Below are 72,089 nucleotides of genomic sequence, written 5' to 3' on the forward strand. Positions count from 1 at the left end.
TTGCCCCTCCACACTCACACACATAAACACACACATCTACCTATCATCTTACCAGAATATAAATCCTAAGACATAAGTTTATTTTCTTGACTTTTTTTTGTTTGTCTTTTTACTGATGCAGTATGAACATCTGGAAAAAAATGCCTGGGCATAATAACATGTTGTAGTAACTTATAAAAACTTTGTTGAAAACAATTTAAAAACCGTTTACTACTTATTGATCATTATTTTTCAAACACTGATAAATACTACAGTTAAGTTCTGTTACATGACTCTCACAAAAACACACACAAACACACACACACAAAGAAACAAAAAACAAACTAGGACACAATATTGGAATTTAATTTTAGTTCTGTCTACCTACCCACAATTATATGATAAAAGTGTGGTCCTTGACATTCCATGACTCTTACATTAGCTTATTCACAAGCCCTTTATAAGTGGTTCTGCAATTTCAAATATATATATTTCTGGGCCTAACAGGTCAAACTATTTGAATTAAATTGTCATGTGGATCTGGTCAATTTTCCTTTTTTAAAATTGATTTCAGAGAGGAAGGGAGAGGAAGAGAGAGATAGAAACATCAATGATGAGAGAATCATTGATCCGCTGTGTCCTGCATGCCCCACACTGGGGAATGGAACCTGAAACCCAGGCAGGTGCCCTGACCAGAAATCACACCGATACCTCCTGGTTCATAGGGTGATGCTCAACCACTGAGCCATGCCAGCTGGGCATGGTCTGGTTGATTTTCATCAAACTCAATATGCTATCCTTACCCTACCACCGTCAAAATCCTCCTACAGTTGCAAGAATAGCTCTATTTTGGATTTAGTATCACAGAAATTTAATAATGCAACACCAAACCATTGTTTGGGATTTGTGGGCCCATTTATCACAGAAGGGTAGCTATTTGCTTAAGCTTTACATCTTCTAATTCTAGCACCCATCCCACATACTCTTCAAAGTAAAGATAAAAAAGCTCTGTATTTACCTTAGTTCCCCATTCCATGATTCCTTTCTGAGACATTTATAAATGAGGGATAACTTTATTTTTTATTTCCTTTTAATTGGAAGATATCTGTGATCTTGTTTTCATTGGCTTCTTTGTATGTATGTAGGGGGAAGAGCATGTCTAGAGGAGATAATGTTCAAGTTTATATATCCCTACAGCTATGTGGAAATAGCAAGCTGTATGATCTACCATTGTTTCAAAGCTATGGTTCCTTGAATCCAAGGTTAAACAAAGTTTAATGGGAAATATAGATTACTGTTATTTTCATGGCTCAAAAGTTATGGTTTTTAATTATATCATTTATACTACTGCAGAAAAATATGGTTTAATAAAAAAACAAAGATTTTTGTTTTGTTTGTTTTTAATCACACATCTTCCAGGAGACTATGCTACTTCCTAGGAGCAAAATAGGTCCTTAGAGGAATGAATTGATTCTTTCAGGCTAATAAGACACAAGTCTGTAGCATGGTTGAATGTTCTATTAACAGGCTAGGGGGGGAAACTAATATATAAACACAGGGAAAGTAAATTAATGTAGAAGAAAATACAGAGACAGAAGGAAAAAGTCTTAATGTAAGAAGGAAAAATTTGAAAGATACAGGAACAAGGGGATTTAATCTTTGGAATATATTTTCCTCTAATTCTCTTTTTGAATCTATGCTTTTATTTTTTTTCCTATGCACAGCTTTGGACCATAATAGCATGGTACAAAATATATTTCTAAAGAAACTGGCATTGATTAAGGCATACTCTGCAAAACAAAGATTAAAATAATAACATATCTACTTAAAAAATATCTTTACTATTTAAAGTATTATATACGTCCCCTTTTCCCCCCTTTGACCCCCTATCCCAATATCCCCAGGCCTACTGCACTATTATCTGTGTTCATGGATTATGCATAAATGAGCTTACATAATCATTTTTTTATATTATATAGCTTTGAATGGACAAGATCAGAGAAAAAAATCACAAGCAATGGTGGTATAAACAGATGTAATGCAAAGTGAAATAGATAGTAAAATAAATGGCTGGAAGAAAATGTAGTAAATTTACCATAGGTTCAGAGACTATGGAAGAGAAAAGAAAGAATTACTTATTGGGATATATTGTTATTTGGCAAATGTTATTAAGCCATAAGTCAATATTTTGCATGAGATTATATTGAGAGTTGAACTAGCTCTTACTTCTAAATGTAGTGTAACCTAAATTTGTTTTAATTACATTTGGTAGGTTAATTTATTGACTCATTCTTCATTCATTTATTATTAATTTTAAGTATATTCATTAAAAAATTACCATAAACCAGGTACTTTCTAGATATGGGAGAATATCTAGAAAATCAGAAGAGGTTCACCTAACCAGTGTGGCTCAGTGATTGAGTGTAGATCTATGAACCAGGAGATCATGGTTTAATTCCAAGTCAAGGCACATGTCCAGGCTGTAGGCTCAATCCCAAGTAGAGGGCATGAAGGAGGCAGCTGGTCAATGATTTTCTCGATCATTGATGTTTCTATCTCTGTCTCCCTCTCCCTTTCTCTCTGAAATCAATAAAGATTTTTTAAAAAATCAGAAGAGGTCCTGGCCTTCATGTAAAGAAATAAATACATGAAATGATTTTATATAACTATAAAATTTATGAAGAAATGAATTATGCGTTGACATTGAGAGAAACCAGGAGAAGGATGTCACTTTAATTAGAATAATCTGAGAAGTCATAAGTGTTGAATTTTTCTATATAAACCTCCCGAAGCCAGGACTATGATAAATGGTAACTATAAATGTGCCAAAATAGATAAAAATGAGAAAATTGATTTGGATCAATATTAATCCAAATGTAACATTATTATCCCCTATCACTTGAAGTTGAATGGAGAGAATTGGCCACCTGTAGTTAAACCACCTGTGAACTGTAAAAAAATTGTTCAGAACAATGACTAAAAGATATTAACTTGAGTGTGTTTCTTAATAAGTTTTTATATAGTATAAACTCATAAGTTTTTATATTGCATCACATCTGTTAATTTCATTTACAACCCATGTTAAAAAAGAAAATATTAATAATTTTATGGTTGCTTAAATTCTAATGTGTTTATAATAGTATGTTTTTAAAGCATTAGAGATCTTCTAAAGACAATTTTTATAAGAACAAGTATAATCTTTAAAGTGTGAGGACATTTAAAAGTGACATTGGGAAATTATGGTGAAGACTACAAAAAGAAAGGAGGTACCTTTAAATCTACACATTTTAAATTAATAAGGAAAATCACTTATGTAGAATGTGGGAGGAGTTTGAATCAAGCTTTGGTATATGTTTATAATGCAACCAAAGCCTTGATCAGAATTTTTTTAAAAAATGAGTCTATCATAATTCACAGTTTCTAAGACTTCCTAGCTTAAAACATACTTATTATTAATTAATTAATTAATTTAACCTTCCCCTTCTTTTAATATTTAAGTTATGAATCACTTTGCCTAAATATGTTCTTTAAATTCAGCCTACTATGGTCTTTCCATAGCTATATTTTTCATTGTAATTCACATAAATGTTATCTCTTCACTCTCTTACTATTATGTTATTAAGTCTTTAAATTAGTTACTATGCATCTATGGTAAAACCCCAAATTTTCACTGTTGATTGTGACAAAATTTCTTTTAATGTTGCTGATAGTTTTGAAGATGAAAATGAAATTCTACAGCTATTGGTGGTGACCAGTTGGAGTTGGACTAGTTGGCTTGTATTCTCATGTTTGTTTGTTTGTTTGTTGTTATTTTTCTTTGTTTTTTTAATTTTTTTCTTGTGTTTTCTTTATTTCTCTTCTTCTTCTTCTTCTTCTTCTTCTTCTTCTTCTTCTTCTTCTTCTTCTTCTTCTTCTTTTCTTCTTCTTCTTCTTATTGTTGTTGATGTTATTTTTTTTTATTTGTCTGTTTTCATCATTGATCCACTTCAGTGGGAACAGATATCAGAAAATATTTTTTTAAGTCACCATGTCTGATGACTTTGCAGCCATCTCTGCCCACAAATTTCCATATTGGCAATTATCTCATCCTCCGCACCATTGGCAAGGGATCCTTTGCAGAGGTCAGGTTGGCCGGGCACATTATCACCAGCACAGCGGTGGTTATGAATTGGCAGGGTTCCTCTGATATTCTTCAAGAGGTTCGTTGTATTAAGGGATTAAATCATCCTAACATCACCAAGTTGTGTGAGGTCATTACCACCCCGGACAAAGTGCTTTTCTTCATGGAGCTGTGAGTGAGGGAACATTATATGACCGCTTGGAGAACCGTGGCCCCATAACAGAGAAGGAAGCCCAAGCCATGTTCTGATAACTACTACAGGCAGTACAGCACTGCCACCCCAGAGGATTCAGGCATCAGGGCAGAAAGACACATTAGGACCTGAAGCTGGAGAACATACATCTAGATCAGCGGTTCTCAACCTGTGGGTCGCGACCCCTTTGGTGGTCAAATGACCCTTTCACAGGGGTTGCCTAAGACCATCCTGCATATCAGATATTTACATTATGATTCATAACAGTAGCAACATTACAGTTATGAAGTAGCAATGAAAATAATTTTATGGTTGGGTCACAAGATGAGGAACTGTATTTAAAGGGCCAGAAGGATGAGAACCACTGATCTAGGTGGTGACATAAATGTTAAATTAGTAGACTTCAGCTTCAATAGGGAATTTACAGAAGAGAAACAGCACTTTTTGTGGCACTGCCTTCTAAATGGCCCCAGAGATGTTCCCCTTTGAACCCTTTGAGGGCCTGAAGTTGGACATCTGGAGCATGGGATGCTGCTCTACAGGATGGTGATGTGGACACTGCCATTTGTGGGGAAGAATTTAGAAGAATTGAGGGAGTACATCTTTATACCATACTTCCTGCTTCTACATTGCCAAATACTTTTATAAAAAATGAATAATTCTCAACCCCACCAAAGACCAACCCTGGAAGATATAATGAAAGACCACTGAGTCAACATTGGCCACTCAGAGGAACTAGGGCCATACAACCAGTCACCCTAGGGTGACTTAGACACTCAGGTAGCCCAAATAATGAAGAACATGAGACATGAGCAGCATAAGATACAGGAGTCACTCAGAGAAAGAACAAATAACAACATCATGGGCACTTACCTAATACTAGGTAGCATGAAAACCAAAATTTGTGGCTGCAAGATCAAGGTAAGGCCCTGGCACTCCCCTGACCCCAGTATCAGTCTTTCTCCAACCCAGCGGATTCAGGCATCAGGGCAGAAAGGCAGAGACCCTGGATTCCACAGTCAAGGATGCCTACTCCCCCGGGCAGCCTGGGAGGGAAGGCAACCACTCCCCCAGAAAGCATGGAAGCAAGGAGGATGACCATTTGCCCTGACAGTCTAGAAGCGAAGATGGCCATTCACCCAGCCAGCCGAGAGGCAAGGATGACCATTCTCCCAGCCAGCATGGAAGTGAGGACAACAATTCACCCAGCCAGCGGGGAAGTGAGGAATTCCATTCCCTCAGCCAGCCTGGAAGCAAGGACCACAACCCCTCTATGCAGACTAGAATCAAGGACTGCCACTCCCTCCCCACCCCCACCTTCCCACCCCTCTGAGTCCAGCTCTCCAGTGTGACTCTGGGGGGTTTCCCCACCACTCACAGCAGCAGCAGCAGCAGCACCAGCATTGGTGGTGGAGCCCCAGAGGGAATCATTAATAAAAACTGCCTTCAAGCTGGGCAGCCTGATGGGAGGACCCCTGCCTCTTCCTCTGGCCACAGCCAGGGCCAACAGGGGTGGCTAGAAGGGTTTTCAGGTCTTTCTTAAGATTCTTATGCTGTAGGCCATCCACTGACATGCAGTATCCCAAAAGGACAGGAGTGAAGCAATATAATTTTTTACAACTGTGGACGACAAAGCAGACCACAGTCAAAGGTGCCTGGGAAATCAAGCAGCACTCTCTATATCTTAAATGTTGAACTTAAAAGATGCTGAGCTCTAGGAAGATAGGCCCTGTGGTCTGGGAAATTAGCCAGAGGTTGGACACAACCAGCTGCAGGTGAGAGGAGTGCCAGAAATACACACAGTGTCTGCAAGATGACAGGACCTGGTCCAGGGGACCATGGAGGTGTGCAAACTGCCCAAGTGTTCTCTGTCTGGGATTCACATTAGGAGGGCATCCAGCATCTCCATGGCCTTCAGAAGCATCTTATCCAAAATATCATCTGAGCTCGGAAGACTGCCTGGAGTCCCCTGGGGGTTGTGAGCAGAAGCTGCCCTCCCTGTGACTCCACCCCTCAACCCCCACCTGAATGAAACTTCACAGACTGGAATTGTTTTTCTTGGGGCCTTTTTTCACTTATTTATGCATGTATTGCTGATTAGGGTATATATCCTGACAAGGGATCAAACCAACAAGGCATACTGGGACAACACTAACCAACTGAAATAGCTAGCCAGGGCCTAATAGATTTTTATTGAGTTTCTGTCTTCGAGGATGTGTAAGAAGATATAAATTAGCAAAAGATTGTTATTTTGTTTTGGGAGATATAAATAAGCAAAGATCGTTCTTTCTGAGTTCAAATACAACGTGTTTCATGTATACATATACCTGTGTACTATACATATATTTGTATAAACACATATAGACATAGCTATAGATATAGAAAAATGAAAAACACAAAATAAATACCATGACATTCAAAAGCTTTATGTAATCAGTCTAGCTATGTGAAAATGCTTACAAATATTTAAAGTTCACATTTTGGGGAAACAATATGCAGAGCCACTTAATGACTTAAAATCCCTAATATTCCATGCATTTGATTGGATAAAAAATAAAAAGTTTGATGATACCAAGTACATATCCTATATGATAAAAGGCTAATATGCAAATAGACCGAACAGGGTGGAACAACTAATAACCAAACAACTGGTAGCTATGATGTGTGTTGATCACCAGGGGGCGCGTGTGGAACATGGCAGGTGTCAGCTGTGGTGGGATGGTGGAGCAGGTGAGCGGGGGCACCAGACCAAGGCAGGGCACTTGTCGCTGTCATCGGGGCAAGCCTCTGGTGGTTACAGAAAATTCTTTGCTACCGTGCACCACAGTCCCACCCAATGCTCGCACCTACTGCCAGTGCTGGAGCCACCTCTCGCACCCACTGCTGTCACCATCCTCACTCACACCTGCAGCTGGAGCCACCACTTGCACCCACTGACGGTACCAGCCCCACTCGCACCTACTGCAGGAACCAGAGCCACTGCTCTCACCCACTGCCAGCGCCCAACGCCAGCCGTGATCGCTCCGTGCCATCAGCAGGTGTGAGCAGTGGCTGCAGCCCTAATTGCCCCTCAGGTTCAGGGGGAGGTGGAGAAGCCCTGAGGGGCAATCGGGGCAGCAGCTGCCACTTGCAACTACTAACAGCGCCTGACCCACTCACACCTGCTGCTGGCACTGGCCTCAATCACTCCACAATGTCAACGGGTGCAAGTGGGGCTGGTGGGGCCCACGTGGGAGTGGCGGTGGTGGGAGCAGGGCTGATGGCAGATAAGGAACCGGGGCTGGTGGGAGGGGCCTGGCAAAGGCATGGAGGATGGGCCAAGACCTGCCCCTGTGCCTACTGCAGCCTCGTGGCCCACAGTTCCTTTCAAGGTGCCAAGGTGCACAAATTCATGCCCTGGGCCTCTAGTCATTATATGAATTGTTGAGGAATCATAAACTCTATTGGTGAGCAGATGGCTTTGCATAGATGATTGGCAAAACAAATTTTGCTTTATCTGTTAAACTTGCTGATACATGATTTATTAGTACATACCTTAAAGAAACTCTTCATATTGACAGAAAATTCAATGTATAAGAGTTTTTATTGTAACATTATTTATATAACAAAATTAATAAAACTACATGAATGGGTATCAAATATTTGGCTCAAATTGGTGGTGTGGAAAATGGACAATATTGAACACTCGTAATTCTCATACTCTTTAAAAAAAAGAGCATTTTTTGTTTGGGGTGGTGGGAGTGCTGTATTAGAGTATAAGGGAGCAGAGTATTGGTATGAATATTTCATAATATAAGTGTCTCTCAAGAAGTAATTGTCTGGATATATGAAGCTGATAATAATTGTTCCTTCTATATTCAGGCTCTGCTATGTTGACTACTTTCAAGTCTGTTAAACTCTTGTCAAGAAGTGGTGGGGTGTTTGAAAGGTGATGAGCAGGTAGAACGTTGCATGTATGGAAATAGTTCTCAGGAGGTTATCTTTACAAAAGCTTGTTGATCAGCAATTGTTACAGTCCTGACTGTGTCCACTCATCTGTATTTTTGTATTACTGATTTTTCCTCACTGATCTTCAGAGGGTTCCAATTACTTACTGCTTCTTGAACTCAAAATCAATTGGAAAAGTTGAAATAAGTCTTACTTAAGAAAGGTTCATTCATTCTTAAATTCCACTTATCAGTAAAAAATGGGCTTTTTACTTATTTCTTCAACTAATTAGCTGTGATAACCAAAGCATGGCATCATTCTTTAAAATATAGGTGAGCAGGGGGCAAGAGCATATAATGGAGTCAAGACAGTCTCTTCAATAAATGGTGCTGGGAAAATTGGATAGATACATGCAAAAAATGAAACTAGGCCATCAACTTATGCCATACACAAGAATAAACTCAAAAGGATAATATACTTAATGCCCTAACTGGTTTGGCTCATTGGATAGAGCGTCAGCCTGCGAACTGAAAGATCCCAGGTTTGATTCCAGTCAAGGGCACATGCCCAGGTTGTGGGCTCAATCCCCAGTAGGGGACTTGCAGGAGGCAGCCAATCCATGATTCTCTCTCATCTTGGATGTTTCTTTCTCTCTCTTCCTCTTCCTTCCTCTCTGAAATCAATAAAAATATATATTTTTTAAAAAGGATAAAATGCTTAAATGTAAGATGTGAAACCATAAGAATTCTAGAAGAAACTGTAGGCAGCAAAATTTCAGACATCTCATGTAGAAATATGTTTGCTGATATATATTCTAGGGCAAGGGAAACTAAAGAGAAAATAAACAAATGGGATTACATCAAAGTTAAAAAAACTTCTGCACAGCAAAAAATCATCAACAAAATGAAAAGGGATCCCACTGTATGGGAGAACATATTTGGCAATGATACATCTGATAAAGGTTTACTATCCAGTATATAGAAGGAACTCATACAACTCAATAAAAGGAACACAATCCAATTAAAAAATGGGCAAAGGACCAAAATAGACACTTTTCCAAAGGGTACACACAGATGGCAAAGAGACATATGAAAAATGCTCAGTTACTGATCATTAGAGAGATGTAAATTAAAAGGATAATGAGTTATCACCTCACGCCTGTCAAAATGGCGACCATCAACAAATCAACAAATGACAAGTGGGGAATGTGATGTGGAGAAAAGGGAACCCTAGTACACTGCTGGTGGGAATACAGACTGATGCAATCATTGTGAAAACCAGTATGGAGTTTCCTCAAAAAATTAAATATGGAACTGCCATTTGACCAAGCGATTTCACTCCTAGGAATATATCCTAAGAGACTAGAAACATCAATCAGAAAGAATATATGCGCCCTTATGTTCATAGCAGTGAAATTTAAATAGTTGAGAGCTAGAAACAGCCCAGGTGCCCATCAGTAGAAGAGTGGATGAAAAAGCTGTGGTGCATTTACACCATGGAATACTATGCAGCAGTAAAAAAGAAGGATCTCTTATCCTTTGAGACAGCATGGAGAGGCCTGGATAGTATCATGCTAAGCGTAATAAGCCATTCAGAGAAAGATAATTATAACATGATCTTACTCATATGTGGAATCTAATGAACAAAATAGATCCAGAGACATAGAAGCAGGAAACAGACTGGAATCTCAGAAGGAAGGCGGAGGTGGGTGGGAAGAGAACAACCAAAGAACTTGTATGCATATACACGTAATCCATGGACCCAGATAATAGGGTGGTGAAGGCCTGGGGCAAGGGTTTGGGGGTGGGCTAGAAAGGGTTAATGGAGGATAAAAGGGGAGCACATGTAATACTTTCAACAATAAAGATTAAAAGTAATATATATATATATATATATATATATATATATATATATATGGTTGTAAATAGTGAAAATTGATCTAATGCAATCTCAAAACTATACTTCTTGAATATTTTAATTAATCTTGACAGTAATCTTTCAAAAGATATCTCTCCCATACACTGTTGCAGGATGATTCTCATGTACATTAATTATGATAACTATTTTGTAAGCAATTGGTTAATTGCTTGTTTGAATTATATTTAATACAGAGGCTCTGAACAATGCCCTTGCTTTTGGGGTTTATGTAGCTTACACCATCTGAGTACAGGTCAAACTATGCCACTGGGAATTTTTTATTTTATTTAAAATTTTTCAAGTAATTTAAATGTAAAAATAAAAGACAAATTAAATAATTTTCTTACCAAAGTATATGTATTTTATATATAATTTATTTTCTAAAATTAAATAAAGAAACAGAATTTGAAGAAGAGATATTTGTGTGGTTTTTTTGTCTGACTTCTTAAGGTCATTTATATATGTTTATTTTAAAATATAATGTTTAACAACATTTGTTGTTTTCAATTTGTCTCATAAATACACCTAACTCTACTTGTCCCATAACATGTTTGCATAGATGTGACATTTCTTATTTTTTTTTATCCCACAGTGAATTTGGCGGATTAAAGAAATAAATGAAATGCAGTTTAGAGATTACTTGATTGTGATTGTATGCACACCCTATCACACTCTATGAAAGCAGATGAGTGTATTTTTAAACATTCTCTGAGCTACCTGTCAAACTTAATTTTTGTCAATTATACTGCTGTGGATCTATACTTTCAAGGTGGAGAATCAGACGTGCATTTTAGTTTTTCAGTACTTAGCTTTGCTTTACGGAAGAGTATTTTTCTAGCTTATTTGCTTTCTAACTGCTGGAAGTTGTTTTACTTTGACCCATACACCATATGAATAAAAATGTAGCTTTTTAACATAGAATAACTTCCCAATACCTTATCTTTGTAGCCTCTTTCTATCATGAAAGTACAGTGCCCCAAAAGGGTGGTTTTTTTCTCAGCATAACATCACTCATTCTAAAAAGAAGCAGGATTTCTAAGGAGGTTGCGATACCACTCTATGAAGAACACATGATTAAGAATTCTTCACATTTGAGATTGGGAAAAGTATTATTTTTGGTCTGAAGTATCACCCATTTACACGTGTCAAAGGAGACCACTGCTGCCCTCATTAGTCAAATTTTTGGAGCCATCTGCCCACACTGTGGGATATACTACAGCCAGAATGGGAACTGCAGGTGCTTGAGAAAATGCCAGAAGTGGTCTTAGTCAACGTAATTCATTGGTTGGTAAAGAGAGAATACTCTGACTTAAAGGATATAGAAATTGAAAAGTAAAAAAGTTGTTGCCCTCTAAAAGAGTGCAGTGTATCCCAGAGTTCTTGTACTTGTCTTTGAACCCATAGGATTTGCATCTCTCTCTCTCTTCAAAGTGTCAATAAGTCTGTATTCTGTTTTGTTAAAAAAAAAAGTATTATATTTGTTGGATACTGCTACAAATGATATCCTATGAATCTCTGACTAAACTGACTGTATAATAAGAGCAAAGCAAATTTTGGGAAAAGCACATTATATTGATACCCCAAATGGCAAGCTGGAACTCTAATTGTGGATTCTTGTTCTATGAAGTTTGAAGAATAAATTTTGTGGACTAAAAGATTTTAAGCCAAAGCGAGGAAGTTTATTGCAAGCATATACAAACTTCTCCCTGGGTAGGGGTCCCCAAATGGGGAACCTCTGAGCACAGGTCTTTCCGAAATAGGAAAACCTATTCCAGTAAGTCTCTTTGTCTATGGGTTTATTAATGCTGGAAGCTGTTTGTCTGTTCATGCCATTTCTAATTGGACCCTTCCTTATTTTATGTCCCCTGAGCTTTTCCTAGTTGGATAATTTCCCCCTCTTCCCAGAATGGTTACCAGTTTCAAAGCTCACCCTGTGCTTCCCCCTTCTTCTTCCCCTAATCATATAACATTCCTCCGTCCTCTCTGTATGTAAGTAAATAATCTGGTGGCTTGGAGATGTATGCATTCCTCTCCCACGGACCCTTACCTTAAAACTGCCTTTCCTGTCTCTACTCCTTTCCATGTTTTTCAGGCTTGTTGCCTGGTTTTACTAAGTGAAGTAGGTTTTAGTCTTTCAATACATGTATCTATTTTTAGAATTGCTTAAAGAATCATCTATGTCAACTAATTAAAAATATTACTAGCAGAGAAACTTATATAGATTGGCATTATTAACAATTAGCCTCAATTTAGTCCTAGATTTTAGTTATACAACATTCTTGAATGGAAATATGTCAACATATTTAGCACTTTCCCCCTATAATTAATTATTCCAGATTATTTTAATAGCTTAGAAGGATATCTTAGTTTTATTAATTTACATTAAATTAGTTCATCAAGTAGTATCATGCCAATCTAAACATTAGGGATTATTACCATCTTAAAATTAGAAAAGTAGATAAGGCTATAAGTTCAGTGAAATATATTACATGACATTTTCTAAGTGATTCACTCTATCCCTTAATCTTTTAGAATAAGAGTTTTGTTATTATTGTTTTCTTCACTATTTTCTGCCTCGATAGTGATTTGAGAACTAAAAGGGATGCATATATAAAATATAGAACATTGTTTTCTAGGTCTTAGTACCTACTAAAGTTAAATAGTGGATAATTATATATTAAAACATTATAAAAGTTTGCAAGAAATAAATATAACTGTATATTTAATACTAGAGGCCTGGTGCACAAAATTCATGCGGTGGGGGCAGGGGGTGTGGGGGGGGGCGGGGTTCGTCAGCCCGGCCTACAACCTCTCCAATCCGGGACCCCTCAGGGGATGTCCACAGGGATCAGGCCTAAACCAGCAGTCAGACATGCATCTCACAACCCGGGACCACTGGCCCCTAAGTGGTTTCCTGCCTGCCTGCCTGCCTGATTGCCCCTAAACACCTCTGCCTGCCTGCCTGATTGCCCCTAACGGCCTCTAGACAAGTCAACCAAACATAAATTCAATAGAGAAATATCAGAATTAAATGAAAAACTAGATGAAATGGATATAATTTACATTTAGAGAACATTTTATCCTAGAACATCAGGTTATACATTCTTCACCAGTGCACATGAAACATTCTTAAGGATAGACCATATGTTGGGTCACAAAACTAACATCAACAAATTCAAAAAAGATTGAAATTATACCAAACATATTTTCTGACAATAATGTCTTGAAATTAGAAAGAAACTGCAAATAGAAAGTGAAGAAACCAAAAAAAAACATAGAGATTAAACAACACACTACTAAAAAAATGTTTCAGTTTTTCACCATTGAGTATGATATTAGCTGAGGGTTTATCACATATGGCCTTTCTTTGGTTCTTTGAAAAGATTAATAAAATTGACAAATCCTTGCCTAGACTCACTAAGGAAAAAACAGAAAAGATCCATAAAGACAAAATCAGAAATGAGGGAGGAGAAGTCATCATAAACATCACAGATATGCAAAGGATCATACTAGAATATTATGAAAGACTACATGCCACCAAATTCAATAACATAAAGAAATGGATAAGTTCCTAAAAGTATATAATAAGTTATAAAATATATAAAAGCTTATAAAATATGTAACCTTCCTAGAATAAATAATGAAGAATTGAAAAATATAAATAAACCAATCAGCAGTGAGGAAATTAAAACAATCATCAAAAACCTCCCAAAAAATAAAACTCCAGGACCAGGTGATTTCACCAGTGAATTCTATCCAATGTCCAATTAAAACCTATCTTTCTCAAACTTTTCCAAAAATTGAAGAAGAGGCAATACTTCCTAACACATTCTATGAGGCCAATTTAACTCTGATACTAAAATCTAGCAATGATCACACACACACACACACACACACACACACACACACACACACACACACACAACTACAGATCAATATTTCTGATTAATACAAATGCAAAAATCCTAAACAAAATACTAGCAAATGAAATACAATAGTAAACCCAAAAAATAATACATCATCATCATGTGGTGTTCATTCAAGGGACATAAGAATGGTTCAACATATCAAAATCAATCAATATAATACACCACATTAACAAAAGAAAGGATAGAAAGCATATTCTTTTATCAATAGATGCAGAAAAAAGCATTTGCTAAGATACACCATCCACTAATTATTAAAACACTCAATAAAGTAGGAATAGATGAATAGTACCTCGACATAATAAAGGCCATATGTGATAAACCCTCAGCTAATATACTCAATGGTGAAAAACTGAAGGCTTTTCCTCTAAGATCAGGACAAGACAACGATGTCCATTATTATTACTCTTATTCAAGATAGTGCTGGAAGTCCTAGACAGAGCAATAAGGCAAGATAAGTAAAAGGCATCCAAATAGAGTAGGAAGAAGTAAAACTCATTTTTTGCATATTACATGATTCTGTATATAGAAAACCCTAACAATTCCATAAAAAAATATTAGAAACAATAGACAAATATATTTAAGTTGCATTATACAAAATATATTGCCTTGCTATGTTCTAAAAACAAAACTTTAGAAAAAGAATTTGAAAAATAAAACACCACACAATTCCTTTTGCAATTGCAACAACAAGAATAAAATTCCTAGGAATAAACTTAACAAAGAACATGAAAGACCTATATACTGAAAATTACAAAGCATTATTAAAATAGATTGAAAAAGGCACAACAAAACTTTAAAAAACATCCTGTGTCTATGGATTGGAAGAATCAACATACTTAAAATAGCCATATTACCCAAAGCAATATACAGATTTTATGCAATCCCCTTCAAAATCCCAATGTAATTGTTAACAAAAATAGAATGAGAAATCATCACAAAACACCCCAAATACCCAAATTAATCCTGATAAAAAAGAACAAAGCTGAAGGTATCATACTACCTGACTTCAAATTGGAATACAGAGCTACAATAATTAAAATACCGTGGTATTGGCAGAGAAACAGACACAGAGATCAATGGAACAGAACAAAGATACCAGCTATAAAACCACATGTACTAGTATATGGACAGATAATTTTTGACAAAGGAACCAAAAACACACAAAGGTAGCCTCTTCAATAATTGATGCTGAGAAAACTGGAAAGGGACATGCAAATGAATGAAACTGGATTACAGTTTGTACCAATGTGCAAAACTTAATTCAAAATGGATCAAAGACCTAAATATAAGACCCCAAACAATATGTTACATAGAAGAAAATATGGGTACCAAACTTATTAACTTTGGTTGTAAAGAATATTTTAGGGAAATAAAAGCAAAAATAAATGAATAGGATCATATCACACTAAAAATCTTCTGCATAGCAAAAGAAACTGACAACAAATCAAAGAGGCAGCCAACCAGATGAGATATGATAATTGCAAACATTAGATCCAACAAAGGTTTAATTTACAAAATATATAAAAAAACCTCATAAATCTCAAAATCAAACAAACAGACAACCCAATCAAAAAGTGGGCAGTGGACTTGAAAATACACTTCCCTAAAAAGACTTATGAATAGCCAATGAATATATAAAAAAAGATGTTCAATCTCACTGGCAATTAGGAAAATGTCAATCAGCATTACAGTGAGATGCCACCTCACACCTGTTAGAGTGGCCATTATCAACAAGATAAGTGATAAGAAGTGTTTGAGAGGTTGTGAAAAAGGGAACCCTCATTCATGTTAAGAATAGAGCTAACATATAACTCAGTAATCCCTCTCCTGAGTATATACCCAAAAACTTCAAAATCATGTATTCACAAAGCTATATGCATCCCTATGTTCATTGCAGCACTATTCACTGTGAGCAAGACAAGAAAACAACCAAAGTATCCTGTGATAGAGGACTGTATAAAGAATATGTGGTACACTAGAGGCTCAGCGCATGATTGAAATCACACGAGGAGGCGCCCTGTCTCCTGCCGTGCAAGGAGGCACCTTGCAGGCGGCCGGAACCCACACCTGACTCGCACAGCACTGTGCCGCCACAGGAGTCAGGCCAGACCAGCGCCTCAAGCAGTCGGGACCCGCACCTGACTTCCACCCCAGGCACCCTCTACCTCCTGCCCATGTCCACTCCAGAGCTATCCAAGCTGGCACGGCAGCTCCGCCTGTCTCAGGCCCCCTTGGTTCCCCTGCCTGTGCTGCTCCAGGCTGCTGGAGCCACTGCGCCAGCTCAGACAGGCCCTCTTGTCTCTGCCTCTGTCTCCACTATGGGCCTCACCTGCACCTGCAACCTCTTCTTGTCCGGTCGTGACCAGTTATGGCATCCTGGCCTAATTTGCATATTACCTCTTAATATAAATATATAGACTAGAGGCCTGGTGCATGAAATTCATGCACTGGGGGGGGGGTGTCCCTCAGCCCAGAGTGCACTCTCTCCAATCTGGGACCCCCTCGGGAGATGTCCTACCTAAACCGGCGGTCGGACATCCCTTTCACAATCCAGGACTGATGGCTCCCAACCATTCACCTACCTGCCTGCCTGATTGACCCTAACCACTTCTGCCTGTCAGCTTGATTACCCCCTAACCACTTCCCTGCCACCCTGATCAATGCCTAACTGCTACTCTGCTGGCCGATGGCCCCCAACTGCCCTCCCCTGCTGGCCTGGTCACTCCCAACTGTCTTCTCCTGCAGGCCTGGTCCCCCCAACTGCCCTCCCCTGCCTGCCATCTTGTGACCACATGGGGGCAGCCATCTTGTGTGAGGGTGTGACAGTCAATTTGCATATCACCTCTTTATTATATAGGGTATGCACAATGGAATACTACCCAACCGTAAGAAAAGATGAAATAGTGCCATTTGAACAACATGGATGGACCTTGAGAACATTATGCTAAGTGAAACAAGTCAGTTAAGAATAGCTAAGAACTGTATGATAACACTCATATGTGGGATATAAACCTGAAACTCATGAACACAAACTGCAGTGTGGTGGTTGCCAGAGGGATTATGGGGGTGGGGGAGTCAGAAGAGGGTCCTAATATAAGGTGACAAGAGAAGATATGATTTTGGGTGGTGGGCACATGATGCAGTACACTGATCTTGTAACACAGAAACCGACACCTGAAACCTATATGTTCATGTTGACCAATGTCACCCCAATAAAGTTAATAAAAATTAAAAATAAGTAAAGTCATCTTATTGCTAAAAAAAAGAAATCACATCATTAGGAAGACAGCCATATTGAGGTCATAAGTCTTTGCAGGGGGGAAATGGAAAAGGTATTGACTCTTTATTCAAACCTATTATTCTAAAGGTCTTGATATGGCTACACCTATTTTGAAAACCAGATTGATAAGCATTGTATACAGGCAAGTAATACAAAATGATGATGTTCAAGCTTAACACTTGTGAGACTGTGTTTTTATACTTCTCCAGAATGAGAGCTTGTGGAGCAAATTTTACTGAAACTTAGAGCCTAAGTTCCCTAAAATTTAATTTATGACTGATAAATGTGGGCTCCAGAGAGATTTATTTTTTAAATATATTTTTATTGATTTCAGTGAGGAAAGAAGAAGAAAAGAGATATAGAAACATCAATGATAATAGAGAATCATTGATTGGCTGCCTCCTGCATGCCCCACACTGGGGATCAAGCCTGCAACCTGAGCATGTGCCCAAACCATGACCTCCTGGTTCATAGGTCAATGCTCAACCACTGAGCCATGCTAGCTGGGTGAGATTTACTTTCTTAGAGGAATATTTCAAGAGAGAATTAGATTTTGGACCATGAGACTCTATGAATTACAAAATTAGTGATATTAGTCATATATTTCTATAAGAGAAATGTACTAATAATCAAAAAGATTACAATAACAACTGAAAATTGTTCAAGCAGACTCTTTTAGATAGTGAGGAAGGACAACTACTCTTTCTCATGTATAAACACCTAAATACATTTTATTAGGTTTCTTTGCCAACAATAAAGAACCCATACATGGCACTCACTGGGTGGCTCATTTGGTTGGAGTGGCTCAGTTAGTTTCAAATTTGATTCCTAGTTAGGACACATATCTAGTTTGTGGGTCTTATCTCAAGAGCTGAATAGGAGGGAATGGATTGATGTTCCTCTCTCACATCAATGTTTCACTCTCTCTCTCTTACTCTCTCTCTCTAAAATACATAGCCTAGGGGGGTGAGGATTAAAAAGAAAAGAAACCCTACATCAGCGGTTCTCAACCTGTGGGTCACTACCCCTTTGGGAGTCAAACGACCCTTTCACAGGTGTCGCCTAAGACCATCGGAAAACACATATATAATTACATATTGTTTTTGTGATTAATCACTATGCTTTAATTATGTTCAATTTGTAACAATGAAAATACATCCTACATATCAGATATTTGCATTATGATTCATAACAGCAGCAAAATTACAGTTATGAAGTAGCAACGAAAATCATTTTATGGTTGGGGTCACCACAACATGAGGAACTGCATTAAAGGGTCGCGGCATTAGGAAGGTTAAGAACCACTGCCCTACATAGACTGTAACAGCTGTCTTTCATTGTCTCAGGGTAAGAATTTGGATACAGAGGAAAAACATAGTTATTTTTTTTTGTATTAAGTAAATAATAACCTACTATGTACCAGAAAAGTTATGTGTGCACTCAAAATATTATCAATAAGTAAAGACACTAAAAAGTTAAAACCAATATCTTACAAAAGGTTTAACTGTCAAAACTGCCTGTGGAACTTATAAACAGCAAATATACTAGAAATTGGTTGGGTGTTGGGGTGAATTATAATCTCAAAGAAACTCTATCCTGGTCTGAAACACATTGAAATGATTAAATGTGTAATAGAACACAAGTTCTACTAATTTCAATTAATAAGAAGTTTGCTGGTAAAACTGTAAAGCCCTCAGGGAGCATGTTCTTTCCAATGCCCAACCCACATATGGGCACAGATAATAAAGGACAGGTTGTTTCCGGTAGCTAGAGGGCAAGTCTGAAAAATGGGCTAACAAATTACCTCATTTTTCTTCTGGTTCATGGAGTGTCTATTATTCTTAGTCAATAACTTATTTTGTAGTGACTGCTGTGCTTTAATTTTTTCTCTCCACATGGATTCGTTTTTACTATGGCTATTATCTTTGTTCTCCATTGTGTGAGGTACAAATTTTACAAGGTGTTTTACCACAAATAGCAATATAGAGACCTGATGGATAGGTCCTTATTTAACTCAGAGATTCTAGAATTTGATCTAGATACAGTAACTGGTTACTTTTTTTCTCTCTCTCAGTGAAGAGGATTGTTAGCTATTATATAGATCAGTGCATTCTTATCAAGTATTTACATAGCTAAATGAGTAAATTATGGAAATAGTGCTAATTACTTTTACTTCTTTCCCTTATGTAGGTTTCTTTTTACTAAAAGAAAACTGATAGGATCTGGTCAAGATGGTGGTATTGGCCAACTCAGAACTCACCACCTCTCACAACAACATTCAAATTACACCTAAAATACAGAACAACCATCTTTCAGAACCACATGAAATATAACTGAATGGAAGTCCTACAACTACCGGCATTAAAGAAGCACATCAAGACTGGTAGGAAGGGTGGAGATGCAGGGTGGAATCCCAGAACCAGCTGGTCCCACACTCACCAGGGATATCTTGATTGTGGATGTTTCCCCGAGGAGTGTGGGATCCCATCCCAGGGTTCTAATACTAGAAAAAGAAGTCCCCACAACTTGTGGCTATAAAAACCAGCAAGGATATGGCTGTGTGGCATGGAAACTGCTTGGCCCCAGGGAGTTCGTCTTAAAGGGCCAGTGCACAGACTTAATTGGACTTACTCCTTCTGAGATTCAGCACTGGGGCAGCAGCTTGAAAGGAATCTGAGACACACAGGGAGAAAATAACTTGCATGGAATCAGGTTGAGAGCTGGAGGGGCAGCTTTCTCCCAGACAGAAGTGCTGTCAGAGGTCGTTGTTCCTTTGCTGAGCCCTCCCTGCCACAGAGCTGGCAGGCAGGACACTATGTCTGGTTCTCCATCAAACTGGCTCACACTTTTCACCCTGCCCTAGTGATTCCCTGAGACTCTGTCCATCCTTACTTGCAGGCTCATTCAAGTCATTTTCAGTGGCTTTTCCATACAAATGGCCTCTCTTGCCACATGCTTAAGACTTTCCTAAAATCTCTCAAACAAGCAGCAGCTGGCCCCAGCATGTCCTGTTCCTCTCAATAACTGGCCCCAGGCCTAGCACTAGTGGCAGCCAACCTTGATTTATAGTTTGGCCTCTCCTGAGCACCTCCAAGCTCAACACAGATATCAGCCCAGGACAGGCACATGCAGTGGTTGACTTTGCACCTCCTTGGAGCCTCCAGAGCCAGTGCACCTGGTGGTCAGCTTCAACCATGACAGATTACAACCCTACTAAGAGGGTTAACTTGAAATGTAGGCAGATAGGGCAGGGGTCCAGTGGAAAATAAAGGCAGGTGGAACACAGGCAGGGGCAGACATGGCAGTTTGTGCCAGCCTAACCACAGGAACCAACCATGCAGAAATAATAAAATATTTTTGGACTCAAAGTGGGAGGCATGGGAAAACAAGGGAGGACTTGTACCAACAAGATGTAGGAAGGCATAGAAACAGAAAAAGTTCAGCATAGGAACAGAAAACAACACATAGAAACAGGAAAAGTTCAGGTTCGTTGCTGGGCAAAAACAATTGAGGGAATCAATCAGGTGATGATAACACAGGTAGATATAGATCAGGCTTGTGGCAAATATATACCCCTGGACTACAAGGCTTTAACAGGCAGCCCACTATTGGGTCCCCCTCCCCTTGCTGGGAGCCTGAATCTGCTTGTAATAAATTTTCTACACTTTTGCTTAATTTTCTGGTTCACAGAGCTCATTCTTTGATGTCTCCATACACAACCCCAGGAAAATACCTTGGCTCACCATTCTGGTCATCACTACCACTTCCATGACTGACACATTCAATGGTCAAACTTGGAAAGCACTAAAGTCCTCCTGAAGCCAGTCTTATTCAATAGGGTTGGCTCCTGTATAGTAGCTCTTCCATTGCACTCACACCTGATCCACACAACCAATTGGCTTGGAGGTCAGTCCCTCCCAGTGTCATCAATATCAACCAAGGCTCAGCTACAATAGTACAGTACACACAGCTTACACAAGGGCACACCTGAAGTTCCCAGCTCAGGTGACTGGGGAGGCTGAGCCACTGGGCCCTACAGGACACCTACTACACAAGGCCACTCTACCAAGTCTGGAAGACATAGCAGAGCTACCTAATACATAGAAACAAACACAGGGAAATATAAAAAGTGCAGAGGCAAAGAAACACATCACAAATGAAAGAACAGACTAAATCTCCAGATAAAGAGCTAAATGAAATGGAAGCAAGAAAACTACCAGATGCAGAGTTCAAAAACAATGGTTATAAAAATGCTCAAGAAACTTTCCGAGAACTTTTAACTTATAGTAAATCAACAGTAGAGTAGAGGATACTGAAAATCGAATAAGAAAATTTGGAATATGAGGAAGCAAAAAATGCCCAATCAGAACAGCAAAAAGAAGAAAAAAAGAATTCAAAATCATGAAGATAGTATAAGGAGCCTCTAGGACAACTTCAAGCATACCAGAACATTTGAATCATGGGGATGCCAAAAGGAGAAGAGAGGAAACAAGAAATTAAAAACCAACTTGAAAAAATGACAGAAAACTTCCCTTACATGGTGAAAAAAATAGGCATATAAGTCCAGGAAGCACAAAGAGTCCCAAACAAGATGAACCCAAAGAGGCCCACACTGATACACATCACAATTAAAATGACAATGGTTAAAGACAAAGAGAGAATCTTAAAAGCAGCAAGAGAAAAGCAATTAGTTACAAGGTAGCACTCATATGACTGTCAGCTGAGTTCTCAACAGAAACTTTGCAGGCCAAAAGGGAATGAGAAGAATTATTCAAAGTGATTAAAAGCAAGGACCTACAAACAAGATTATTCTACCAAGAAAAGCTTTCATTTAAAATTGAAGGTCAGATAAAGTGCTTTTTAGACAAGGAAAAGCTAAAAGAGTTCATCACCAAGCTAGTATTACATGAAATGTTAAAGGGTCTTCTTGAAGAAGAAAAATCAGAAGAAGAAGAAGAAGAAGAAGAAGAAGAAGAAGAAGAAGAAGAAGAAGAAGAAGAAGGAGAAGGAGAAGGAGAAGGAGAAGGAGAAGGAGAAGGAGAAGGAGAAGGAGAAGGAGAAGGAGAAGGAGAAGGAGAAGGAGAAGGAGAAGGAGAAGGAGAAGGAGAAGGAGAAGGAGAAGGAGAAGGAGAAGGAGAAGGAGAAGGAGAAGGAGAAGGAGAAGGAGAAGGAGAAGGAGAAGGAGAAGGAGAAGGAGAAGGAGAAGGAGAAGGAGAAGGAGAAGAAAAGAAGAAGAAGAATAAAAAATGACAATAAATGCATATATATCAATAATTGAATCTAAAAATCAAATAAACAAACAAGCAGAACAGAAACAGACTCTTAGATTCTGTTCTCTAAAGACAATTGGCAATGGCATACTCAAGAGTCAAACAGAAGCAAATGGAAGTGGTACAAGAAACACCTGTGAGCAAAGAATTTTCAGTAACCACCAGAGGCTCACCCCAAAGACAGCAACTGGTGCACCACCTTGGTCTGGTGCCCTCACTCATTTGCTCCACCATCCTGCTGTGGCTTACACCTTCCATGTTCCACGCACACCCCCTGCTGGTCAGAGCACATCATAGAGATTGTTGGTTCAATTGTTTGGTTGTTCTGGTTGTTCCACCTTTCAGTATATTTGCATATTAACCTTTTATTATATAGGATTACATTAATCTATGGTGAAAGACCTTTCCTTGAAAATGCCTTCTACCTAAAATATTTTAGGCACTTATGGGGAAGTTCAAAGCTTTTTTCCTAAGTCTTGTTTCTTAAAAATAAATAGCTGAAAATAATCAATATTTTAAACATGTTTTGGGGTGGCAAACTTCATTGCCCTCCAGTACTTATATAACACTAGAAGCCCAGTGCATGAATTCATGCACCAGGGGTCACTCAGCTTGGCCTGAGGGATCGGGCTGAAACAGGCTCTCTGACATCCCCCAAGGGGTCCCAGTTTGTGAGAGGGTGCAGGTCAGGCTGAGGGTCTCCACCAGTGCACAATCAGGGCCAGGGAGGGATGCAGGAGGTTGGCCAGCTGGGAAGGGACAGAGGGAGGGCTCCAGGGCATGTCCAGCCCATCTTGCTCAGTCCTGATCGGCTGGACCCCAGCAGCAAGCTAATGTGGTGGTCGGAGCTTCTGCCTTCTGGTGGTCAGTGCATGTCATAGCAAGCAGTTAAGCGGCCTTAGCATATCATTAGCATATTACGCTTTGATTGGTTGAATGGACAACTGGATTACCAGATACTTAGCATATTAGGCTTTTATCATATAGGATAGTCACAGATACAATGGAACCTCAGTTCTCAAACTTAATTGTTCCAGAAGGCTGAGAAGTGATTTGTTTGAAAATCAAATCATTGTTTCTATTAGAAATAATGTAAATTAAATTAATTCGTTCCAGTTCCCCAGATGATTCTCTTTTAACCTTTCTCAATTGCCTGTGATCATTGTTTCATGAGCACTTTCACACCCATGGCAACATCAGCACTCTTGATGGCCTCTTTATTTTTTAAAATTGTGCTACCTTAGAGTTCGCCATGCTGTAATCAATAGCCAGATCAGAAATGAGAACACCTTCATCATACTTTGCAATTATTTCTTTTTTAAGCTCTATCATTGTTCTCATAACTTTTATTTTCACTTTGCTGCTATCACTAAACTTTTTAGGCCCTATGGTCACTTACTGTGTGTATTTGGTAATTATAAGCAGCAACAGGTGCGAGTGCCAGGCAAAACAAACAAACATGAAAATATCTGTAGTACAATTTCCTGGGATGTGAACAAAGTGAGGCTCAATGGTAAACTGACTCATACTCACATTCTATTATTTGTTTGTTGCCTGAGAGATGCATGACTGATCAAAAAAGTATCAGTATGAAAAGGTTGTTGGGTCAAGAACAAAAGTTTTGTTTGACAACTAAGACATTTTTTGTGAGCATCTCAGTTGAAAACTAAATTGCTTGAGATGGGAAACATTCAGGAACTGAGGTTTGAGTATAGCTTTTTTACATGGATATGTCTAAAAATGTGGGAAAATGCATAGGTAAGTGTTGGGGAACAGCACTAAAAATAGGTGTCTTATTTTGCTTGTAATCTTGTCACAAGGAGGATTCTTGTTTTGCTTGTCACCACTTATAGCTTATCCTATATTATAAAAACCGAATATGCTAAGTATCTGGTTGTCCTGTCATCCATTCAACCAATCAAAGCATAATATGCTGATGACATGCTAAGGCCACTCAACCGCTCGCTATGACGTGCACTGATCACCAGGGTGCAGACAGTCAACTGGTCAACCAGTCGCTATGATGTGCACTGACCACCAGGGGGTAAATGCTCCGACCAGTAGGTTAGCTTGCTGCTGGGGTCCAGCCAATCAAGACTGAGCAGACGGGCCAGACATGCCCTGGAGCCCTCCCACGGTCCCTTTCTGGCTGGCACTTTTGTAATTAGGGATCCCTCGCTGGATGTTGGAGAGCAGGTTTCAGCCCGATCTCGCAGGCCAGGCTGAGGGACCCTACTGGTGCACGAATTTGTGCACTGGACCTCTAGTAGTAAATAAGAAGATAGAATCACTGCTTAAACACAAATAATGTTTTTAAGGTTTTTAAAGGTAAGTTTTTTCATAGTTTATAAAGACCTGTGTCATTTTCTTATTGTCTACTATACTTTCATATCAGGAAAAAATATGTTTCTTATTTTAACAACAATTGAAATTAATGTGAATGAAAAATTAATACAACTTTCATAATGAAAATCTAGTTTTGGTAAAACAGAAGATAGCACATCTTCACATTTAAAAGTGTTAGTTAATAAGATTCATTGCTATCATTAATAATAGTTTATTTAAAATGTTATGTTATAGTCAGACAGGTCAAGGCAGCATAAATATACTTATTAATATCTAAATCAAATAACAATAGCAAATTTGCTTTTTTATCTCTTAAAATATTTTCTAGAGAATCTAAGTGTGTCAGAGATTCAAAACTGGGATTCAGTCAACTCTCTGAAAACTCCCTATTAGACTAGCATAATGGAACAGTAGCACTCAGTTGTTGAGCTCCATTTTAATGGTACATCTATTATTATACTAATGATTACAAACCATATGGTGTAACCAATAGGGCTGTCTTTAAATAAACTAATTACATCAAGTGCAGGCAATAAAACAGGTGCTAAAACAATGTTCTCACACACTGTTTTTCATTTACAGCTCCATAGAAGATCTTTAGTAAAAAGATTAGAATTCCAATCTATTTCCATAGACTCCCCTTTGACATTTAAAGATCCTGTATAACTATCCAGACAGCACCACTTTAAACAACAAATATGTCATTTGTTAGTAAACCTGAAAATATATTTTAACTGATAAATGGATGAGGAAAGAACAATCTAAAATAAACAATGTCAATTTTTATTGGAAGATTTAAAGTCTATTTTACCTATTACATGTTGTGCCATTATGCATTTATAGAGTACCCAATTTCTTTTACGTTTTGGTAAACTGTAAATAATCCAATAAAAGATAATAATAATATAAAAGCAAGTGTATAGGTATAAGGTACAATTTCAGGGTTTCATCAAACAAGTAACTTCGAACAAGCAAATGCACATACATGTTTAACATTTTTATCTATAAGGAGATTGGTAGATTCAGGTTATTTCTAAGGTCCTCTTCTTTTTAAATTCTGTTATTCTTATAGTGAATTGACAAGATGCTGTCCTTGACCAAGCTTCAGTCAGACTCTTCTAAGCCCTTTTCATTAGGCCTTGACTTAGTCCCCTATCCTTGCCAGGTCTACATAGCCCAGTTTTAGCAAGAATCTTGCTCAACCAGTTTAGATGGAATCTCTCTACACTTGATATGTGATAACTCTTGATATTTGATCAAATTTCTTGTTCTCCTCCCCCCACCCCATTGAAATTTTATCAATTTTATCAATTGGCTTGCTTGAAGCAAGAATTCTATTAGGTCATCAGGCACAAATTTCCATAGCCTTTATGTCTCCTCTTAGTAATTTTCCATCCTCTGCTACTCTCCACCCACCCATCAGCTCGTTAGGTACATATCTCACTTATTTTATTATATTGGAGTTGTCAGTTTGACACTTATCAGAATAATCCTAAATCTTCCTTACTATTTTTTTTGTCCTTCAGTATCTTTTTTTTCCCCATTTGCTTATTTATTTTTTAGATCTTTATTGTTGAAAGTATCAAATATGTCTGCCTTTTCCTCCCATTTGACTCCTTCTAGCCTGCCCTTGCCTCCCACCTCAGGCCTTGACCACCCTATTGTCTGGGTCCTTGGGTTTCGCATATATCCAAAGAATCCTTTGGTTGATCTCTTCCCTCCCACCATCCACCCCCACATTCCTTCTTAGGTTCAACAGTCTGTTCCATGCTTCTAAGTCTCTGGATCTATATTGTTCAACATTTATTTTGTCCATTAGAGTCAACATATAAGGGACAGCATCTGATATGTGTCATTCTCTGACTAGTTATTTTTTGCTTAGCATAATATTCTCCAGGTGCCTCCATGCTGTTTCAAAGTGTAAGAGATTCTTCTTTATTACTAATGAGCATTTATACTGTTTCTTGTATTGTAAATTGCAGCAGCTCTGAACACAGGGGAACATTCTTTCTGATTGGTATTTCAGGTTTCTTAGGATATATTCCTAGAAGTGGGATCACTGGGTCAAATGGCAGTTCCATATTTAATTTTTTGAGGGAACTTTATACTGTTTTCCATAAAGGCTGCAGTAGTCTGCATTCTCATAATTAGTGTTTTAGGGTTCCCTTTTCCAGACATCCTTGCAAGTACTTCTCATTTGTTGATTTGTTGATGATAGTCATCTTAGTTTTGATTTGCATCTCTCTGATGATCAGTGAGTTTGAGCATTTTTTTCATATGTCTCTTGGCCATGTGTGTGTCCCCTTTGGACAAGTGTCTATTTAGGTCCTTTGCTCATTATTTAATCAATTGTTTATCTCCCTTTTTTAAAGTTGTATGAGTTTCTTATATATTTTGGATATTAACCCTTTATCAGATGTATCATTCACAAATATGTTCTCCCATACAGTGGGATCCCTTTTTATTTTGTTGATGGTTTCTTTTACTGTCTTGCTGTGCAGACGCTTTTTATTTTTATGTAGTCCCATTTGTTTATTTTCTCCTTAGTTTCCTTTGCTCTAGAAGATATATCCACACAGATATTGCTATGCAAGATGTCTGAAATTTTGCTGCCTATTGTTTCTTCTAGGATTTCAATAGTTTCACAACTTACATTTAAGTCTTTTATCCATTTTGAGTTTATTTTTGTGTGTGGTATAAGTTGGTGATATAGTTTCATTTTTTTTTTCATGTATCTATCCAATTTTCCCAACACCATTTATTTGTTTTTTTTTTTTTATAGGCAAGTTTCTCTTCATTTATTAGATATGATTTATATATTTTTAAAAAATTTTTCCCTTTATTGAATAAGATATTACAAATGTGTCCTTATCCCCCCAATGTCCCCTCATCCCCCCAAACCTGCCCTCACCCTCACCCCCTGTTGTCCATATCTATCACTTATGCTTATATGCATGCATACAAGTCCTTTGGTTGATCTTTCCCCCTCACCTCCACCCTACCCTGCTTTTCATCTGAGTTGAGCATCTGATCAATGCTTCTCTGTCTCTACGTCTGTTTTTGTTCATCGGTTTACGTTGTTCATTATAATCCACAAATGAGTGAGATCATGTGATATTTATCTTTCTCTGACTGACTTATTTCACTTAGCATAATGCTCTCCAGCTCCATCCATGCTGTTGCAAACGGTAGGAGTTCCTTCCTTTTTACAGCTGCATAGTATTCCATTGTGTAGATGTGCCAACCCCATTTATTAAATAGACTGTCTTGACTCCGTTTTATGCTCTTGCCTCATGTCAAGTATTAATTGAGCATAAGGGCTTGGGTTGATTTCTGGGGTTTCTGTTCTGTTCTATGGATGTATATGCATGTTCTTTTGCCAGTACTAGGCTGTTTTGATTATTGTGGCCTTGTATTATAACATGATGTCTGATATTGTGATCCCTCAAATTTGTTCTTCTTTCTCAAATTTGCTGCAGTTATTCAGGGGTTTTATTTTTTGGGGGAGGGGTCCATATAAATTTTTGGAGTTTTTATTCTACATCTGTGAAATGATGCTGATGGTAGTTTAACTGGGACTACATTTACACTGTAGATTGCTTTGTGTAGTATAGACATTTTAATTATGTTAATTCTACCAATCCATGAATACAGTATATTTTTCCATTTTTTATATCTTCCTCTATCTCTTTTTTTCAATTTCCTGTAATTTCCCAAGTAAAGGTTTTTTTACCTCCTTGCTTAAGTTTATTCCTAAGTATTTCAGTTATTTTGATGCAATGATAAATTTAGTTGTTTGTTTATTTCCTCTTTCGGAGAATTCCTTTATTGTTGTATTAAAATAAAGAGTGTCCCAAAATTCACACAAGAAGTAATTTTGATAGAAAACACAGGTTTATAATTAAAAATTATAAATTTTTATTGATCCGTAAAGTATACAGTATAAGGTTATGCATGAAATAGCATATCAGGTAAATGGCCTCCACAGCTTTGCTGGCACATACGCACTTTTTTGTTAAAATTTTCCATGACTGAAATGCGGCTGCCCAGGCAATAACAGTTAATGGTGCTCACCACCGCGACATGATAATCCAGTTTTTTGTGCCGTACATAACCCTATACTGTATACTTTATGGATCAACAAAACATTTACAATTTTTATTTATAAACCTGTATTTTCTATCAAAATTACTTCTTGCGTGAATTTTGGGACACCCTTTACCATGGATTCTGAGTGTTAATTTTGTATCCTGATACATTGCTGAATTAATTCATTAAATCTAGTAGGTTTTTGGTGGAGTCTTTAGGGTTTTCTATGTACAATATTGTCATATGCAAATAATGAGAGTTTTATTTCCTCCTTTCCACATTGGATGCCTTTATTTCATCTTGTTGTCTGATCGCTGTGGCTAAGACTTCAGTACTATGTTGAATAAGAGTGGTGAAAGTGGACATCCCTGTCTTGTTTCTGTTCTTAGGGAAAATAGTTTTACTTTTTGCCCATTGAATATGATGTTTGCTGTAGGTTTGTCATATATGGCCTTTATTATATTGAGGTATGACCCTTTTCTTTCCACTTTTCTGAGAGTTTTTATTAAAAAATGGATGTTGAATGGTTTTTCTGCCTGTATTGATAAGATGATGTAATTTTCATCTTGTGATCTGTTTATGTGCTGTATCACATTTATTGATTTGAGAATATTGAACAAGCCTTGCATACCCTGAATAAATCCCACTTGGTCATGGTCTATGATCTTTTTAATGTATTGCTGGGTCTTACTTGCTAATATTTTGTTGAGGATTTTAGCATCTATGATCAACACGGATATTGGCATGTAACTCTCTTTCTTTGTAGTGTCTTGAGCTGGTTTTGGAATTATGATAATGCTGGCATCATTCAAAGAGCTTGAAAATGTTCCTTCTCTTGAATTTTTTTGAATAATTTGAGGAGGGTTGGGGTCAGTTCTTCTCTGAATGCTTGGTAATACTCCCCTGTTAAGCTGGATGATGAGGGCTTTTGTTTGCTGGGAGTTTTTTTTTTTTTGATTACTGCTTCAATTTCATCAATGAGTATTGGCCTATTTGGGTTTTCTTAGTCTTCCTGATTCAGTTTTAGAAGATTATATTTTTCTAGAAATTTTTTATTTTTCTTTTTTCCACACTGTCCAGCTTGCTGGCATACAGTTCATAGTATTTTCTTACAATGTTTTGTATTTCTGTGGTTACTTCATCTCTTTTGTTTCCTATTTTATTTATTTGGGTCCTCTCTCTTTGTTTCTTGATGTGTCTGGCTAAAGTTTCATTGATTTGTTTATCTTTTCAAAGAACCAGCTCTTGGTTCGTTTATATTTTGTATTTATTTATTTATTTTTTAGTCTTTATGTCATTTACTTTTAATCTTTATTATTTCCTTCCTTCTACTTACTAGGAAAATTCCTTGTTGCTTTATTTCTAGTTCCCTAAATTGTAGGGATCAATAGTATATTGTTTTTTGTGTTTGTCTTGTGGTTGTTGTTTTTAGGTAGCCTGTGGTGCTCTACTTTTGCTGTGCCCCAGAGATTTGGGGTTGTGTGCATTCATTTTCATTTGTTTCCAGGAAGGTTTTTATTTTTTTCTTGATTTTATTTATAACCATTCATTGTTTAATAATATGCTATTTTGCTTCCATGTGTTTGAATATTTTTGAGTATTTTCACTGTATTTGATTTCTAATTTTACTTCATTGTGATCTGAGAAGATACTTTTTAAAAAAAAAATATTTTATTGATTTTTTAAAGAGATGGAGGGAGAGGGATAGAGAGTTAGAAACATCGACGAGAGAGAAACATCCATCAGCTGCCTCCTGCACACCCCCTACTGGGGATATGCCCACAACCAAGGGACATGCCCTTGACCGGAATCGAACCTGGGACCCTTGAGTCCGCAGGCCGTCGCTCAATCCACTGAGCCAAACCAGTCAGGGCCTGAGAAGATACTTGATTTGATTTCATTCTTCTGGAGCTTTTAGAGACTTGTTTTCTGTCCTGAAATGTGGTCTATCTTTGAGAATGGCCCATATGCACTTGAGAAGTATATTCTGCAGCTTTGAGGTGAAATGTTCTATGAATCTCAATTAAATCCATCTGATCCAGCATTCTATTTAGAGTCACTGTTTCCTTGTTAATTTTTTGTCTGAAAGATCTACCCAGTGAAATCATCAGGGTGTTAAAGTCCCCTACTATGACTATATTGCTGTCAATCTCTCCCTTAAAGTCATCCAGAAGTTTTTGTTGGGTGTATATATATTTACCAGGATTATATTCTCTTGTTGGATCAATTCATTTACTATTATCTAATGACCTTTATTGTCTCTTGTGATGGACTTCATTTTGAAGTCTATTTTGTTCACTATGTATATTGCAACCCCAGCTTTTTGCTTGTTTTCATTTGCATGGACATTTTTTTTTTTCATTTTCTCATTCTCATTCTGTGTGAGTCCTTTGTTCTGAGGTGGGTCTCCTATAGACAGCATATATTTGGGTCTTGATTTTATAACCGTTCAGCTACCCTATGTCTTTTGATTGGAGTATTTAATTCATTTGCATTAACGGTTATTACTGATAGATACTTATTTATTGCTGTTTCAATTCCTATTCCTATATTTATCTCTTTATTTCTTCCTCTCATTACAGCAGTCGCTTTAGCACTTCTTGCAGTGCTGGTTTGATGGTGATAAACTCCTTTAGCCTTTTTTTTTTTGCCTGGGAAGCTCTTTATTTCATCATCTATTTTGAATGATATCCTTGCTGGATATACTAATTTTGGTTTCAGATCCTTGCTTTTCATTACCTTGAATATTTCATGCCATTCCCTTCTGGCCTGTAGAATTTATGATGAGAAATCAGCTGACAGCCTTATGGGAGCTCCTTTGTAGGTAACAAAGTGTTTGTTTTTCTTGCTGTCTTTAAGAATCTCTTTTTGTCTTTAATTTTTGACATTTTAATTATGATGTGTCTGGTCATGGGCCTGTTTGGTTTTTTCTTGCTTGGGACTCCCTGTGCCTCCTGAATTTATGTGACTTTTTCCTTCCCCAGATTAGGGAAGTTTTCTGCCATTATTTCTTCACACAGGTTTTCTATTCCTTGCTCACTTTTTTCCCCTTCTTGTATATGAATATTGTTACTTTTCATGCTGTACCACAGCTCCCTTAAGCTGTACTGCTGGGTTTTTTTTTTAATTGCTTTTCTTTTTGGTTCTCTGAGTGATATTTTTTTCTACCCCTGTCTTCTAATTCATTGATCCAATCCTTGGCTTCCCCTAATCAGCTGTGTATTCCTTCCACTCTGTTTTCTATTAGTGCTGTGTCATTCTTCACAGTTACTATATCTTTTCTCATGCTGTTGAGCAACCTTGCCATCATTATTCTGAACTTGATGTTTGATAAATTTCTTATTTCCACTTCATTTATCTCTTTTTCTGGAGAATTCTCTTATTCTTTCATTTGGGGGCTACATTTTTGTCTCCTTATTTTGGCTGCTTTTTTGGGTTTGTGTCTATGTATTATGTAAATCTGTTACAAATCCCAATCTCTCAAACAGGACAGTGTCAGACACTATTTTTGACCTGTTCAGAGTACTCTGTTTGTAGCTATCAGCAATCCACAGCTTGTGACTCACTCTGCTGGTGCTGGGTGCCTTTGGGACCAAGATGTATACTAAAGTTTGCTTTTTCTAGACTGGTGCCTGACTTAGATCAGACAAAACTCAAAGCCTCCAGATACATGATTCTGCCTATAGGCTGACTGTTATTCAGTCTTTATTAGCCTCAGGCTAGTGAAAGCTTGGTGGGATGATAGGTTTTCCAACAGGGTGGGGCAATTGCTTCTTTCTGCTGGCTGATTGTTATTCTCAGTCTCTCAATGGACCTCAGAAACTCCACAGGGTAGGGCAAGGGGTTTTCCAAGATGGAGGGCAACTTTTTCTGCATGCAGGCTGATTTTTATTCTCTTTCTCTTAATGGGCCTCAGAAACTTCACAGGGTGGGGCATGTGGTATTGCAAGAGGGTGGGGTAATTGCTTCCTCCCCCAGGAAAAATTTGCCTGTATGGTAAAAGTCTGTAAGAGAAAGATGTCCCTCTACAGTATGAGGGAATTACTCACCACAGGAAATGAGGATGTCTGCCTTCTGAGCTCTAACCCTAGAGCTCCTAACCCTGGCTTCTGCTCATACAGCTCCAATTCACTCTGCCCTCCCTCTGCTAGAGCCCAAGTTGACTGGCTACACATGAATTTTTGTGTGTTGGCCCTTTAAGATGGTGCCTACATTTTCAGTCATTTCTCGATGGCAGATAGCAACCCTGCTATTTTTCACAGCCAGATATTATGCTTGCAGCTTTCTCAGTTCTGGTGCTCTGGGCTGGGCAGCCCCATTTAGGGGTTAAACCCCAGAGTTCTCAGTGGGAACCGCCCACAGCTGAGTTATCCCTTCTGAACTGCAGCTGATGCCTGTGGGAGCCCAGCCAGCCCTATCATGCCTCCACACTTCTTACCATCCTTCATGCATTTTCCATCCTTGGTTATCAGGGTTCTTTCCAGCTAGTCTTCAGTTGATTATTCAGGATGTTTTTTGTATTTTAGTTGTAATTCAGTTTGGTCCTGGGACTATGTCAGTGTAACTTCTACTTAATCCACTGCCATTTTGGAATCTTCCTTACTATTTTAATAACTGTCAGAATATTTTTTTCTTTAACAGTGCTAGTAATAATATTAAGCACAAATGCCAAATTTTCCCAAATCAATGAATAAACCTGAAATCAGACAGAATGGGGTCAAATTCTAGTCTTGGCTTAATCTTTCTTACCTATAATTTTTGAGAATGTTATTTAGTATCTCTCTGCTTAATTTTTATCAGATATTTAATGCTTTTATTGATAATAAATTCATGGAGCTGTTTTGAGGATTAAGTGAGGTGAACCTGGCAACCAGTGCTGAACCCTTGCTAACCACATAAAAAATACCAAGTTAATGTTAGCTATTATGACAATAAAATAAATACATCATGAGTACAAAAACACTAAATGTGCCTATAAATATATTCCAAAAGGGAATGAAAAAAACATACATACTGTTTTCCTTAGTGACTGCACCGATATACATTCACACCAGTAATATATTAGGGTTGCCTTTTTTCCACATCCTCTCCAATACTTCTCATTTCTTTATGTATATACCCCATGCTCAATGCAGCATAATTTACAGTAGTAAAGACATGGAAACAACCTAAGTATCCTTTGATGAGTAATTGGATAAAGAAGATATGGTACATATATATAATTAAAGACTACTTAGATATGAAAAAGATAAAATATTGCCATTTGCCACAACATAGATAGATGTTGAACATTATGTTAAGTGAAATAAGTCAGATGAAAGAAAAAAAAAGAGAACCATATGATTTCACTAACGGGGGATATAAAAATAAATAAATAAATAAACAAACAAACAGACAAGCATGGATGGACCTGGAGATCGTTATGATAAGTGAAATAAGCAACTCAGAGAAAGACAAATACTATGTGATTCCACCTATATGTAGAATCTAATTAACAAAATAACAAACAAAAACAGACACATAGATATAGAGAACAGTCTGTGATAGGGGTAGGAGGTTGAGAAAGGTGAAGGGATTAAGCAAACAAACAAACAAGAACAACAAAAAAAAAACATCATAGACAAAGACAACAGTATGATGATTACCAGAGAAAAAGAAAGGGGGTTGGAGGAAGGTAAAAGAAGATAAAAGGGGGACAAATGGTGATGGGAAGAGACTTGACTTGGGGTAGTAAACACACAAAACAATATACAGATGATGTGTATTGATGATGTATTATATAATTGTAGACCTGAATCCTATATAATTTTATCAACCCGTGTTACCACAATAAATTCAATGAAATTTTACAAAGAAAACAGGCAAATTGTAGCTACAGAGAGGGTAACAGGGGTCAAATACAGGTGATGAAAGGAAACTAGAGTTTGAGTAGTGAACACACAGTAGAGTATACTGATGTTATATTATAAATTTGTACATCTGAAATTTATGTAATATTGTTAACTAATGTTATCCCAATAAATTTAATTTAAAACAAAGATAAACATGTGCTTAGAATAAAAAAAAATTATAGACACTGTATATTTTAAAAATTAGTCTCTATTTATCTAAGTGCTTACCTAAATCCTAATTCAAACAGAAACCTAAGAAAAATCTTCCTTTTTCATTGCAAAACATTTAAGGTGAAACTTGTATACTCCAGATTGCAAAATACAGTGCATTTTGAAGAATTAGAAAATAAATTGCCTATTTGCAAATTATGTGCTGGTATGTTAGTGGCTTAAAATGAAAATTGGTTCTCAAATTATTAGTCTTTAATGAAGTAATAACTTTAATGAGAGAGTAGTAGTAACCAGCATGTTGTAGAATAGGAGAACACAATTAGTCAAAAATCTGTATTAAAGGATGCTTCTGCTTGCTTAGGCTGAAATGACATGGCAGGGAGGAGATTGTGGGGATTCTGGCAAAAAAAAAATAAATAAAAGTGAACTCTCTGAGTCCACCTAGTTTATGGTATCCGTGGGTTGCAGGCATTCCTGCCGGCTTTGCTTCTGGGCATGGTGCTGCCTCCTACCATGACTTCTCTCACAAGCAGAGCCTCAACATCCCTCCAGTTAGACTACCTGATATTGACCTCTTCTCAATGAGAGATGAGGAGGTAATAACCATGTCAAAATAATATTTATGGAGAATTGATTTAGCTGAAATATTAGGGTACTAAACTGAAACTCCTGAATCATATGAGGATATTAGAAGTGACTGCCAGGTTTTAGACATTTCCAGTTGATCAGATGTCAGTTAACACGAAGTAGCAGGTTCAGTGAATTTACAGAATGTCACAAGATCATTTTATGTGAGGAAGCAGCAGGAGACCTTACTGTCTTTTAGGCATATTCTCAATCAGCAGGTAATAGTATTGGTACTGCCAATATTTTCTTCCCTTCCCCCTCCTTCCTTTTTTCCTTCCATTCATCCCATCTTCCTTCCTTTGTTCCTTAAAATCAGTGCAAATCTCTTATTATAACTCTTTAATAACTTCTATATGCATTGCTCATTGCTTATTTCCATGACACCATTTATAAATTTTTCTTCACAGATCCATAATTTCTAGCCATATGACCTCATTTTTGTCTCTTAAATATGTGAAATTCAGAGTCTTCGTATTTTTACTGTCTGTCTTGAATATTCTTTCCCCAGACTTTTATTTGGTTAATTGTCTTTTCATAATTTGGGGCTTGATTTAAAGTTTACCTTTTCACAGAGGCCTTATATGTTTTTTTCCAGCTTTTTGATATACACTGAGTGTCCAGATTATTATGACCACTTGATGTTTATAGGCAAATTAGCTATAATTTCTCACTGAACTTGCTAGAGGGCCAGACCATTATAAATAGGATGCAGGTTGTTTACCACAATAGTAGAAGTGATTTTTTTCTGAAGATATGGGTAAACAATGCGATTTAAGAGCCTTTGAATGTGGGATATATATATTTACACTGAGTGGCCAGATTATTATGACCACCCCATCACTACTTCATTGGGCCACATTTTGCCTTCAAAACTGGGGCAATTCTTCTTGGCATTGACTCCGTGAGATGTTGAAAGGTGATGCGAGGAATCTCACACAATTTCATGATGAGTAGCACTGTCCAGTTCTGTGAGATTTGATGGTTATGGACCCAGCTGCCTGATGGTTCTTTTAACTTCGTCCCACAAATGCTCTATTAGATTGAGATCTGGTGATTGTGGGGGCCACCTAAGCAAGGTAAAGTCTCCCTCATGTTCTTGAAACCACTCCTGCACAATACTAGCACCGTGGCATGGCGCATTGTCTTGTTGGAGGAAGCCATCTCTTTTGGGATATGCCATCAACATGATACGATGAACCTGATCAGCAACCATACTTAGGTATGTTGTGCTATTCAGACGTTGTTCCACATGAATTAAAGGGCCCAAATCGTGCCAGGAAAACATGCCCCAAACCATAACACTGCCCCCACCAGCTTGAAGGTTTGTACTCATGCTGTTTCTGCCAAATTCTCACTCTGCCATCTGCATGATGCAACTGGAAACATGATTTATCGGACCACATGACTTTTTTTCAAATGCTCAACTGTCCAAACCTTGTGTTCCTGTGTGAATTGAAGACATTTTATCTTGGTGACTGCAGACAACAAAGGTTTTCAAACAGGCCTTTGGCTTCCATATCCCATACAGTGCAGTGTACAGCTAATTTGCCTACAAATGTGAGGTGGTCATAATAATCTGGCCACTCATCATAATTTGTATCCCACATTCAAAGGCTGTTAAATCACATTGTTTACCCATATCTTCAGAAAAAAATCACTTCTACTGTCGTGGTAAACAACCTGCTTCCCTATTTATAATGGTCTGGCCCTCTAACAACTTCAGCGTGAAATTATAGCTAATTTGACTACAAACTTCAGGTAGTCATAATAATCTGGCCACTCAGTGTATAGTTGACACAGAGTCCTTATTTAACTACACTTTGGAGAGAAGTTCACAGAATCAGAACACAAAACTAAGTAAAGTAGGTGTCTTAATGTATTCCCCATCATATAACCAGCACCTCTAACTGTGCCTAGCACATAGTGGATATCCAATGATTATTTGTTGAATAAATGTTTGTTTGTTTTTTTCCTACCAGGCCCTGTGGTAGCATTTAAAATATACTGATAAACAATTTAGAAGTAATGTTCATAGTTGAATTGGAAATATATATATTTATACTGGATCATAATAAATATATCACAGTAAATAAATAGAGAAATAAAATGCTGAAATAGAGAATAAAAAAGAAGTAAAAGTTAAACGAGAAGAACTTGCCTAGCCTGTGTACTCAGTGGCTGAGCATCGCTCCATGACCCAGGATATCACAGTTTGATTCCAGGTCAGGGCACATGCCTGGGTTGCAGGTTGTATCCCCAGTCGGGGGCATGCAAGAGGCAGTCAATCAATGTTATTCTCTCATCACTGGTGATTCTATCTCTCTCTCCCTCTCCCTTCCTCTCTCTGAAGTCAATAAACATATTAATTTTTTAAATAAATAAAAATTAAATAAAAATAATTATCGGAATGATTTAAATTAATACATGAAAAATAAGAAGAAACTAACTATGCTCAAAAATATTAGGACAGGAAGCAGCATGAGCTAATTTTCTGAGCAGTTAAGAGCTTTGTGTGTAATGGGGGAAATTATTTCATTCTGAGGATGGGGGGATTTATTTCAGGAAAATAATGCAACATTTAGGGCCTTGTAAGCCATGGGGGTAATTTTTGCATTTTATCCCAACTGCAATGTGAAGATATTAAATAGTTGAAGCTGAAGAGAAACTTATTCACTTTTTAATGTTTTACATTTTAAAAAATCTTCTGACTTTTGTAAAATATAAGATAGATTGGAGGCAAAGATTGAAAGAGGGAAACAAATTAAGAGGTCACTGTGCTGATGTAACAGAGATGTCAGTTATGTAAGTGGAGAGTCATGATTGGTGGCATAAACAGAAATTAATGATAGGTTTGCTATAAAGTTTTCAATAAAAGGGAGGAATCAGATTTGAAGCTTGAACAAATAACTGGATATTGAATGAGAGTGCATATTTCTATATTAGAGAAAAATTTGAAAGAAATAATGTGATAGTTGCCCAAAAATTATGAACACTTACATTTGAAAGAATGTGAGCTAGTCAAGTAAAAATGTCAAATGAACAATTGGATACATATGACTGAAGCTCAGAGAAAATTTCTGGGATTAATATATAAATTTATTACTCATTAGTGTATTGATATTTTTATAGTCAAGAGAAGTATGATATCATTTAGGAACAAGTGTAAAAAACACAGGGTGAAGTATTAGGGCCTAACTTTGAGGAACACCAATATTAAGATTTCAGTTTTAGCACAGGGTCAATAAAAAAAAAAGATGACAAAAAAACAAACAGTGAGATAAACTGTCATCTTACCTAATAAAAGAGAAACATGCAAATTGACAATACCTCGGCTGCACTCACAAGCCATGCCCATAAGCCATGCCCACCAGCCAATCAGAGTGACTATATGCAAATTAACACAACCAATATGGCTTCTGGCAGCCACAGAGCTGGAGCAAGCAAGAGGCTTGGTTGCCCTGGTGATGGAGGAAACCAAGCTTCCTGCCTGCCCTGGCCAGCATTGCTCGAGGCAACGAAGTTTCAATTATAGAAGACAAATAAATCCTAGATACCTGCTTCCAGCCAGCTTCCACTGGGAGCTTGGGTGGCTGGGGGCTGTGGCCACCTTGCAAACAGCCCTCAGCCCCTCACCCAGGCTGGCCAGGCACCCCAGTGGGGACCCCCACCCTGAAGAGGCTGTGGCCAACCTGCAAACAGCCATCAGCCCCTCACCCAAGCTGGCCACACCCTCATGGGGTGAGGGTTCCCACTGGGGGTTTTGGCCAGCCTGCAAACAGCCATCAGCCTCTCACCCAGGCTGGCCAGGCACCCCAGCAGGACCCCCCTCCCAGAAGGGGTGTGACCAGTCTGAAACTGGCCCTTAGCCTCTCATCCAGGCTTGCCAGAAACCCCAGCACAACCCCCACCCTGATCCGGGATACCCTTCAGGGCAAACCAGCCGGCCCCCACCCGTGCACCAGGCCTCTATCCTATATAATAAAAGGGTAATATGCAAATTGAACCTAAAAGCAGAATGACTGGGAATGACTGGTCGCTAGACACACACTGACCACCAGGGGGCAGACGCTCAATGCAGGAGCTTCCCCGTGGTGGTCAGTGTGCTCCCACAGGGGGAGCTTTGCTCAGCCACAAGCCAGGCTGATGGCTGCCAGTATAGCGCTAGTGGCAGGAGCCTCTCCCGCCTCCTCAGCAGCCCTAAGGATGTCTGACTGCAGCTTAGGCCTGCTCCCCGCTGGCAAATGGACATCCCCCAAGGGCTCCCGGGCTGCCAGAAGGATGTCTGACTACCAGCTTAGGCCCAATCCCCCAAGGAGCAGGCCTAAGCCAGCATGTGGACATCCCCAAGGGATCCCAGACTGCGAGAGGGCACAGGCCAGGCTGAGAGATCCCCCACTCTGAGTGCACAAATTTTTGTGCACTGGGCCTCTAGTGTATTATAAAAGAGAAAAACTGTCTCAAACAGGAGTACAAAATCACAATTTGAATACTTCAATGAGGTGAGCAAAGATGAGGACAAAAAGATCTACTGGACTTGGTAAATTTTCAGAGGATTTGTAGAGATGAAAGGCAGATTGGAGTGAGCAAGGGTAAGAGGTGGGAAAGTAGAGAGTACATATGCCAGCCTTTTCCAAAGTATGGCTTGAAGGAAGGTTGAAAATTAAGAGGATTGAGAAGAGGGGAAATTGAGATCCAGAGGCTTTTTAAAAAAGACTTATATTTTCCAACTCCTATTTTTCCAACCATAAGAATTTATAATTATTGTTCTGTTTGACATTCTATAGTTGGAAGAAGAAAGAATTCAAATAATGATGTCTTAAGCCACAGAGTCAAAGAATTATTCTTTAAAAAAACTGATTTCAGAGAGAGGAAGGGTGAGAGAGAGAGAGATGGAAACATCAGTGATGAGAGAGAATAATATTAATGGACCGCCTCTTACACACACCCTAGTGGGGATCAAGCCCACACCCTGGCCTATGCCCTGATTGGGAATAGAACCATGACTTCCTAGTTCAGAGGTTGACACTCAACCACTGAGCAACACAGGCCAGGCAAGGATTTTTGATGAAGGTACTCAACAGCTCATTATCACCATAAAAAACCTAGGTCATTCTTTTTTCCTCTACTGTCCTTAAATGTTTAACTAATGGTCACCATATGGCTCAAAGGTTTAGGAATACACTGACTTTGGGATCACGACAAAGGGTAAAATCAGCACTTCTCACATGTATAAAGAAGCAAATATCTTCTCAAGCCTCGACATGGACTTTTCTCGGGGCCTCATTGGCCAGAACTTTGTCACACAGCAATTTATAATTGCAAGAAAGCCTAGAAAATTAATGGCATGTCCAGCTTCTTGATTATTCTGAAAATAAGAGAAAAAATTCTATATGCTCATGAAAATAATCTGCAACAGCTATATAATAGAATAATATTTGCGTAATGTGAAAATACCAGCTTTAAAACTCAGAAAATGGTATCAAAGAACTTCTGGAACTCCTTGTTCTACAGGGAAAAAGAGTAGAATTTCTCAAAAGGGCTTGCATGTGGGGTTTTAATCAGTATCTCACATACTGATGACCTACTACCCAGAAGATTAGTATCAGAAATTTCTAAAAATTTTGAAGGAAAACACTATTACAGTAGTCTAATAATTGAAAGTTCAAAATAATTATTTTACAATAGTGAGGGCTGATTGGAATAATCAATATATTACTCAGTATATACTCTGTATCTTAGGTTTGCTTTGGGCTCTTTCTACTTCTGGATATTATGTTTTATACCCTTCTTGAAATTATATATATATATATATATATATATATATATATATATATATATATATATATAGTTATCCCATCTGCACTATTGGTTTCTTTTTTTTTAATATATTTTTATTGATTTTTTACAGAGAGGAAGGGAGAGGGGTAGTTAGAAACATCGATGAGAGAGAATTATAAACCAGCTGCTTCCTGCACACTCCCTACTGGAGATGTGCACGCAACCAAGGTACATGCCCTTGACCAGAATCGAACCTGGGACTGCCGGGAGCCGGTCCATCCTTGCTGTTTCAAGGGACCTGGCATATATGGCATATGGTTCTTAATATGTTTGCTCACCTTCTTGGCGCTGTGTTTTAACCAAGGTCACCTCTCCGAGAAAGGTTGAATCCCCAGGTAGGGATTTTCCCCTGAAGTTAGGGAGGGGATGAAACTCCTTAACTAAGTGCCAGGCAGGTAGTTAATCAATTTAGCTACAAACAATCATGCTTAAGCTACATAATCTTTACTCCCTGGAATGGAGATAAGAAACGCCCTAACCTTTGTAATAGAGATTGACAGGATTAAAATGAACTGGTATAAATACAGATGTAACAAGACAGCAAGACACAGGGCTTGGAAGACAAGACCAAGAGAGACAGAGCCTAGGCACAGAACCTACACAGAACGTTCTCTAGGGACAGAAGAACTTCGCTGGCGAGAGCATGCTGGAGGATCCTGGACAGGGACTGACCTCGGAGCCTGGAGGCAGAGCCTGGCGAGAGAGCATGGCAGGGGATCCTGGACTGAACCTGACTGCAGAGGTTGGCAAGAGAGCCTGACTAGAACCTGGCGACCAAACCTGGCTGGAGAAGTCTCCGTGTCATTCCTTCTTCGCCGACTCCGTCCACACCTTTGGGGACCCCTGGACCTGCTGGGGTTGGACCCCGGCATGGGACCCTTCAGTCTGCAGGCCGATGCTCTATCCACTGAGCCAAACCGGTTAGGGCTGCAATATTGGTTTCTTGAAGAAGTTCTTTATCTTTACTTTTTGCCTAACATTTTTTTTATGCTGATAGGACACTTTATTAACTTCCGTAACTAACGGAAGAAATGATTGATTTAAGTAATGAATATTTTTGACATAATACTGCATATTTTAGTTAGGTTTATATGTGAGCAATGAAGTTTGAAAAGCATGTTTTCATTATCCAAAGAAACACTTGAAATAATGACATGAAAAGACTCCAAGGAATGAACACATATTATGTTTAAAATATTAAATTACCTGATAGATGGCATGTGATAAATATTTTTGGACTTCCAATCAGAACACCAGCATATAACTTTGTATTTCTAGATCAGCTAACCAAAGAAAGTGACTTCAAGGACCACTGGCTCTTCCATGGCTTTTTCTCCAAACACTGGTAAGTGCCATGTAAGTTGTCCACTGGCTTATGAAACTTTGTGATTTTTATCTCACTAATGTGATCTAATTAGACTTGCTGTGGTTAGAATTAGATAAATTGCTCAGGTATTTATTGTATATTTACTGGAACATTGGTAAATCAGCTTTATTGTAAGAAAACAAGTTTTGATTTGTGTTATTTGCCAGTTTCTGTTATATATAATACCAGACCTGATTGATTTTAATATATCAATAATTTAACAATGGGCTTTCCAAATTCCTGACTATTTGACAAGTGACTCTCAAAAGCCAGTGCCAGCCAGATCCAATTCAAAGGCAGTTCAAGTTCATTAACCTATATGGTTGTCAGACTCCACAAGTTCTACAGGATACAGGCTGATAAAACTATTCATTTGTGAACATGTGCTATCATTTAAGAAGAAGAAACCATGGATGCAGAGGTGGAGCTTGAGCCACAGAGGATTACTTCTAGGCCTTGAAACCTGGTAGAATGTCCTGTGTTGGACTTTACAATTTTTAGGAATAGTGCTCTTTTTCTTCCTTTTCTCCCTTCTGAGATGGAAAATCTACAACAGCTGTCCTATTCTTGCTTCATCATTGTATTTTGGAAGCAACTAATTTGTTTTTTAGATTCACAGGTCTATAGGTGGAAAGGAATTTTGCCACAGGATGGATCTTACCCATGGCCTCATCCTCAGATGATTTAGATGGAGAGATTTAGAGTTTTTAAGCTGATAATATTTACATTATACTTTGGATTTTAGCTGATGCTGTAATACAACACATTTAGGTAATTAATTACCTCACCTTATGAAATACTTTATAGTGGTAATAATAAAAACAATGTGACATTGGTGTCAAACACATAGATCATTGAAAAAAATGAAGGACTCAGAAACATGTATAAGAACTATGGTGTTTTGGCAAAGGTGCAAAGGCAGTGCCGGATATATGGATACTATTTGCAACAAATGATTCTGGAACAGGTAGATATCTTTATTGAAAAACTAATTTTTAATCTATACTGCATATTGTATATCAAAATGTGTCACAGACCTAAATGTAACATATAAACTTTAAATCTTCCAGAAGAAAATATAGAAAAAAAGTCTTTGTGTCCTGGGATATTTGTTTATATGTAGATACAACACCAAAAGCATGATCCTGAAGAGAACAAATTGATTAACCGGGCTTCAACCAAGTTAAGAACTTCTGCTCTATAAACGACATTATCAAGAGAATGATAAAACAAGCCACACACTGGCAAGAAATGTTTGCAACTTTATGTTTTATAAAGACGTATCAAGAATATATAAATTATTTCAAAATTCAATAAGAAAATAACTCAATTAAAAAATGGGCAAAAGATAGACACTTTCAAAAAGAAGATATATGAACAGCAAATGAGCACATGAAATAATACTCTCAATATCACTAATGATTATCAGTATACTAATTAAATGCACAATAAAATTCCAACACACAGCTATTAGAATTACTAAAATTAAAAATACTAACCATGCAATATGTTGGAAACGGTGTGGAGAAACTAGAGCTCACATAAACTGTTGACAGGAGTACAGGATACAACTGATTAAAAAGGAATTTGGCAATTGCCTAAAAAGTTTACAACTACTCCATAATCCGATAATTTCTATTTCCCCTGTGTCCAAACAAATAATTTTGTATAAATATATTCATAAAAACTTTATTTGTAGTAACCCCAAACTAGAAGACACTAAAATGTCCAGCAACAAGTAAAGGTGCTGACAAACTGTGTTATATCTGTATAATGAAATACCACTTTGCAATAAAAAAGGATGCACATACACACCACAGCTATGTAAATATAAATTAATTATGCTGAGGAAAATAAACAAAAAAGAGTTGATATTGTACAATTCCATTTGTATAAAATTATGCAAAATCGCAATTAATCTACAGTGATGAAAAACGTAAGTGAGTATTTTAGGATGAAGTAGGGAGCACACTTGGGAATGAAAAAGGGCATTATAATAGGAGTAAAAGGAAACTTTTGGAATGATGGGAATATTCACTTTCTTAATTTAGGTGTTGTTTTCATAGGTAGAAATATATTTTTTAAAGTATATACACTTTAAATATGGGCAGTTAAATGTTAAAATTTCTTTTTTTTCCAGAGTAATATTATCAGCAGTGCAAAAAAAAAAAAAGAAAAATTCAAGTCAAACAAGAAAAACTTGTATAGTAGTCAAAAAGTTGTTTCTATCTCTCAAGGCAGAAATATGTGCAGAGTGGAGCAAATAGAAACAGAGATTAGGTGAGTCTATCATTGATTTCAGAGTAGAGATGAACAGTGCTCCAAAAGACATCTTTAATTGTGCTACATCCTTAAGAAATCTAGTTTGGTGTATAGTTAGATAGAAGATAGATGATATAGATGATAGATGATTAGATAGATATACACATACATATATATTTAAAATGTGACTTTATAAACTTGGTTTTGTTTTTCATTATTTCTATGCCTTAATTAAAGTATACTGCTGGCTTCAAGTTGTCCCCTGGCCATTCAGTGACACTTTCACACCTAGATTTAACCAGTGTCTGTTGGGGAATTGATGGGAAATGGGCCAGCACTGCTCTGCCAACATGCTGCTATATATTATGAGAGGTAAGCCCAGACTGTCCTAAGATCTCACCTTTAAAAAGTAGGTTGGCTTTTCTCTTTCAATCACAACCTTTTAGAACTCATTTTTCTTTAACTTTCTCCTTAGTATTTATTGTAAACTAGAGGCCCGGTGCACAAAAATTTGTGCACTCGGGTGGGTCCCTCAGCCCACCCTGTGCCCTCTCGCAATCTGGGGCCCCTTGGGGGCCCCTTCCCCTGGCTGCTGGCACCAGTTTTCCTCTGGTGCCCGGAACCCAGGCCTTCGCTCTTCGCTGGGAGGGGCCCACACGGTGGGCGAGGGGCTTAGCTCTTTTAAAAATACTTCTGAATGTTTGGTAAATAACCCTGTAGGAATCTACTTTCTGAAACATGCTGGTTGTTAAGGGCTGATTTGGGTAATCAATAAAATGTATGTTAAAATCCTAATCCCCAGAACCTCAGAATGTACCTGTCTATGGAGATAAGATCTTTAAAGAGGGGATTACATTAAATTGTGGCAGTTCCAGTGGGACCCTTAGCCCATCTCACTGAAGTCCTTATAAGAAGAGGAATGTTGGGGTCCAGCCCCAGCAGGTCCAGGGGTTCCCAAAGAAGGAATGACACAGAGGCAGCATTCAGGTTATCATCATAGCCAGGTTCTCTTTTTATTGTCCTGTTACATCTATATTTATACTATTTGATCCTATAAACATGCCTCTGTAAGCTTTTTTTTTTTTTTTGCATCGGGTCCATTTATTGGGGGGTCAGTCAAAGGGGGAGCTGGCTAGGGTGGGGTAGGGCAGCAGCTTGTCTGGCCCCAGAGAAACCCAACTTAAGTCCAGAGCCTCGAGGGCTTAGAAGCCAAAGTCTTCCTCCACCTTTATCTGCACGGGGGCCAGCTCCGGAGTCAGCGGGACTCCTGCCCAGTGCCCTTCCTATGGCACTCGCCACCTCTTCCAACTGCTGGGCCCCTTGCCAGGGGCCAGGCTGCTGGCTTCTGTGGGCACTGGCGTCCTCCTGGGCGGGGACAGCCCCTCTTTCTCTGGAGGCTCGTTCTCAGCGTTGCCTGGGTTGGGGGCGTCTCTGCCCTGGCTGCCCTCGTCCTCCAGTAAGATGGTGAAGTGGCTGGCCCGGTAGTTGTCACCGTAGGAGTCCAGCACCTTCATGAGGAACCTCCGCTCCTGCTGGAGTCTCCATGTTATCCTCTATATCTGATGGAGCCTGTTCAGGACCCGCTCCTTCGCCTGCTCAATCTCCCTGCAGCGCCGATCCAGTGCCTGGTACTTCCTGCGATTGAGTTCCCGTTGGCGCCGCCCTTGCTGGCCTCAGGCTGCCTCCTCCTCTTCGTCTCGCTCCTGGAGGCTGGAGCTGCCCAGACCCCCAGACACGAACTCCACTTCGGTCTCAAGCTCGCTCTCCAGGATGTGACCACCTTCAGCGGAGGCAGCGCCAGCTCCCAGCCGGGAGGTGCTGAGAACTCCTCAAAGCCCACAGCTGCCATGGACCCCTCTCTCTGCTCCAACTCCATTTCTCCCTGGCTCCAGGCAGAACTTCCAACCTTGCAAGCCTCTAGTTTAAAGTGGCTTGCGAAACTACAGCCCATCGGATTTCACAGCCAGGCACCCAGGCCCTGGCCGCTAAGCCTCCTGGGAGTTGTAGTTCTCTATTTCCGGCTTGCCTCCCTCGCCCCACCCCCACCCCAGTCCCAACTGAAAGGCCCTGCTGGCTGGTCTAACCCTGTGGCCAGGCATCTGAGTCACCTCGGGTCTTTATTCCTGTCCCGACACCACGCCATCTGACCATGGAGACTCTCCTCTTGCGAGGCCCCTGGGTCTCCTTCTGGGTCTCCTCAGCCCAGGCACTGGATCGCGTGGCCCAGCAACGATACAGCCCTGGGGCCTGGGTCTCCTTCTGGGGCCTGGCTGTATTGCCCCCGGACCGGATGGCGTGCCCCAGCTGCGACGCAGCCCCGGGCCCTGGGTCTCCTCAACCTGGGCACCGGATTTCGTGCCCCAGCGGCAAAAACAGCCCCGGCGCCTGGGTCTCCTTCTGGGTCTCCTCAGCCCAGGCACTGGATTGCGTACCACAGCTGCAACTCAGCCCCGGGCTCTGGGTCTCCTTCTGGGGCCTGGCTGTGTCGCCCCTGGGGTCCAGATGGTGTCCCCAGGCAGCTATGCAGCCTGGCCTCTGGCCCCACCTCTGGGTGTTCTCCCATCACTGGTGATCAGTGATCTGAGAAGCCAGGCAGACATCCGCCTCTTCCCTGCCCCACCCAGCTTCTCCCATTACTGGCCCAGGGCCGGCAAAGGTGGCCAGGTTCTCTTATCACAGAAGCCGGCAAAGGAGGCCTGGCTTCTCTGAGCAAAGGCAGCTCGGTTCTCTGGCTCTTGGCTGCCGCCTGGGTTTCCGATTGCAGTCAGCGGCAGGCAGCTTCTTCCCTCCTTCCCCTTTCACCTCCCAGCATTGCGCCTATGTTGGCAGTTAACTGCCAGTCTTAGTTGGCAATTAATTTGCATATAGCCCTGATGAGCCAATGAAAAGGGTATCGTCGTACGCCAATTACCATTTTTCTCTTTTATTAGATAGGATTGTTATTACCTAAATAAAAATGCAGCATGTAAAGAATGTAATCATCCAGGATAATATGATCATATCTCCAACTAAGACACACTAATGAACCTTTCTATGAGTGTGAAACATATGTGCATTTCTTAGGATGTTTTATTTATTTTATTATGAGCCATTAATTATCCTCATTGTGTTTTGTCATCTGCAGGAAACATTCTATCAAATCTTGTTTCTCTTATATTTTTTTTGTGTGTGGAATATAGTATGTATAGTCTTTTCAAATGTGTTACAACTACCAGGTTCTATGCTCAGCTCAGTAATACATTTGATAGAAGTTATGTATTTTTTAGGTAATGATAAATATACATAAAACACTTATTTCAATGGGAAATTTATCAAGTATGATAGATTGAAAAGATATTGTGGAGACCCACGAATGTTAATAACTGGAAATTGAATTTTCTATTGAAAAATGGGGTAAAGTATGCATGAATTAACAGTTAATGAATTTTGAATTATATTTATGTAACTGAATACTAATATGAGCATGAAATTAATGAGAAATAATAGCTATGGTCATTGATATTGTAGAGCCAATAAAATAGAGTGACTACATTGAAATAAAATACATTTTTTACATAAATATATACTTTTATTGATTTCTGAAAGGAAGAGAGAGAAAGAACATCAATTATGAGAGAGAATCATTGATCAGCTGCCTCCTGCACTCCCCACACTGGGGATTGAGCCCACAACCTGGGCATGTGTCTTGACTAGGAATCAAACCATGACCTCCTGGTTCATAGGTCAATGCTCAAACACTGAGACACACCAGACAGGCAAGATAAATTCTTGAGTTTTGTTTTTCTTGCAAAGAAATACAAAAACAAAAAGCAATAAGGTCTTAATGGAACCTAAAGTATCAGAGCTAATGGGAAACATCATTTGAACATTCAGTGTCATTGGAATAACTAGAGAATGGTTTTTGGTTTTTTTAAATTCTCACCTGAGGATATGGTTTTATCATTTCTTTTTAGAGAGAGAGAAGAAGAGAGAATGAGAGAGAGCAAATTGTGCCGGGAGCCGGTCCATCCTTGCTGTTTCGGGGGACCTGGCATATATGACATACGGTTCTTAATATGTTTGCTCACCTTCTTGGCGCTGTGTTTTAACCAAAGTCACCTCTCCGAGAAAGGTTGAATCCCCAGGTAGGGATTTTCCCCTGAAGTTAGGGAGGGAATAAAACCCCTCAACTAAGTGCCAGGCGGGTAATTAATCCCTTTAACTACGAACAATCATGCTTAAACTACATAATCTTTTCTCCCTGGAATGGAGATAAGAAACGCCCTAACCTTTGTAATAGAGATTGATAGGATTGAATCAACTGGTATAAATACAGTTGTAACAAGACAGAAACACTCAGAACTCAGAACACAGAACTAAGGACACAGGGCTTGGAAGACAGGACCAAGAGAGACAGAGCCTAGGCACAGAACCTACACAGAACGTTCTCTAGGGACAGAAGAACTTCGCTGGTGAGAGCATGCCGGAGGATCCTGGACAGGGACTGGCCTCGGAGCCTGGAGGCGGAGCCTGGCAAGAGAGCATGGCAGGGGATCCTGAACTGAACCTGACTGCGGAGATTGGCAGGAGAGCCTGACTAGAACCTGGTGACTGGACCTGGCTGGAGAACCAGCAGAACCTCTCTGGAGATCGAGACCAGAACTTGGCTTGAGATCCTGGCTAGGCTGCTGATCAACTGAACGCTGGTCCCCGTGTCATTCCTTCTTCGCCGACTCCGTCCACACCTTTGGGGACCCCTGGACCTGCTGGGGTTGGACCCCGGCAAAATTGTTCAGTTATCTCCCTTACATTCCCCTACCTGGAATCAAACTTACAACCTGGGTATGCATTGAACCTGTAGTCCTTTGGTGCACAGGATGATGCTCCAACCAACTGAGCCATATCAGCCAGGGGTAGAGTATGCATTTCTAATCATGTTTGAACATATAATAAATAACACGAATATCCACACCCATAACATCATTATCAATACTGCTCAAAGAGTATACAAATTATAACATATAATTAAACACATATAATATAAAAGTGTGTTTTTTTGCAATATTTACATTGGGGCATCCATATTTTTACTAATAACATAAATAGCTAGCTGATTTCTTTGTACTGTCTAAACAGTAGGTGTTGATAAAGTGATCCATTTAAAAGGACAACAACTGAACAGAAAAATAGGTAATTTTTACAAATAGAACAATTTCTTTATAAAAGCACAGTTAACAATATATAAAACATTAAAGGGGAAAAAGCTGGGCCTTAACAATCAAAGAAATGCAAATTAGATCACTTATATTTCCATTATTTCACATTTTCAAAATGTTATTAGAATAAGCAAAGAAAAAGCAGATAAACAACCCATTTCAGTGTTGCTAGTCCTATACAATAAAAGCATTATATGAAAATCGACCGAACGGCCGAACAGTGGAACAACCATCCAGGAGACCATCCAGGAACACGCTATGACACCCATTGGCACCAGGCCAGCCAAGGTGGGTGCAATGCAATTGGTCAGGGGTCTGGTCATCACCACATGATCTCCCCGCAGAGGGAGGTCCAGACCACTGGCTGGTGAGGTGATCAATCGAGAGGCTCCATGATCACCCCAAAGAGGGAGGCCCGGGCCACTGACTGTCGGGCTGCAGCAGGTGAGTGGAGCCTCTCTCTGCGAGGGAAGCCCAGGTCCTGGATGCCAGCGGCCAGAGGGAAACCCGGGTGCCGGGTGCCAATGCCAGCATCAGGGGAAAGAAGGAGTACTCTTGCATGAATGTTGTGCACCAGGCCTCTCGTAAGAGTATCATTTGGTTATTTAGAAAGTCAGTTTGGGAATACAAGTGCAGGGCTCATTTATAATACAAACTTAATTTTCTAAAAACTTTCCTCTTGCCCTGATTGGTTTAACTCAATTGATAGAGCGTCGGCCTGCAGACTCAAGTGTTCCAGGTTCGATTCCGGTGAAGGGCATGTACCTTGGTTTCAGGAACATCCCCAGTATATATATAAAAAACCTTCCTCTTATTAGAAACTGTGGACTGGCCAGTGTGGCTCCTCAATGGTTGAACATCAACCTAGGAACCAGGAGGTCATGGTTCAATTTCTAGTCAAAGCACATGACCAGGTTGTACACTTGATCCCAAGTAGGGCATGTGTAAGAGGCAGCTAACCAACTATCCTCACTAAACTTTGATATTTCTATCTTTCTCTCCTTCTTCCTCCCTCTCTGAAATCAATAAAAATATATTTTAAAAAAACACACACAAATAAAACAAAAACTCTAAGCCCTCACCAGTGTGGTTCAGTTGGTTGAGTGTTGTCCTATCCACCAGAAGGTCACTGGTTCAATTCCCTGTCAGGGCACATACCCAGGTTACAGATTCAATCCCCAGGCAGAATGTGTATGGGAGGCAATGATCTATGTTTCTCTCTCCCTCTCCCTTCCTCACTCTCAAAAAAATTAATAAAAACATTAAAAAATAACAACAAAAAGCAACTCTGATATCAGAAAGCAAATGGGTAAAAAAGATGTTAAGAAATAGAAATTTAAAGACTGTTTAGTTCATAACGACTTTTTCCCAGGCAAACTATTATTTTTTTAATAATACAGTGTAACAGTTATTTTCATCCAAGTATGTCAACAATAAATGTACTTTTTACATTTATCCTTTTTTTTTTTGCTTGAGAAAATCCAAAGTGTCAAAACAGTTTTCTTTTTATCAAAACTTATTTTTTTCTTACCATCACCAGGTAATTGTAATTATAATTGGCAAGAAAGCAACTACCCATTATTCAGATCTCAACAGCCTTTATTACAATTATATACATAAAAGCCTTATATGCTGTTTCCCTCCTCACATCTGACCAGTCCCTATGACGCATACTGACCACCAGGGGGCAGACACTCAATGCAGGAGCTGCAAAGCTGCAGTGACTTGGTAGTGGCAGTTCTTGGGTGATGCACCCCAAAACCAGAGAGGAGGGAGCCCGATTCCTTGCAGGGTCACTCGATTCCACCTTTGGCCGTGGTGATGTTGCTGAGGCACTGTGGGCCCGAGTCTGGTTTACTGCACACTTGCGTTTGCGTTCCACACCCTGTACAACAGAAACTTTGCAGAGTGCCCTCTTGGGCTCTGGGACCCTTAGGGGGATGTGAGAGAACTTATTTTTGCCAGATCCCCACAGGCCAGGCCGAGGGTCCTCACCTGATGGAAGGACCCTGCTCACTCCACAGACACCGGGGAGGGACCATAGGAGGCTGGCTCCAGGGTGTGTCCGGCCCATCTTGCCCAGTCCTGTGCCACTGGCCACCTTCTAATTAATTTCCTTTCAATGTGCACAAATGAGTGCACCAGGTCACTAGTATTATTATAATACCCAATATATATTGTGGGGCAAATAGTATTTTTGACAATGTCAGTTTCTACTGATTACTATATCTAAGTGATGTAGTGCTATGAGAAATGTATAAATAGCAAGGCCAGTATAGCTCAGTGGTTGAGCATCTACCTATGAATCAGGAGTTCACGGTTCAACTCTGGCCAGAACACATGCCAGTGTTGCAGGTTTGGTCCCCAGCAGGGAGCATGCAGAAGGCAGCCAATAAAATTATTCTTTCTCATCACTGACCTTTCAATATCTCTCTCCCACTTCCACAATGAAATCAATATTTGAACACATATATATTGCGTAAAATATATAGTACACAGCAATCAATTTATGTCCACTTTATTATGAAAATTTGTTGTGTGGTAGAAAGTCCATATTAAAATTTTTTGTACAATTTTTATTTGGGTACAGTGGTTCCATTTTTTATGAACCCTACCCTGAGAACATGTTTTTCACTGATTCTAGAGCAAGAAAAAGGGAAAGGGAGAGAGAGAGAAATGCTGATGTGAGAGAGAAAAATTGCAAGAATAAATTAAATCTTCAAGTGAGTATGTGCTGTGACCAGCAACAGAACCAGTGATTCCTGTGATTATGCTCTAACCAACTGAGCCACTCTTACCAGGGCTCAGTGGTGCCACTTTTCAGTATTTATTGTAAAAATTAATCAGATATGTACAAAGAAAATTCATCACATATATAATTGATATAGTATTTTAAAATATTTCTTAATCACATTTTAATTATACTTAACATAGAGAAAATAGAGATAAGCAAATCATTAAGAGATAATTGGTTTCATTATCCTATATGATTAGATAATCATAGTCATTAAATTTTATTGTATACTAGAGGTCCCGCATATGAAATTCATGAATGGGTATGGTCCCTCGGCCTGGCCTTCAATCAGGGCCATCTACACCAGCTGCATTCGGCCAGCCCAGCCCCCTGCCACAAACCCCGCCGAGTTCCTCCTTTGCCATCAGGTGATTGGTGCTAGCTAGTCAGGGAGAGGAGCAAGGCGGTTGGGCATTCTGCAGGCTAGCTGGCCTAGCCCGGCCAGTTGCACTAGTTGCCCTATGGGTGTGGAGCACCTAGTGGGGTGGGGCCCTTGGCCAGGCACCACTCACATACCCTGCCACCAACGCCCAGTGCCAAAATTTCAATTGAGTGATAAGAGTCTTCAGGCCAAAGAAAGGAACCAAGAGGAGGTCAGTGTACCTCATAGAGATTGGTTGCACAGTCATTCTGGTCATTCCATTGTCAGGGTCAATTTGAGTGTTAGCCTTTTATTAAACATGATGATAGAGGACCGGTACACTGGTGGGGGCTGGCTGGCCTGCCCGGATGGGGGCCCTGGATCAATGTGGGAGTCCTTGCTGGAGGGGCCAGAGGCAGTTTTCTGGCGGCCCCACCCCTGACCAGGTTGGGGGACATCCCACTGGGATGCGGGGTTGGCCGGGGCAAGGGGCAGCAGTTGTTCTGGTCTCTGGTATTTCTAGTCATTTTGCCATTTCGGTCGCATGGATTTATTATATAGGATGAGCATGTTATTAACGTTATGAATGTTTGCAAAAGGATGGCAAAAATAAAAATATGTTTTTAAATATGTAAACCATGTCGGTGACTTAGTAACATTTTAGTTGCATACTTATTGCTTTTGATAAATATATCAAGAGATATGAGATATAAATTCATTAAAAACCTCGCAAAAATACATATAAGGACCTGGCCAGTATGCTCAGTTGATTGGGCATCATCCATGAACCTAAAGTTTGCCAGTTTGATACCTCATCAGGGCACATGTCTGGCATGCAGGCACAATCCCCAGTAGGGGGTGTGCAGGAGGCAGCCGATGGATGACCCGCTTTCACGTTGATATTTCCCTATCTCCCTCTCCCTCTGTCTCTCTCTCTCTCTCTCAAAAAAAAAAAAAAAAAAAACCTTTTAAAAGGCACATATAAAAAGGTCTACTCAACAGTGATTATGAATAGACTATGGATTATAAAAAATAATCATTCTTTAAGCTTCTAAACAATTTCCAAATGTTTTACAATGGGTATATGTTACCTTAGCCATTAGAAATGAAACATTATATATTCCTCTCTGAATGGAGTTTCAAGATTTTCTGAGATTATAGATAGATAGATAGATAGATAGATAGATAGATGCTATTTTTTTTCTTTCTTTCTCGACATGCTCCCTGGTAAATCTGCTAACCCCTCTGCTGCCTCACTTTGTCCCCAGGACTGGTCCCCACCAGACAAGAATCCTGTCAGTCTAATGGTAACAGTGCTCTCTCCCCAGAGTTCATAGTGTAGGGCTCCACTTTGGGGACATAGGGCATCTCTGAGATGTGCTGGTATGGGCACTGCCTCTACAAGGAGAGTGGTGACGCTTGATCAGCATCGTGAATGTGTTTCCTGATCAGGAATGACACCGGATCAAATAAAAAACAATAATTTTATTATTTAAAAGGGATTATACCAAGGAATGATGAAGGCCAAGACAAGACAAAAGAAAAGAATGAAAGCCAAACTGGCCCCAAAGCCTAAAGTAAGAAAAAGATCAAAAAAGAAAGTACGCAATGGAGAACATACAAACAAAATAAGAACAGCAAAGAAAACGGAGATCTCAAGGAGTGCGGGGGAAATGATTTTTTCCCTTGGGACAGCCTGGGCTGTTTCCCCAGAAGGCCCTTGAGTTGGTCCCTGCACAGGCAGCTCCTCTTCTGACTCAGGACCCTGCACGGGTCCCAGGGAGGGTTCTTCCTCCTCTGCTGGTGGCGCCTCAGTTCTGTCCGCCACGGGCCCCGGCTCTGCCACTGCAGCTGGACAGGTGGCTGGAGCTGACAAGGGCTCTGAAGGTTCACCCGCCTCCAGCTCTGCCTCTGGCTCCTCAGGTTGGACTCTCGGTGTAACAACAGGAGCCTCACCTAACCCCTGGGCTGGTGCTGGAGTTGTGAGAGGAGAAAAAGTCACCCACATGCCAGGATTCCCTTGTGCCCCCCAGACACAGCACACAGCTAGAGCCCGGGATCCACCGCAGGGCGTCCTCCCTGCCAGCCCACAGTCCAGCAGCTGGGTGGCCTGAGGCCAGTCTTTGCTCCCGGCCAGGCTCTGGGGTGCTCCCTGTGTGTCTGGCAACAATCCCTCCCCATAAGCTCACGTGGACCTCCGCACCCATCCCACCCCACCATCCCACCTTCTCACCCTTCGGCGCGGCCTCCTGAGGCTCCAGGACTTGCCGCCTGCTGCGATGGCCATAGCCCCAACACTGCAGGGCCAGGCTGACAATGGCCATCCGCCTGTGGGGACGGAGCTGCTTCGAGGTTGGACGCCTGTGAGGCCTGGGTGGCTCTGGTGGAGGAGGCCTTCTCCCTGCCCCCATGGGCACTGGTTCCCCTGACGCCCAGGTGGCCACACTCACTTCAGGCCTGCTTTGGCCTGAAGTGGTGTGGCTCACCGGCCCCTCCCTGCTGGGCGTGGGGCGGGGGTCTTCACGGACCTGCTGCTGCTCCTCTTTGACCGGCTGAGACCTCCTCTTGGCCTGGCTGGAGGTCTGCAATGACAGTGACCGGCAGCTGACTGGGAGGACTCAAGCCTGGCCCTAGTCACTGCTGCTTCTGCCCACTGGACCTTCTGCTCCTGGATTGAGTCCAGCCCTGTGTCTACACAGACATCCACCGAGAGGAAAGGAGACTCACCTCCAGGGCTCAGGACAGACCTCGGGCAGAGGGTGCCACCCACACTCCACGTCCACCCAGCTAGCCTTGACCTGGGGTGTGGACATGATTGGTCTTGACACCCGAACCCATAATGTTCCTGTTCTGGATACACCCTCCCCACGTGAACACTCCCTTCACCCCCCATCCCCCCAAAACACGGGGAGGGGACATAGGGCTGCTCAGTTGGGATCAGAGGGGTGGCCTGGCCCAAACCAAACCTCCCTGTGTTACCTCTTGATCCCGCCGGGAAAAGGGCCACAGGCGTCCTCTCCTCTGAGTGCGCACCCAGCGGCGACCAGGACTAAACACACTCTCATCGCTGCCTCTCTTGAGGCATTGGCCTCGGGACAAGGGGAGACAACACGAAAACATGGTGTCTTCTCCAATGTCTCTATCCGAGTGAGATGGGAGTGGCAGTGACAGAATGTGGCTGCCTGGTTACCTGGGTTCCAGGCTCAGCTGGGCTCCATTGTCAGCATGTGAGGTATGAATTGAACCTGCAGTCCTTTGGTGCACAGGATGATGCTCCAACCCACTGAGCCATATCAGCCAGGGGGAGAGGAGGATTTTTTATCCATGTTTGAACATATGATAAATAAAACCAACATCCACACCCATAACATCCTTGTCGATACTGCTCAAAGAGTAGTATAAATAAATATAACATTTAATTAAACACATATGATATCTACGTGTGTGTTTCTGCAAGAGTTACATTGGAGCATCCATATTTTTACTAATGAGATCAATAGCCAGCTCATTTCTTTCCACTGTCTAAACAGTAGGTGTCGATAAAGTGATCCATTTAAAAGGACAATAACTGAATAAAAAAATATGTAATTTTTATAAATTGAACAGTTTCTTTATAAAAGCACAGTTAACAATATATAAAACATTAGATGGAAAAAGTTGAGCCTAACAATCAAATAAATGCAAATTAGATCACATATATTTCCATCATTTCATATTTTCTAAATGTTAATTTAATAAGCAAAGAAAAATCAGGTATATAACCTGTTTCATTGCTGCTAGCCCTATAGAATAAAAGCATATTATGCAATTTGGCCGAAAAAGAACATAAATCCATAAAAAAGAAGTCAGAAATGAAGTATACACTAACTGAAATGAAGAATAATTGCATTAGAGTAGATCTAGCTAAGACTTTCATCAGCAGTTTACAAAACAAGGAAGCAACAAACACCCAATCAGAACAACAAATAATGAAAGTATTTTTTAGATAGTGTAAGGAAATGCTGGGACAACTATAAGCATACCAACATTCATATTATGGCAATCCTGGATGTAGAAGAGAGAGTTCAAGAAATTGAAAACTTATTTGAGGAAAATAATGGCAGGAAACTTCCCTTACCTAGGTAAGGAAATAGACGTACAGCCCTAGCTGGTTTGGATTAGTGGGTAGAGCATCAACCTGCAGACTGAATGATCCCAGGTTCAATTCCAGCCAAGGGCACCTGCCCATCATTGATGTTTCTATCTCTTTTGCCCTCTCCCTTCCCCTGTTAAATAAATAAATAAATAAATAAATAAATAAATAAATAAATAAATAAAATCAGGAAGCACAAATAGTCACAAACGATATGAACCCTAAGAGGCCCACAATGAGACTCATCATAATTAAAATGTAAATAAATAAATAAATAAATAAATAAATAAATAAAGGCAAAGAGAGAATTTTAAAAGCAGCAAGAGAAAAGCTGTCAGTTACCTACAAGTGAGCTCTCATAAAACTATCAGCCGATTTCTCAATAGTAACTTTGCAGGCCAGAAAGGATAGACACAAAATATTCAAAGTGATGAAAAGCAAGGACCTACAACCAAGATTAATCTACCCAGCAGAGCTATTATTTAGAATTGACTGACATATTAAGAACTTCTCAAAAAATATTAAGCAAAAGTAATTCGTCTTCAAACAAATATTACATGAAATATTAAATGGTCTTCTTTAAGAAAAAGTAGAAAGAAATAATGAACAAAAAATGACAATAAATACATATCTGTCAACAATTGAATCTAAAAAAGTAAAATAAATGAACAAGCAGAGCAGGAACAGACTCATAGATACAAAGAACATTTTGATGGTTGCTGGATGGGAGGGGTGTTGTGAGGATGGGTGAAAAAGGTAAAGGGATTAAGACATACAAATTGGCCCTGACTGGTTTGGCTCACTGGATAGATCTTCAGCCTGGGGACTAAAGGGTCCTAGGTCAATTCCGGTCAAGGGCGTGTACCTTAGTTGCACTTAGTTGCAGGCACATCCCCAGTGGGAGGTGTGCAGGAGGAAGCTGATCCATGCTTCTCTCTCATCGATGTTTCTGGCTCTCTATCCCTCTCCCTTCGTCTCTGTAAAAAATCAATAAAATATATTAAAAAAATACAAATTGGACCTAGTCAGTGTTTGAGTATTCACCTATGACCCAGGAGGTCATGGTTTGGTTCCCAGTCAGGGCACATGCCTGGCTTGTGGGCTTGATCCCAAGTAGGGGACATGCAGGAGGCAGCCAATCAATGATTCTCTCTCATCATTGATGTTTCTATCTCTACCTTTCCCTCACTCTTCCTCTCTGAAATCAATAAAAATATATTTTAAAAAAGAAAAATAATGTGGTTGTTACAGGATAGTCATGGGGATATAAAATACAGCATAGGAAATATAGGCAATAATATTTTAATAACTATATATGTGTCAAAATGAGCACAGGATTCATTAGAATGATCACTTAGTGTTATAATGTCTAATAACTTGATTGTACAGATGAAATTAATATAACTTTGTATGTCAACTGTAATTAAAGAATAAAAAATGATTTTAAAAATAAAGTGTTGAGAGATAAAAACCCACTACTCTAGAATTCTATACCCTGTGAATTTATTCTTTAAAATGAAGCTGAAATCAAGATTCACACACACACACACACACACAAACACACACACACAGTGTTTTTCCTCACCAATTATTTTAGGTAGTCACAAAATAGCCATAATTCTTTCATAAGAGAGATATTAAGGATAAGAAAACAATTGAATGTGTAATAGTTGAGAATTATTTATCATAAAGGACTTTCAGTATCATACTGGCATATGAATTTAATAGGAGAAAAACTCAAAATAATCCCACTTAATTTTTTTATAATAATGTATTACAAAAGACACCACGAGACTGCTTATAAAAGACTAGTGATTGTTAAAACAAGTCTTGGCCTTCTGTACTTGCACTAATAAAAGCAGACTATATGGGCTGAGGATAGTTTTCCTCCTGAGAAAGAGTGAGCATGAATGGATGCTGGAAGAAGGAGCTACAAGGATGTTTGGTGGTCAGGGGAGTGGGCCAATACAAAAAGATACGTCTTTCTACCTAGGATTTTGGTGTGCTATATAGTGTTGTCCAGCATGGGACAATACTTTCTGTTTTCCTTCATTCTGTATTGGGCCATGTGACTAGGTATGATCAATGGAATATAGACCAAATTGATCTATCCTACTTCTAAGTCTAGGTCATCTTCTTTGATATTAGTATCCATGACAACCTTTGAAGCCAAACATTGTAAATGATAGAAAATACATTACCCTTGGTTTGAAATAAAGTTCTGTTGTGTTTACCTATGGAAATTTGAAGGTTAACCTAATGATAGCAGCTATGATTACCTTCTAAGTCTACAACTCATAAGCTTATTACCAGGTGAGATGTTACAATGAAAGTCAATCATAGGCTGAATTCTGCCAAAAGTTAAAATAAAAATTATTAGTAAGAAAATGCATAAGCAGCCCCTGTTCTCTAAAGCTGTCCTTAGGCAATTTGACAAATTCCTTGAACAAAAGGAGGGTATGTTTCCTAGAGGCAGACAAAATAACATTCTCATGGCAGAATAAGCCAATACTTAAGTTCAGGCTCTTCAAGTCTTCAAGTTTGTCACTCCAATTTGCTGCTTTTGTTCCCAAAGATGTTGTCTGAATTCTTAGCTTTTTGCTAGGCATGTAATCCACACACATCTATAATAATAAAAGGTTAATATGCTAATTATTATTATACCCTCGACAAACTGCGGCCCCTTGAGTGTGGCTCTTCCACAAAATACCATGTGCAGGTGTGCACGTACAGTGAGATTGAAACTTCGTGGCCACACTCAAGGGGACAAAGAGCCTCATGTGGCTCGCAAGCCGCAGTTTGCCAACCACTGTGCTAATTAGAACAGATGTCCTCCTGGACATCCCTCCTTCCAGACAAAGCCGCAGTGGGTAGAGGCTGAGGCAGTGGCGGGCAGGGGCTGAGGGCAAGGCCTTTGCATGAATTTCATGCATCGGGCATCTAGTATTCCATAAAATTGATTGTAGATGTCTTGCCACCTCTCCAATATTCTTCTGTAATGGGCATTTCAACTCTAGTCTTTGCTATCTTAGCTTTCCAGTGCCATAAAAAAGATGACTTATGTATATCTATGTGTGTTTTCTAGTTTCTCTTATTTTGGGTGAAAAATATTCTGCAATAAGTTATTCCATCTTCACCTCAAACCTTCACCACTGGTCATATATTTCCCATGAGACCCAGCACCACGCACTGGCATAAGACTTCGCAGAGGTTATGTCCACAAAGAAATATGACACAATTATTCTACTTATTCTTATCCTGAATTTCTTCACATGTGTGGTTATCTAGCTGTATGTTTTGTCGTATCTTATGAACCACATCGAGAAAAGTTACCACAGGTACAAAAAAAAAAAATACAGGATGCAGCAAAAGTAGATTTACAGGTGTGAGTATGTAAAACAGAGTTTATTCTTGTATTATTATTTATTAATCATATTATTTTCCATATGAACAACTTTAAAATTACTTTTGTCCCATCCTATATATATATAAACTATATCTTTTAGAATGTATTTCTAAATCTCGTACCTTGGAAAGTAGGTATTTAAAAATTAGCCTTTTGTAATGATTCATAAATTTGTACCATTTGATGCTCTCTTATTATTTTACCATCAAACTGACAGACATTGTTATATTTTATTTGTGGGTCATTGTTTACAGTGCTCATCTAAAAATAATTTTAGCTGGATTCTTGACCTTTTTTTTTCCTTCTTCTTTTTTTTTTAATTAGGAGAATCCCTCAGCTCATGAGGTGTCAGTCTTCCCAGTGCTAAAAATAGGTAGTTGAAGTATTTGAATTTAAATGGCAAGTTCTGTTCAGCTACAAAATTTACTATCTGGTAGTAGGTTTAATCTGTGCTATACTCAACATATACCTGTTAAAGGGAAAGAGAGCCAGATAAAAGTTAAAGCAGAAATACGCCTTTTATTTAAAAATGTATTGCAGTAGGGGAAAAGAAACTCTGGAATAAAAATAGGCTCAATTACAAATATGTGTTTGTTTCAAATAAAACAGGTAGGAATTTATACTCAAGTAGCAAGTGTGGGGTGGGAGCAATTGGTGCATAGAAAAGTACTAAGAGGAGATATCAAGTCTGGGGGGATTTTGACTGAATGACAACAGAATTCTTGTTAAAGGCAGGCTAGGGTGATCAGATATTAGCTGGGGGGCATTCGGTTTTAGGAGTTTGATCAGATATAAAGGGTGAGGAATTCTCACTAAACTGACTTAGTAGGATTCTTGCTAAAACTGAACACTACAAGGTAAGTCTTGTTGGGGACAAGACTCAGGGGAGCCTGATTAAAGTTTGGTCAAGCAAAGAGTGTTTGTCACACCCACAAATGAACTTTTGCTTGTTTTAAAGGTTTCTGTAATCTGGACAATACCTTTTTTTTTCCTTTCAACAGTATAATATTTTACATATTAAAATATTACCTACTGAAATTTGGTAGGTAATATTTAGACTTCTTAAATATACTGCTTATAATCTTCTAAAGCAGGGGTTCTCAACCTGTGGGTCGCGACCCCTTTCACAGGGGTCGCCTAAGACCATCGGAAAACACATACATAATTACATATTGTTTTTGTGATTAATTATTATGCTTTAATTATGTTCAATTTGTAACAATGAAAATACATCCTGCATATCAGATATTTACATTACGATTCATAACAGTAGCAAAGTTACAGTTATGAAGTAGCAACAAAAATAATGTTATGGTTGGGGGTCACCACAACATGAGGAACTGTATTAAAGGGTCGGCATTAGAAAGGTTGAGAACCACTGTTCTAAAGCAACACAATAGGATTTTTAGGAAGAGATCCTTGTTAACTAATTAAACTCAAGTACTCTTCAGTGGTCACATTTAAGAAGCTATTTACATTTTCAAGGACCCACACATTTATTTTAAAATATTTTCTCAGTAGGGAATTCATGATGTGAACTGAATGCAGTATCAGTTTTGTTTGTAATTCACAACTGGGCGTAAATATTTTTTTTTATGATGATGAAAAACATATAACTACAATTTTCCATCTTTTTTTACATTTATAGTTTACATTCAATATTATTACCTCTTTGTTTTAGGTGCAGTTTCTTCTCATGAAATATCAGAGAAGAAATATTCTGATTATTTAAGTTTCTTATTATTTATAACCATAGTTACTGTGCTTATGCTGCACCAGCAATGTGCTAAGTACTTATATCTTTTAGGATAGCCCATTTGTGGCAAAAATAACAAATCTAAAATCTCACTGTTTTACATAAGCAAAGACTTATTTCTTCTTTATGCTGTATGTCCATCCTAAGTTGGCTGCAACTCTGCTTCACCTCACCTTCACACTGGTACCAAGCTGATGTACAGCCTCTGCCTGAAGTATTATCAATCTTGTGGAAGAGAAAAAAAGATATATAATGGAAAACAACACAATTTTACCAAACTTCTGCACACATATGAAACACATCACTTTAGCCCTAAGTGGTTTGGCTCAGTGGATAGAGTGTTGGCCTGAGAACTGAAAGGTCCCAGGTTTGATTCCAGTCAAGGGCATGTGCCTTGGTTGCGGGCACATCTCCAGTAGGAGGTGTGCATGAGGCAACTGATCAATGTTTCTCTCTCATCGATGTTTCTAACTCTCTATCCCTCTCCCTTCTTCTCTGTAAAAAATCAATAACATATATTTAAAAAAGGAAACACATGCCTTTACTCAATTACAACAGGCAAAAACTAATCTATATCATTGGTGTGGTGTCACAGGGGAGGGGAAACAAATCTTCCTTAACATAGAAACATTCAATATTGTAAAAAGTAATACAGTCTATCAAGTGTTCTTAAATCTGTTATTTATATGAACTTTAAATCAGGCTTGAGAGTAGGTATTTTATTTTATTTTAAATATGGGTAAACAAAGCTCCTAGTCATTTTAAAAGCCCATGATTTTAACTTGTAATCATTTGGGCAAATTTTGATAAATTGATTATATCCTTTTATGGAGATCTCCTGAAAATGAGTAACAATGATATAGTAACAGTAATAAAGATGATGATAATGATGATGATAGGAAAAACACAAAATTAGCAATTTTTTTTTCAAAGATTGGGAATATCTTTGTCTTATTAAAATATATACTCTAGATAACTTCTATGCATTTAAAATCATGTTTGTTTGTTTTTTAATGGAAAACTTTAATAGTAAATCAATTTTAGGTAGAAGAACTGGGTAAAAAAAGGTGAAGAAATTAAGCAAAGAAAAAAACAACAACACACACAAACAAACAAAAACCTCATAGACAGACAACAGCATAGTCATTACCAAGAGAAAATGCGGGAGGCAGGAGAGGGTAAAAGAGAGATAAATGGTGATAGAAAGAGACATGACTTGGGGTGATGAACACGCAATACAATATACACATGATGTATTATAGAATTCTACACCTTAAACTTATATAATGTTATTAATCAATGTAACCTTAATAAATTCAATTAAAATTTTGTGTTGTTGTTGTTTTACTAGGGAGGTAAAAGAACAGTGAGTTAAATTCAAAGTACAGCAAGGAGAAAGGGAGGGGCAAACATAGCACTTTCATGACACAGAAATTGGGAATTTAACAGTTGATTAGCTATTTGAGTGTCTTAGTGGTTCCCTTGTGTTTTATTTTCCTTTCAGCTTAATTAATGACTCACCCTGCCTTTTAATCTGCCTTCCTTAGATTATTAACACAGTAGCATTGTTTATTTAAGGAGAATGGCAGGGAGGTGGATATAAAATAGTATCGGTCAGTTCTCACCCATATTTAGATGCCTAATAACATCTTACTAATTTATATTTAGACTTCATTTCATATTTAACATGGTTCTATGGTTTGAATACAATATGGATTCTAAACTTTATTGCTCTGGAATTTCTTCAGAGATTTCAAAATTGTTTTGTTATGAAAAGAATATGTTTTTTAAGTTCCATAAATAAAGCATAAAATTGAATATGTTTCATATTCCTTGAGCCAGGACTTCCATATAGGGATGAATGATCATTGACTTAGAACAAGTAAGATTCATATTAACCTCAAATACTCAGGTAAAATGGTCCAGTGTTTAAGAAAACAAAGCATAGTTGAAGTTGGTTGCTCTGTTACTGAGTTATATTTACTATTTTTTTCCAACCTCTTCTATTCCTACAATTTCACTGTTAGTAAACTAGGAAAGCAAAAATGTAAGAGTCTCTCTCTCTTTCTCTCTCTCTCTCTTTCTGTCTGGAAGCTATAATAAGTTCTGTTAAATTTAATTCTTTTACTTTTTAAATTTCATTTTTAAAAGACACTTAAATCTCATATTCAGAGGTTTTACATTAGATTTAGTTTGTCCTTCAAAACTGGATTGGAGAGTCATGCCAACACATATGGTAACTCCTGGAACAGTTTATAGTTTGAACAACCTACAGAAATCATGAAAGCCATATTTTCTGTCAGTGTTGTGAAGCCAAAATCTGTGGTTGGAAATGAATTTGAGCTTGTACCTGAAATTTGTGCAAAAACCCATTTAGTGACTTGTATGCATGCATATAAGCATAACCAATGGACATAAGACACTGGGTGATAGGGGAGGCTAGGAGACTGTCTAGGGCGGGGGGATAAAATGGATACATATGTAATACCCTTTGTAATACTTTAAGCAATAAAAAAAAATAAAAAAATAATAATAATAAAAAAAACCCATTTAGTGATCATATAGAGCCTTAGAGGTGACATATCCTGAGTGACATGCTAATAAAAGCTACCCAAATCTTGATTGCATCTCAGTGAAAGTAATTTTTAAGTTCTAGCTTGTGTTTTTAAATGCGTACTAGTTTTATGATGTTTAAACTATACTCCAAATCAAAGTTAAGCTTAATATCTTGTCTCTTATAATCTTGTCTATAGGTTTTGTTTGTTTTGATTTTCTTCAGAAGACAATAATATTTGAAAATTTTCTCCTTAATATAGTTTCCAGTTTATCAAGTGTACTCTGCATATTTATGTAAATAATTTTCCAGCCTTTCTTGTTATGAGGTGTGAGTTGTGAAATAAGCCAGTAACAAGCTAAATAAGTTTTTAACATCTACAATGTATGAGCTCTATGTGAACAGGCTTTGATCTTTCAAAGGGAACACAGTGGATAAGAAACACTATAGCAAATTTCCAAAGCCTACAAACTTCTGGCTGTCAACAATTGCCACTTCAAAGAATCTTTGACAACAAAGCTGATGACAGCTAAGAGGGTATCATGAGGAGAATTTACAGTAAACAAATGTCTCCTTTGAGACCAATTTGGTTTTATAAACACATTAGTTATTACTAGGTGGAGTTTCAAAGGCTGCTCTACAAAGCCTGTCTGAGAAATTGCTCTGTGGCATTACTCTGAAGCCTTTGTTTACATATAAAAAATAATTCTTGTCCTGACTCATGTGGTTCCATTGATTGAAGCATCATCCATACACCAAAAGGTTATGGGCTCAATTCCAGGTCAGGGCACACACCTAAGTTGTGGGTTCTCCTTTTCACGTTCATATCCACACCAATAGCTACATTTGTGTGTGTGTGTGTGTGTGTGTGTGTGTGTTTATTTTTCTATAACTTGCAGTGAGGATAATGTGTCAAGTTAGCCTAGAGTATAACATGTCATTGGAATCTATATATATAAAAGCCTAAGTGAAGGAATGATGGAATGATGAAATGACGGAACAACAGAACGACAGAATGACCAGTTGCTATGATGCTCACTAACCACCGGGGGAAGATGCTCCCACAGCCAGCTTCCTGCAGCCCCTCCCCGTGGCCGCTGGCCCTGATGGCCCCAATCAGGCTGGCCAGGCTGAGGGACCCCACCCACGCAAATTTGTGCACCAGACCTCTAGTAATATACATGAGAAGATAGTCTACACCAGGGGTGGGCAAACTTTTTGACTCGAGGGCCACAATGGGTTCTTAAACTGGACCGGAGGGCCGGAACAAAAGCATGGATGGAGTGTTTGTGTGAACTAATATAAATTCAAAGTAAACATCATTACATAAAAGGGCATGGTCTGTTTTTTCAATAGTTTTATTCATTTCAAACGGGCTGGATCCGGCCCGCGGGCCGTAGTTTGCCCACGGCTGGTCTACACCTTGGAAAGCTACTCTCTTTATAGCATTTTACCTTCCCAGAGCTCAACTATCCAGCAGAAACCTAGCTCTGCTAACTACAGCTCCCAATCCTCCGTCTACAGTTTCACTTGAGCAACCTGGGTGCTGGTATATCCTAGTGTGCTCTCCTGCTGTTATTTGTTTTATCCAATATGAATTGGTGACCTCAATTTTATTCTTCTTTCTATCCAGTAAAGTTAGAAATTTACTGGAATTTTGTTTTAAAAATTGGTCTCCTCTAGTAATCAAAGTAAGCTGTGGTGGATAGTACTAGATATGAAAATCAAATTTGCAGATGTCTACCTACCATGAAGCTAAATTGAATAGAAGTTGCAAAAGAATTTCAATCTAGAATGAAGCAAGGGGATAGGAAATGGAAAATATCACACATGCAACCTAAGAAGAATGAAACTTAAGAATCAAGAGACTTCTTTTCATTAAGTGTCTGATTTACAGAAGACTGAAACTTATCTCCTGACCAACGATTTGTCAAGAATCTCTCCCTGTCCTCATGCCAATGAACTTACTGTCGGGACTCTTGCTGGACTTTCTCCTCTTCGCACCTCTTGCCTATAAATACAGCCTGCCACAAAGGCTAAACAAATTCACCTACAGTTTTCTCCAGCATGCCTTTCCAGAATTGTAATTCCTCCACTATTACCAAATAAACTCCACTTTTGGAAATTTGAACTTGCCTCTGTTTATCTCCTTTATTTAGGTTGACAAAGCTGACAGATCTAAATAATAATTCAGGAATTCAATGAGGAAGAGATTTTCCTTAAAATTCTTTAGTCTTAGGAAAAAGAAACACCTTTTGTTTACCAACATCCTTAATCATAAATTAGATACCTCACTAGGTCTGAAAGGTCCAAGTGAAAACACTATGTTGCTTAGAAATGACGAGGTAGTTGTCAAATCCTCAGGGCCTCTTACTATTGATAACTCTGTCTATCAGGCTTCCTGTCTGAATCGGCAGGAAGAACACCACTTTAGGTGGATTATACACCTCATCAGTGTTAACATCTCATTAACATAGATATCCCTGTCAAACGTAAAATTATTAGGAGGCCATTGTGGTGAAAGAGGTTTGAATGCCTAAAGATACATGAAGATAATCAAAAAGGCTCACGAAAGAGATACTAACCCAGTTGCAACTTCGTAAGAGTGAATTCTTTTAAAAAATGATGTATTTATATTAAATAAAAATCTTGTCCTTCATTTTGGCTAAAAGACAAATGAAACTGTTTCATCGTAGATAAAAAGGGGAGGTGATTTACCTCTATGATCTTGAAACACTGGACTCTTCTTTTTATCTATGTCTGTCATTACCTGTGTTCATGGTAAATCCAACCATTCATTTAGTGTATAACAAAATTATTTCTATTATTTGCTGCAGTGTTTATAAATAAATGTGCATTTTTTATGGAAAAATATCAGTATGCTTCATTTGAGTAGCAAACCATAATATGAAGATGAATTAAACAGGAATACAGTGATCAATATATTTATGTTTATGTTTAAACAAAAAATAAAATATATTTAAAAGACAACAATTACAAGAGAAATATTTATAATAAATATGTTAGAAAGTAGATTAGTATCTATGTGTTAATATATATATATACATATATATATGTGTGTATATATATATATATATATATATATATATATATATCCTATCTAATAAAAGAGAAACATGGTAATTGGCATATGACCGCTACCCTTCCCATTGGCTAATCAGCAAGATATGCAAATTAACTTCCAGGCAAGATGGTGGCCGGCAGCCAGGCAGCTTGAAACTAACAAGAGGCTTGCTTGCTTCAGTGACAGAGGACTCCAACGTTCCCTGTCTGCCTTGCCGGCCTCTGAGCCTGTAGTCTGAAACATTGTAACAAATATAGAAGATAAACAAAACCCCAGAAACCAGCTTTCAGTGAGCCAGGATCTCAGAGCTGGAGTTGATACAGTGTCTCGATTATAGAACCCAGCAGAGGCCTCAGAGCTGGAGCCAGAGCTAAAGCTGGCCCAGAATAAAAAGAAAATAAAAAGAAAAAAAGGAGCAGTTGGGAGCTTCAGTCACCCGCCAGCCTGAAAACAGCCCTCAGCCCCTCACCCAGACTGGCCAGGCACCCCAGTGGGGACCCCCACCCTGAAGGGTGTGTGACCAGCTGCAAACAGCCATCATCCCGTCATCCAGGCTGGCCAGGCACCCCAGTGGGGACCCCCACCATGGTCCAGGACACCCTTCAGGGCAAACCAGCTGGCCCCCATCCATGCACCAGGCCTCGATCCTATATAGTAAAAGGGTAATATGCCTCCCAGCACCGGGATCAGCGTGACAGGGGGCAGCGCCCAAACCCCCTGATCGCCCTGCGGCTCTGTGTGTGACAGGGGCAGGGCTACAACCTCCCTATCCGCCCTGCTCTGTTCGTGACAGGGGAAGGAGCCCCAACCTTCTGATCAGCCCTGCGGCTCCCAAACCCCCTGATCGCCCTGCGGCTCTGTGTCTGACAGGGTGCGGTGCCCCAAACCCCTGATCGCCCAGTGGCTCTGTGTGTGACAGGGTGCGGCGCGCCAACCCCTGCTCCCCCCACGGGCCCTGCTCTGCGTGTGATGCGGTAGAACCATAACCTCCCCATCGGCCCTGCCCTGAGTGTGACAGTGGTGGCTCCCCAACCCCCTGATCGTTCCTGCTCTGTGTGTGACAGGGGGTGGTGGTCCAATTCCCCTATCGACCCTACTCTATGCTTGAGGGGGGAGCTCCTCAACCCCCTGATGGGCCCTGCTCTGTGCGTGACAGGGTAAGGAGCCCCAACCCCCTGATGGGCCCTGCTCTGTGTGTGACAGGGGACAGCGCCCCAACCCCCTGATTGGCCCTGCTCTGTGCGTGACAGGGGGTGGCGCCGCAACCTCCCCATCAACCCTGCCTTGAGTGTGACAGGGGGTGGTTCCCCAACCCCCCAATCGGCCCTACCCTGAGCATGCCTGAGGGTGGCATTGCAACCTCCCAATCCACCCTGCTCTGTGCATGATAGGGGGCGGCGCCCCAGCTCCCCGATCAGCCCTGCTCTGAGCCCGACCAGGGGCTGCACCTAGGTATTGGGCCTGCCCTCGGCCACCCGGGAGCAGGCCTAAGCCAGCAGGTCGTTATCTCCCGAGGGGTCCCAGACTGCGAGAGGGCACGGGCTAGGCTGAGGGACTCCCCTTCCCCCCCTAGTGCACAAATTTTTGTTCACCGGGCCTCTAGTACATAATAAAAGCCTAAGCGACTGTTATAGTGGAATGACCAGAATGACTGGTTGCTATGATGCGCACTGACCACCAGGGGGAAGACACTCAAAGCAGGAGCTGCCCCATGGTGGTCAGTGTGCTCCCAAGAAAAGTGTTGCTCAGCTGGAAGCCAGACTCATGGCTGGAAGCATAGCGGCAGTGGTGGGAGCCTCTCCTGCTTCCATGGCAGTGCTAAGGAGCAGCAAACCAAGAGGTAAGGAGCGAGCAGGCTGGCAGTAAGGAGCGAGGGATCACAGATTGCAAGAGGGTGCAAACTGGACTGAGGGCCCCCCTTCCGCCCCCCCCACCCCCCCAGTGCACAAAGGAATGAGCAGGCTGGCAGTAAGGAGTGGGGGATCACAGATTGCAAGAGGGTGCAAACCGGGCTGAGGGCCCCCCTTCTGCCCCCCCCGCAACCCAGTGCACAACTTTTATGCACCGGGCCTCTAGTATATATAGAATACTGATATATATATATATATATATATATATATATATATATATATATATACACACACACACACACACACAGATATATGTATGTGTATATATCTGTATACATATATGTACACATACATATATCTGTGTGCATGCATATATATGTATATATGTATACATATATGTACACATACATATATCTCTCTGTGTGTGTGTGTGTGTGTGTATATATAAATATATAAATATATATATATATATATATATATATATATATATATATATATATATATACCACAGCCAACCATATACTATATATATACCAGAGGCCAGGTGCACAATATTCGTGCACTCGGAAGGGTGGGGTCCCCCAGCCTGGCCTGTGCCCTCTCACAGTGAAGGAGCACCACGATCGATGCTCCAAAGTGGTAGGCCCTGCCCACCCATCTGGGGCTCCTCGATGGATTGCCCCAATGAGGTAGTCTGGAGCTACGGGCCCTGCCTCCATGCCGTGCATGCAGTGTTCAGCCCCCGCCCACCCACGCATGCACATAGCCTCCCGGTGATCACTCTTTGAGGCATAAGGGTGTCACGGTGTGAGGGTGTGATATTATATATGTAAAATCAGCACTAACATCCTAATATATACTTAAAACAAAAGGAACATTTAATGTAGAAAGAAATCCAAATGTACACTGTCACAATTAATCAAATAATTATAAATTAAAACTAGTTGAAATATCTTTCACCTTCCTACTTTGCAAAGATTTAACACAAATGATAAAGAAAAATATAAATGTAAACATGGATACTAATAAGGAATCAGGAAAAACATTTTCACAGGATACTGGTATGAGTAAAAATGTGTCCTTCTTTTGAGAAAGCAATTTGCCAATATTAATAAAAGAGCCTTTAAAATTTTTATTAATTTATCTCACTTTTATTTAATTTTATGAATTTTATTCTGATAATTTATCCCAAGGATATGATAGAGTTAGATTGAAGGCATAGATATAATGTGGGCAAAATACTTTTTAAAAAAACTTTCTGATTTGTTCTTTTTGTGGTGGAAAGGGCAAAATAAGATTATTTTACCAGTCTGGTTTGAGCTTTTAAATGCATTATCACACAAAGGTGTTCATGCTAGTAAGTCAAAAACATTTGGAGAAGCAAAGCAGAAGATTTAGGGTCAGGAAAATGATGGGGCCAGAAGTTAGGTAGATATCCAAGAACCAAGAAAATACATATCACACAGAAGTCAGAGCAAAATAGGGGCCAAGAACATACAGGACATTGACAGGAAATGAGAAATCAGTGAAGTCAAGGAGAAGAATAATCTCTGGGCTCCATAAAGAAGGAAAGGCACCACAACCGAGGCAATTTCTATTGCAGCCTTTCTGAATTTTCAGCTGCTGGAAAGCAATAATCTTCTTTTATTCCAATGCTTAGTAGAATGTCTGGAAATAATAGGTGTTGAAAAGTAGAGTGAAGTAATCGACTTTTTACCCTTTAACCCCAAGATAGACTATTCTGGAGTCTT

Source organism: Myotis daubentonii, chromosome 2 (genome assembly GCF_963259705.1).
Source record: "Myotis daubentonii chromosome 2, mMyoDau2.1, whole genome shotgun sequence".
NCBI lineage: Eukaryota > Metazoa > Chordata > Mammalia > Chiroptera > Vespertilionidae > Myotis > Myotis daubentonii.